The sequence below is a fragment of the Hordeum vulgare genome, chromosome 1H (genome assembly GCF_904849725.1).
Source record: "Hordeum vulgare subsp. vulgare chromosome 1H, MorexV3_pseudomolecules_assembly, whole genome shotgun sequence".
Classification (NCBI taxonomy): domain Eukaryota; kingdom Viridiplantae; phylum Streptophyta; class Magnoliopsida; order Poales; family Poaceae; genus Hordeum; species Hordeum vulgare.
In genome coordinates, this window is record NC_058518.1 from 431,079,040 (window position 1) to 431,151,128 (window position 72,089).

The window sequence follows — 72,089 nt, forward strand, 5'->3', positions numbered from 1 at the left end:
GACTAAGGGGGGCAGCAAAAACGCACATCACCGCCCACAAAAACTTTTGTGTTCTACTCGAGATTACATCTACGCATGAACCTAGCTCATGATGCCACTGTTGGGGAACGTCGCATGGGAAACAAAAAATTTCCTACGCGCACGAAGACCTATCATGGTGATGTCCATCTACGAGAGGGGATTTCCGATCTACGTACCCTTGTAGATCGCACAGCAGAAGCGTTAAGAAACGCGATTGATGTAGTGGAACGTCCTCACGTCCCTCGATCCGCCACGCGAACCGTCCCACGAACCGTCCCGCGATCTGTCCCACGATCCACTCCGATCTAGTGCCGAACGGACGACACCTCCGCGTTCAGCACACGTACAGCTCCACGATGATCTCGGCCTTCTTGATCCAGCAAGAGAGACGGCGAGGTAGATGAGTTCTCCGGCAGCGTGACGGCGCTCCGGAGGTTGGTGGTGATCTAATCTCAGCAGGGCTCCGCCCGAGCTCCGCAGAAACGCGATCTAGAGGTAAAACCGTGGAGGTATGTGGTCGGGCTGCCGTGGCAAAAGTTGTCTCAAATCAGCCCTAAAACCCCACTATATATAGGAGGGAGGGAGGGGAGGAGGCAGCCTCAAAACCTAAAGGTTTGGCCGAAATTGGAGGTGGAGGAGTCCTACTCCAATCCTACTTGGAGTAGGATTCCACCTTCCCACTTGGAAACTCTTTCCACCTTGTGTTTTTCCTTCTCAAACCTTATGGGCCTTAGTGGGAACTTATTCCAGCCCAATAGGGGCTGGTTTATCTCTTCCCATAGCCCATGAGACCCCTTGGGGCGTGACACCCCTCCTAATGGTCCCCGGCACCCCTCCCGGCACTCCCAGTACACTACCGATGAGCCCGAAACTTTTCCGGTAATCCACGAAAACCATTCCGGAAACCCTCGTGACGTCTGTGATCTCATCCGGGACTCCGAACAACATTCGGTAACCAACCATATAACTCAAATACGCATAAAACAACGTCGAACCTTAAGTGTGCAGACCCTGCGGGTTCGAGAACTATGTAGACATGACCCGAGAGACTCCTCGGTCAATATCCAATAGCGGGACCTGGATGCCCATATTGGATCCTACATATTCTACGAAGATCTTATCCTTTGAACCTCAGTGCCAAGGATTCATATAATCCTGTATGTCATTCCCTTTGTCCTTTGGTATGTTACTTGCCTGAGATTCGATCGTCAGTATCCGCATACCTATTTCAATCTCATTTACCAGCAAGTCTCTTTACTCGTTCTGTAATACAAAATCCCGCAACTTACACTAAGTCACATTGCTTGCGAGGCTTGTGTGTGGTGTTGTATTACCGAGTGGGCCCCAAGATACCTCTCCGTCATACGGAGTGACAAATGTCAGTCTTGATCCATACTAACTCAACGAACACCTTCGGAGATACCTGTAGAGCATCTTTATAGTCACCCAGTTACGTTGCGACGTTTGATACACACAAAGCATTCCTCCGGTGTCAGTGAGTTATATGATCTCATGGTCATAGGAACAAATACTTGACACGCAGAAAACAGTAGCAACAAAATGACACGATCAACATGCTACGTCTATTAGTTTGGGTCTAGTCCATCACATGATTCTCCTAATGATGTGATCCCGTTATCAAGTAACAACACTTGCCTATGGCCAGGAAACCTTGACCATCTTTGATCAATGAGCTAGTCAACTAGAGGCTTACTAGGGACAGTGTTTTGTCTATGTATCCACACAAGTATTGTGTTTCCAATCAAGACAATTATAGCATGGATAATAAACGATTATCATGAACAAAGAAATATAATAATAACTAATTATTATTGCCTCTAGGGCATATTTATAATAGTAAGTACTCATGAATTATTATTATTGACATTACCCTTGAGGTAAGTAGTTGGGAGGCGAAACTATAAGCCCCTATCTTTCTCTATGTCCAACTGAAACTTTGATCTCATGAGTACCACGTGAGTTTTAGCAATTGTAGAAGACGAAAGGATGATTGAGTATGTGGATTTGCTTTACAAACTCTCTTTTGACTCTTTCTGATGTCATGATAAATTGCAATTGCTTCAATGATTAAAGGCTATTGGTTGTTAATTCTCATTAAGGTTCTTGATCCATACTTTATTTTGTGAAGGAATTATCACTTTAGCATAAGAGATTATATGACGATATTGTTGTTCTAATTATGATCATGATGCCTGCATGTCCGTATTTTGTTTTATCGACATCTCTATCTCTAAACATGTGGGCATATTTGTTGATCTCGGCTTCCGCTTGAGGACAAGCGAGGTATAAGCTTGGGGGAGTTGATACGTCCATTTTGCATCATGCTTTTATGTTGATATTTATCGCTTTATGAGCTGTTATTACACTTTATGGTACAATACTTATGCCTTTTCTCTCTTATTTTATAAGGTTTACATGAAGAGGGAGAATGCCGGCAGCTGGAATTCTGGTTGAAAAGGAAGCAAGTTTGAGATACCTATTCTGCGCAACTCCAAAAGCTGTGAAAATCAATGAGGAATTATTTTGGATTTTATGAAAAATACTGGGAGGAAGAAGTACCGGAGGGGAGCCACCAGGAGGCCACAAGCCTGCCAGGCCCGGCCTACCCCCCCTAGCCGGGCCTGGGTGGCTTGTGGGCCCCCTGTTGCCCCTTCGGCGCTCATCTTTTGCTATATGGAGGGTTTCGTTCTAGAAAAATCATAAGGAGGAATCGCCATTGCCACGAGGCAGAACTTGAGCAGAACCAATCTAGAGCTCCGGCACGGCCATCCTGCCGGGGAAATTTCCCTCCCGGAAGGGGAAATCGTCGCCATCGTCATCACCAACACTCCTCTCATCGGAGGGGATTCATCTCCATCAACATCTTCATCAGCACCATCTCATCTCCAAACCCTAGTTCATCTCTTGTAACCAATCTCCGTCTCACAACTCCGATTGGTACTTGTAAGATTGCTAGTAGTGTTAATTACTCTTTGTAGTTGATGCTAGTTGGATTACTCGGTGGAAGATTATATGTTCAGATCTTTAATGCTATTCAATACCTCTCCGGTCATGAACGTAATTATGCTTTGTGAGTAGTCACTTTTGTTCCTGAGGACATGGGATAAGTCTTGCTATAATTAGTCATGTGAATTTGGTATCCGTTTGATATTTTGATGCGTTGTATGTTGTTTTTCCTCTAGTGGTGTTATGTGAACGTCGACTACATAACACTTCACCATTATTTGGGCCTAGAGGAAGGCATTGGGAAGTAATAAGTAGATGATGGGTTGCAAGCTTCTGTCTCCGCATGATCCCATCTGGGGAACATAGACTAAAAATCCAAAACCAAAGAAGAGAGCCACGAAAATACTTTTCCGCCGCCGCAAGCTTCTGTCTCTGCAAGATCCCATCTGGGGACCGTTCTGGTGCCCTGCCGGAGGAGGATTCAGACACGGAGGGCTTCTTCATCAACACTATTGCCTCTTCGATGATGCGTGAGTAGTTCACCACAGACCTTCGGGTCCATAGCTAGTAGCTAGATGGCCTCTTCTCTCCCTTGGATCTTCAATACAAAGTTCTCCATGATCTTCATGGAGATCTATCTGATGTAACCTTCTTTTGCGGTGTGTTTGTCGAGATCCGATGAATTGTGGATTTATGATCAGATTATCTATGAATATTATTTGAGTCTCCTCTGATCTCTTATATGCATGATTTCGTATCCTTGTAATTCTCTTCGAGTTATGGGTTTCGTTTGGCCAACTTGGTCTATAATTCTTGGAATGGGAGAAGTGCTTGGTTTTGGGTTCATACCGTGCGGTGTCCTCACCTAGTGACAGAAGGGGTAGCAAGGCACGCATCGTGTTGTTGCCATCAAGGGTTAACTATGGGGTTTATATCATATTGCATGAATTTATCCCTCAACATCATGTCATCTGGCTTAAGGCATTACTCTGTTTGTTATGAACTCAATACACTAGATGCATGCTGGATAGCGGTCGATGTGTGGAGTAATAGTAGTAGATGCAGAAAGTATCGGTCTACTTGTCTCGGACGTGATGCCTATATGTATGATCATTGCCTTAGATATCATCATGACTTTGCGCGATTCTATCAATTTCTCGATAGTAATTCTTTCACCCACCGTAATACTTGCTATCATGAGAGAAGCCTCTAGTGAACACTATGGCCCTCCGGTCTACTTCACATCATATATTCAAATCTACAAAATTACTTTGTAGCACTTTTCACCTTCAGATCTCACCTTGCAAATAATCGTGAAGGGATTGACAACCCCTTTATAGCGTTGGGTGCAAGTTTGTTTGTTTTTGCGCAGGTACATTGGTGCCTCATCTTGATACTTCTACTGGATTGATACCTTGGATCTCAAACTGAGGGAAATACTTATCGCTACTGTGCTGCATCACCCTTTCCTCTTCAAGGGAAAAACCAACGCAAGCTCAAGAGGTAGCAAGAAGAATTTTCGGCGCCGTTGCCGGGGAGTATTCAAAGTGAAGCATATCCAAGTAACTATCGCAAACTCATCTCTTGCATTTACATTATTTGCCTTTTGCCTCTCGTTTTCCTCTCCCCCACTTCTGAAAAAACAAAATTTACAAAAATATTTGCCTTTTTCGTTCGCCCTTTTCTTTCGCTTGCTTTCCGTTTGCTTATGTGGGATAGTCTACCTATCCTTATGGCTAGTCCTATCGCTTTGAACGTTAATCCCGAGAGCGAAATTCTTAATTTCAAACAAAATGAGGGAGAAAACTTAAAGCATGCTTGGTATAGAATTTGCAATGCTTAGAATAGATCTATTCGTAAGCAATCTACTATCGTTCTACTTCGCAACTTTTATATGGGTATCTCCCCTTGGAATAGGTATGTTCTTGACACCATCGTAGGCGGAAATTTCTTGGGTAGCCATACCGTTGAATCTTATGGTGCTTTAATAAATTTGGTTGGCTCACCCCCACTCATGGTTAATGGAATTACTTTAACCTTGGCACATGTGATGCGTAGGCTGGATATTATTGAAAATAAAGTTGTTACAATTGAACTCATTGAAAATTTGGATTAAAATATCCACAATCAAATCACTCGGTATGGATCCAAGGTGGAATGACTTTGAAAAATTTAAAGGAGAAAGAACCCACAGTTAACGAAAAACTAGGTCATGATTCCACCAGAATTGGCAAACTAGAGGATGTTATAACCAACTTGGGTTCCGCTTTTGCCGCTGTTCAGAACACTCCAAATTTTGCCCACAATAAGGCCACCAAGTTTGTTTTTGTTCCTAAAAACAGCGGTGAACCATCTAGTAAGAGAGATGAAGATCTTAAAATATTGAGTGTTCACCATACTTATGGTTTGAGCACTAAAGACGACGATACTTGATTCTATCGCCTTATGCCTAGTTAAGGGCGTTAAACAATAGCGCTTGTTGGGAGGCAACCCAATGAATTTATCTTTGCTTTTTGCTTTCTGTTTTGTTGTGTCCACACAATCATAATTCTGTTATGATTGTGTTTTTTATGCTTCTTTTAGTGTTTATGCCAAGTAGAACCTTTATGATCAGTTTTGGTGATGGTTGTTTGATCATGCTGAAAAAGACAGAAACTTTGCGCTCACTAAATTATTTTTAACTCCTATCCAGAAAGAGGTATTGAGTTGATTCTTTTTGCTGCTGGTTGATATACTAATTTCCTTAATTTTCATAATTGTTCATAATTTTTTGGATAGCAGAGGTATACTAAGTATACATATTGCTACAGACTGGTCTGTTTTTGACAGGTTCTGTTTTTGTTGTGTTGATTGCTTATTCTGATGAAACTATGGATAGTATAGGGGGGTACTATCCATGGAAAAGTGAGAATACAGTAATATAACATCAATCTAAATAGAAATAAAGTTTACTACAGTACCTAAAGAGTGGTGGTTTGTTTTCTTATGCTAATAATATCACGAGTTTCTGTTTAAGTTTTGTGTTGTGAAGATTTCAAGTTTTGGGTGATGTTCTCATGGACAATGGGATAAATAGTGGAAAGAGCTTAAGTTTGGAGATTCCCAAGGCATCCCAAGACGAATTCAAGGACACCAAAAAGCCTAAGCTTGGGGATTCCCCGGGAAGGCATCCCCTCTTTCGTCTTCAATCCATCGGTAACATTACTTGGAGCTATATTTTTATTCACCACATGATATGTGTTTTGCTTGGAGCATCGTGTATTATAGGAGTCTTTTATTTTTGTTTTGTCACAATCATCCTTTCTGCACACCTTTTTGAGAGGGACATGCACTCATCGTGAATTTGCTAGAATGCTCAATGAGCTTCACTTATATCTTTTGAGTTAGGCAATTTAGCTCGCATGTGATTCACTTATATCTTTTGAGTTAGATAACTTTGCTATAGTGCTTCACTTAGATCTTTTTAGAGCACAGCGGTGTCATATTTTTAAGAAATAATAACTCTCGATCTTCACTTATATCTTTTTGAGAGTGCTCTCTCTAAGTAACTTCGTAATTGGCGTGTGCTATGAAAGTAGTCCTAAAGATGATAGGCATCCAAAGAGGATATAATAAAAACTTCCATATTCAAGTGCATTGCTTAGTAAGAGAAGTTTGATTCCTCACAATTAGTTTTGAGATATTGTTATGGTAATATTAGAGTTATATTAGTAGGGTGTTGTGAATCTATAAATACTTGTGTTCAAGTTAGTCATTCCCGTAGCATGTACGTATGGTGAACCGCTATGTTAGAAAGTCGGAGCATAATTGATTTATTGATTTTCATCCTATGTGTGGCGGTCGGGATCACGCGATGGTTAACACCTACCAACCCTTCCCCTAGGAGTATGCGTTTAGCACTTTGTTTTGATTACTAATAAAACTTTCGCAATAAGTATATGAGTTCTTCATGACTAATGTGAGTCCATGGTATAGATGCACTTTCACCTTCCACCATTGCTAGCCTCTTTAGTGCCGCGCAACTTTTGCCGGTGCACAAACCCACCATATACCTTCCTCAAAACAGCCACCATACCTACCTATTATGGCATTTTCATAGCCATTCCGAGATATATTGCCATGCAACTCCCACCGTTCCGTCTCATGACATGTGCCGTCACTTTCATATTGCCATTGCATGATCGTAAGATAGCTAGCGAGATGTTTCAACGTCATACGCTAAGCTAGATCGTTGCACATCCCGGTACACTGCCGGAGGCATTTCATATAGAGTCATCATTGTTCTAAGTATTGAGTTGTAAGTAAATAAAAGTGTGATGATCATCATTATTAGAGCATTGTCCCATGTGAGGAGTTAAAAAAAGAGGCCAAAGTTGCCCACAAAAAAATGAAAAAAAGAGGCCAAAGAGCCCAAACAAAAAAAAAGAGAGAAAAAGAGAGAAGAGACAATGCTACTATCTTTTTTCACACTTGTGCTTCAAAATAGCACCATGTTCTTCATGATAGAGAGTCTCTTGTTTTGACACTTCATATACTAGTGGAAATTTTCATTATATAACTTGGCTTGTATATTCCAATGATGGGCTTCCTCAAAATTGCCCTAGGTCTTCGTGAGCAATCAAGTTGGGTGCACACCCACTAGTTTTCTTTTTGAGCTTTCACGCACTTATAGCTCTAGTGCATCCGTTGCATGGCAATCCCTACTCATTCACATTGATATCTATTGATGGGCATCTCCTTAGCTCATTGATACTCCAAGTCAATGTGACCATCTCCTCCTTTTTGCCTCACAACCTCCACCACACTCTATTCCACCTATAGTGCTATATCCATGGCTCACGCTCATGTATTACATGAGAGTTGAAAAAGTTTGAGAAAGTAAGAGTGCGAAAACAATTACTTGGCCAATACCGGGGTTGTGCATGATTTAAATTCGTTGTGTGGGGATGATGGAGCATAGCCAGACTATATGATTTTGTAGGGATAACTTTCTTTGGCCTTGTTATTTCAAAAGTTCATGATAACTTTGCTAGTATGATTGAAGTACTATTGTTTTCATCTCAATAGTAAACTATTGTTTTGAATCTTACGGATCTGAACATTCATGCCACAAGAAAGAAGTTACAAAGGACAAATATGTTAGGTAGCATTCCACATCAAAAATTTAGTCTTTATCACTTCCCTACTCGAGGACGAGCAGGAGTTAAGCTTGGGGATGCTTGATACGTCTCCAACGTATCTATAATTTTTGATGGATCCATGCTATTATCATGTCAACTTTGGATGTTTTGTATGCACGAATATGCTATTTTATATCTTTTTTGGGACTAACCTATTAACTCGGTGCCAAGTGCCAGTTTCTGTTTTTTCCGTGTTTTTGACCTTTTTCAGAGAAGAATATTAAACGGAGTCCAAACGGAATAAACCTGCGGGATGATTTTTTTCCCTAACAGAAGATACGCAGGGGACTTGAGAACCAAGGCAGGAGACTTCGGGGGAGATCACAAGCCCCCAAGCCGCGGCCTGGGGGGCGCGTCTGGCAGGCTTGTGGGCCCCATCTGGCTCCTTTGCCCTACATCTTTTGCCTATAAATTCTCTTAAAATCCAAAACCAAAGAAGAGAGCCACGAAAATACTTTTCCGCCGCCGCAAGCTTCTGTCTCCGCAAGATCCCATCTGGGGACCGTTCTGGCACCCTGCCGAAGGGGGATTCGGACACGGAGGGCTTCTTCATCAACACCATTGCCTCTCCGATGATGCATGAGTAGTTCACCACAGACCTTCGGGTCCATAGCTAGTAGCTAGATGGCCTCTTCTCGCCCTTGGATCTTCAATACAAAGTTCTCCATGATCTTCATGGAGATCTATCAGATCTAACCTTCTTTTGCGGTGTGTTTGCCGAGATCCGATGAATTGTGGATTTATGATCATATTATTTATGAATATTATTTGAGTCTCCTCTGATCTCTTATATGCATGATTTCATATCCTTGTAATTCTCTTCGAGTTATGGGTTTCGTTTGGCCAACTTGGTCTATAATTCTTGGAATGGGAGAAGTGCTTGGTTTTGGGTTCATACCGTGCGGTGTCCTCACCTAGTGACAGAAGGGGTAGCAAGGCACGCATCATGTTGTTGCCATCAAGGGTAAAAAGATGGGGTTTATATCATATTGCATAAATTTATCCCTCCACATCATGTCATCTTGCTTAAGGCGTTACTCTGTTTGTTATGAACTCAATACACTAGATGCATGCTGGATAGCGGTCGATGTGTGGAGTAATAGTAGTAGATGCAGAAAGTATCGGTCTACTTGTCTCGGACGTGATGCCTATATGTATGATCATTGCCTTAGATATCATCATGACTTTGAGCTATTCTATCAATTGCTCGACAGTAATTCGTTCACCCACCGTAATACTTGCTATCATGAGAGAAGCCTCTAGTGAACACTATGGCCCCCGGGTCTACTTCACATCATATATTCAGATCTACGAAATTACTTTGTTGCACTTTTCACCTTCAGATCTCACCTTGCAAATAATCGTGAAGGGATTGACAACCCCTTTATAGCGTTAGGTGCAAGTTTGTTTGTTTTTGCGCAGGTACATTGGTGCCTCATCTTGATACTCGTACTGGATTGATACCTTGGTTCTCAAACTGAGGGAAATACTTGTCGCTATTGTGTTGCATCACCCTTTCCTCTTCAAGGAAAAAACCAATGCAAGCTCAAGAGGTAGCAGTGGACCACCATAGATATATGAGGGAAGGTGATGGAGATGATGACGTTGATGAAGACGATCACCGCGGCGATGGTTCCCCTGGCGGCACTCCCGCGACATCAGAAGGGAGAGGGAGGGAGTCTCCCCCCTTAGGATTCCTCCTCGATGGCCTCGCCCCGTGTAGGGACAGCTTCTCCCTCTGGTCCTTGGCCACCATGGCTCTTGGAGAGGCAAGAGCACCTTCGAGATTGGATCTCTCTCTCTCTCTCTCTCTCTCTCTCTCTCTTTGTTTCTCTCCTGTTTTCACTTCTGTTTTCTGGCCCTTCACTGTTTCTAAAATGTCCAGAGATCCGTAACTCCAATCGCGCCAAAATTTTGAGGGGGTTTTCTCAGGAAAATATCTTTCTTGCTTTGAAAGAAGGGCTCGATCGACTTAAGGGGTGGCCACAAGCCATCAGGGCGCGACCACCCCCTAGTCCCGCCCCGTTGTCTTGTGAGAGCCTCGGGCATCGTGCGGCATTGATTCTTCTTCCCAAAATTAACATATATTCCAAAACAAATCTTCGTAATTTTTTATCACATTTGGAGTCCATTTGATATGGATTTTCTGCGAAACAAAAAACACACAAAAACAGGAACTGGCACTGGGCACTCGATAAGTAAGTTAGTCCGAAAAAATAATATAAAATGTTTCCAAAACTATATGAAAGCTGTAGAATATTGGCATGAATACTTCATAAATTATCGATACATTGAAGACGTATCAATGGTCAGCATTTGAATAACTTGTTCGGGGCATCTTTGCCTCGAATGGAAGTTTAAAAGGTTGCTCCTCAACCTACTGAACCTACTGAAATTATTTATTTTGATATTCCTTTGGGTATGTTAGAGAAACCGATAGCTAATCCTTATAATGGTACAACTCATACTGATTACCACTTGATATATTTCGATGAGGTTTGTGGATTATTAAAGCTTGCATGTTTGCCTGAAGACATAGTTAAGAAGAAAGTTTTCCCTTTATCTTTGGAGGGAAAAACATTGATATGGTACATGCTACTGGATGATATAGATCATGGGACTGGAATCTCTTGAAGATGGAATTTCATTAGAAGTTTTATCCAATGCATCTAGTTCATCGTGATTAGAATTTTATTTATAATTGTTGGCCTCGTGAAGAAGAAAGCATCACTCTAGCTTGGGGGCTTAAATCTATGATTCACACCTGCCCCAATCATGAGCTCTTGATAGAAATGATTATACAAAAATTTTATGCTTGGCTTTCTCAAAATGATCAAGTACAACTCGATTCTTCTTCTACTAGTTCTTATATGAAGAAGACTATCAAATTCAAACGGGATCTTCTAGAAAGAATTCAACACAACTGTGAAGACTGGGAATTCGACAAAGGTAAAGAGCCAGGTATAAAGCTTAAGTTTGATTTGTTAAATCTTTTATGGAAACCGATACTTTTCCTAATTTTAGCAATAAATACAGGCTTGACTTCGAGATAGTAGCTTCTTTCTATGAATTATTTTTTACTCATGTTGATCTCCCTAAGGATAAGTGGTTTAAATAGCATCCACCTATTGAAACATTATTAGAGGAAGCCATTAAAGTTATAGAGGAAGTTTGTTTATCATGTTGATCTAGTTGTACCTACTACTTATATCGAGAAACCGTTGTTTCCTGTTAGGATTAGGGAACATGCTAAAGCTACAACCATGGTTAATAGAAGTTATGTTAGAACACCCAAACCTTCTAAACAAGTAAATGTGGAGCCTAATATTTCTATAGTTAAAGATCTCTTGGTTGATAATATTAATGGGCTCTCTACTGAAGCTTCTAGAATTGCAAAGCGTGTTAGAAATGAGCAGGACAAGCTCGATAAAAACAAACCAGTTGTTGGCATGCATGTTGTTTCTGTTAATATTGGAGATCATTGCTATCATGGTTTATCTGACATGGGTGCTAGTATTAGTGTTATACATTTTTCCTTATGTAAAGAAATTATGAATTATATAGCACCCTCTGAGATTGAAGATATTAATGTCACTATTAAACTTGCGAACCGAGATACTGTCTCGCCGCTTGAGATTGTTAGAGATGTTGAAGTCTTGTGTGGAAAAGTCAAGTACCCTTTTGACTTATTTGTACTTGGTTCTAAACAAGATAAATTTTGTCCCATTATATTTGGTAGACCTTTCTTGAATACCGTTAATGTTGAGATCAGTTGTGTCACAGAGAAAGTTAAAGTATGCTTTGGTAATGAGTATCATGGATTTAATGTCTCTAAATTTGGTAGACAACCACATGCGGAGGAGTTATCTAGTAAAGATGAAATTATTGGTCTTGCTTCTATTGTTGTGCCTCCTATAGATCCTTTCGAACAATATTTGCTAGACCATGATAATGGTATGCATATGAATGAAACAAATGAGATAGATGATATATTCCTTAGACAAGCACCTATCCTCAAACACAACTTGCATGTTGATATCTTAGGGGATCCTCCTCCACCAAAAGGAGATCACGTGTTTGAGTTAAATACATTTCCTGATACTTTGAAATATGCTCATCTTGGTGGAAAGAAGATGTATCATGATATTATTAGTGCTAACCTTTCAGAGCATGAAGAAAAGAGGTTACTCAAAAATCTGAAGAAGCACAGGGCTGCTATTGGATATACTCTTGATGATCTTAAGGGCATAAGCCCCACTCTATGTCATCACAAGATTAATATGGAACCAGATGCTAAACTTGTTGTTGATCATCAACGCCGCTTAAATCCTAAGATGAAGGAAGTGGTAAGAACTGAAATACTAAAGCTTCTGGAGGCAGGTATAATTTATCCTATTGCTCATAGTAGATAGGTAAGTCATGTTCATTGTGTTCCTAAGAAAGGAGGTATAATTGTTGTTCCTAATGATAAAAATAAACTTATTCCGCAAAGAATAGTAACTGGTTAGGATGGTAATTGATTTCAGGAAATTGAATAAAGCTACTAGGAAAGATCATTGCCCCTTGCCATTTATTGATCAAATGTTAGAAAGATTATCTAAGCACACACACTTTTGTTTTCTTGATGGATATTCTGGTTTCTCTCAAATACATGTACCTGTGGAGCCTTATAACGAGCATCGTGTTGCAAGGCCATGTGTCGACCCATTGCTTTACCGAATTACTCACACTTGGTGATCAAATCGCAAGATAAACTCATTGAAGATGACATAAAGATGAATGAATGATCAAATAATGTGTCTTACAATATATAGTTGCCGGATGCAATACACCGATTATAAGTAAGACTTACTTGGTGATGGATGGTGAGCCCTACTATGGAGATGAGATGGGAAATGTCGGTGGCTGGGATTGGAAGATGGTTCTGATTCTTCTTTCGCGAATGGTGCTCCCTCGCTATTGAGAATTAGGCGTCGAACCCTTATAGAAGTTGGTCAGGTGGACCTGCTGGAACCGATGAGCATGGGTACAAGTATTGAGCGTATGCCTTATGCTCGCTCTACTAACTTGTGTGCACCTTCAATTTCCTTCTCTCTTCCACCAAACTTCATGTTTCCTTGTGTGAGATGATTTCCTTTCATGTTTGGGCCCTTTTCTGGCGAAAACATATTAAACAAAGGATTTCACAATCTCTCGCACTTATTAATCATCACTGACAATACCATGGTGATTTTTTTGAAAAAAATCTAGGATTATCCGATTTAAACAACAATGTGACAAGTGCAAAAATATTACTCATAAGCCGCTCGTTTCCGTCAGCTGGTACAACTGCCATGACCCCCCATCGATGTTGTTGAAGCTCGGAATGTCGCTACTAATTATGACTGATCCCCTGCCCCTCAACCGTCTAAGATGGTCGTTACCACACCACCGTTAGCCGACGAGGTCGATTAATCGACATGCAACCTCCAATAGACTGACAACTATGCCGAGCCACCAGCCCCATTTGAAGCTCTCGACGCTCGAGCGACGCGTCGCTGCCGTAGTTGGCCGCACCCTCGACGCCTGCTCCCTTCTGACTCATGTCCTAGGTGGCCCGACGGATGTCTCGACCCTAACGAACTTCGTTGGTTGAAATCGATCTCGGCTCCTGTGTGACCGTTAGATCTGCCTCCCGGCCTTCCCATCATTGGCTCTCATCCTTTCTTATTTTTTAGGCACCACTTTTACATAATCCGTTGGAGCAACAACAATCATGGCGCCCAAAAATCTTCTCTCTACTACCCTGTAATCGGGGAAATCCAGTTCGGCTCTTGGAAGCATATGCTCCTGTCCATAAAGAATATTTGTTGCAAAAATATAATATATATATATATATATATATATATATATATATATATATTTGAAATAAAATAGATGTGTTTTTTGTCACATCCAATTGCTACCTGCAAATTTTTAGTGAATTTTTTAAGCATTTTGAGTTGTTCAAAAAACAAATCAAACCTAAGATGTTACCTACAAATGCTTCATTTAATTTTATTTTTTCATTGACGAAATATCGCTATCCCATTTCACATAAAAATTGTCAAACGCGTTTGTTAGATTAAGATGAACATCCACAAAAAAATAGATTTTTTGAATTTTATTTACTATTTATTTTGAATTTACTATCCATCAGGAAGCATATGTTCCAAAGAGCCAAAACAGCCCTCCCGTGTAATCGTTTCTACTCCCTTCGACATAGTTTAGAAGGTATGTACGTGTACCTAGATCATCAATTTAACTTATATAAAATATATTATTTAATATGAAAATTATATCATTAGAAAATAAAACATCTAAAGTTTCTAATGATATATTTTTTGTTATATATGCCTCTCATTAAGTTGGTCAAATTGATGACCTAGGTACATGTGTCGGACTTATAAACTAAGACGGAGGAAGTACATTAGTTTTACATCATCCATTAGGCCTTGTTCGGTTAAGCCACTCCCCAGGTGAATTGGAGTGAATTGAAGGAGATATGTGGGGAGTTTAATCTAGATGAGATTTAATCCCTGCCAATATCTGTCAATTCCGTCCATTTTTCATGCAACCGAACAAGGCCATTGGGCTTTGATGTGGGTGAAATATAAATCTTGGCCGTACAACATATTTCACGAACGGCTCAGATAGGGGGTAGTAGCACGCGACGCCGTTTAGGCGGAACCGAATAGCAGAGGAATTAAATGGGAATACAGCCTTCAAAGCTTACGCATGCTCTCCCCCGCCGCCGCCGTTGTAGCCGCCGTCCGCGCCGCGGCGGGATCACCGACGTCCTTACGCCGCGCCCACGCGCGTCTTCTCAAGGAAGGCCTGGCGCTGCACCCTCCCGCGCCGACCCTTCTCGTATCCTCCTACGCCAAGTGCCGCCTCCTCCCCGACGCCCGCCGGGTGTTCGACGAAAGTCAGCGCCGGGACCTCCACCTCTACTCGTCGCTCCTCGCCGCCGTTTCTAACTCCGACTCTCCGGCCCTCGTGCTCCCGATCACCCGTCGCATGCTCTCTGTTGACGCTCTCCAACCCGACCACTTCGTCCTCGCCTCCATTGCCAGCGCCTCCGCCAGGCTGCGCAGCCTAAGTCTTGGTAAGCAGCTCCATGGACACTTCGTTGCTTCCCCGTATAGCGGAGACGATGTCGTCAAGTCTTCGCTGGTCGACATGTACTGTAAGTGTGGTTTTCCGGACGATGCCAGGAAGGTGTTTGATAGTATGAGTGTCAAGAACAGTGTTGTGTGGACTGCGCTTGTTTCTGGGTACGCGTCGATCGGCTATACTGACGAGGCGCTGGAGCTCTTCTGGAGCATGCCTGGACGCGGCCTCTTTGCATGGACTGCACTCGTATCAGGATTTGTAAAAGCTGGCGAGAGTGTTAGAGCGGTGGAGCTGTTTGTTGACATGAGGCGGGATGCCATAACTATTGATGACGCATTTGTGTTGTCAGTTGTAACTGGAGGGTCTGCAGACCTGGCTGCGCTTGTTCTGGGTACACAGTTGCATGGTTTGTCCATGAGGCTTGGGTTCTTGTCCAGCATGATGGTTGGGAATGCATTGGTTGACATGTACTCCAAATGTAGCGACATACACTCCGCTAGAGAAGTATTTGAAGAGATTACAGCGCGTGACATCATCTCATGGACAACAATGATTGTTGGAGAGGCGCAGCATGGTCGAGCAGGGGAGGCTTTTGCTCTTTATGACCGGATGATTCTTGCAGGAGTGAAGCCCAATGAGGTGACATTCGTTGGGTTGATCTACGCATGTAGCCACGCTGGTCTTGTTCAGAAAGGTCGGCAACTGTTTGACTCAGTGAAGCGGGAGTATGGCATCAACCCTGGATTACAACTCTATACATGCTACCTAGATCTTCTTAGTCGCTCGGGCCATTTATCAGAAGCTGAAGAACTCATCACTACGATGCCATATGAGCCTGATGAAGCTGCTTGGGGGGCCCTCTTGAGCGCATGCAAGAAACACAAAAATGCTGAAATGTGTGTCAGGGTTGCTGATAATCTATTAGAGCTGGGACCAAAATATCCTTCAACATGTGTCTTGTTGTCTAATGTCTATGCAGTGAATGGCAAATGGGGGTCTGTGAGCACGGTGAGAAAGCTCATGGCTAATATGAAGATAAATAAAGAGCCTGGGTATAGCTGGGTTGAAGTTGGAAGAGAATCTCGTCTGTTTCATGCTGGGGAAGTGCCGGTTGATATGAGAGAAGAAATTCTAGTTTTTCTCAAGGAATTAGTCTTGAAGATGCGCCGGAGGGGCTATGTCCCTGATACCAGTTCTGTGATGCATGATCTGGAGGAGCATGAAAAGGAGCACCATCTGTTCTTGCACAGTGAGAGGCTGGCTGTTGCTTTTGGAATCCTCAAGTCTCTTCCAGGGTCAGTGATCCGGGTGGTGAAGAACCTCCGGGTCTGTGTGGACTGCCATACAGTGATGAAGCTAATTAGTGAAATTTTCCAGAGGAAGATTATTGTGAGAGACGCTACTCGTTTCCACCATTTTGAAGGTGGGAAGTGCTCTTGTGGTGAATTCTGGTAGCAGAGCTGATCTGCTGATATTCAGTTGTGCCTTTAGTCCTCTAGGTATGGTCTAATATCTTTACTTTCCCATGTCTAATTAAAGAGATCTGTACGAAATGGATGACCTTTTTCTGTATGACTCAATTGATGTTTGAGTCTTAGAAAAAACAAAACCATATTGTTGTGCCTTCTCCTTGTATAGATGGGCCAACCACCAAGCAAGGATAATAGAAACTAGAATTGTTCATTTGTTGTATCCTATTATTCCTAGCTTTATGTAAATCCTGGTAACAGATAGTCCTTTGGAGTATCCTGGGAAACTACAGGGTAGTGTTGCTACAATTTTTTCCTAAAAAAATCTGAACATTTTTGTTGATGAATTCAAAGGTTATGTTGCTGGTGAATCATGTGTTTTTGTATCCTTTGTGCTTGTCTAATCTGCTATTATGCAACCCAGATCTCTGATACTGTGGATATAATACTACTAGTAGGGCTTGGTGAAAGATTGGACTGAAGTAGCTAAGATTGAGAATTCCAAAGTAGATCTGTTGACTCAGGTACTCCAGTTTCATCTTTTTCTTTTAGAAGAGGATAACCCCCGGCCTCTGCATCTTGCGATTCACACATCCAAATTCTATTAAGGTTCCAGTATCAAGCTCTAGTTCTGAAGTGCAAAAAAAAAAAAAAAACACCGGCAAAAATAGGAATATATGCCTACACACATAGCCTACCATTTTACCGTCATCCAAACCGGTTGTACGTATCCCGTGCTACCATCTTCCATTGGTTTCATCTTGTTTTAATCCATTGAACCAAAGTTAGACACAATGGATCTGATTAGCTTATGAATATTGGAGATGTAGGACTTATGGTTCTCTTAAGCAACAATGGTGCCCTTATCTTGTTCAAGCTGAACAATTTTCTTCTTTTTATACTTCCCCTTTGCAATTAAATGGAAAAACTGGGTGTTACTATCACCTTCCCGCACGTCCCTCACTTTGGCACTTTGACTCAGGTACTCCAGTGGGTTGGTTAAACTAGTTTCTTTACCTTATTACATGCCTACATAACAAGTTTGATGCCACCCCAGTAGAAGAGTTTTATGTTTGTGGACAACATAAGATACCATTTGTTTTAACAGCTGTGATTCTGAGATCTTATCTTGTGCCGTGAAATGACTACTGAAAACACTTGCACTATTAGAGAATAGAAGCGTACCAAAACTTTCAACATGTTTGTGTAATTGTGTTGATGGTTCCGGTGCCGAGATTATTAGTGCATCCAGCTGTGCAGTCAGTTTCATGTGATAATCCATCCAGCTGTGCAGTCAGTTTCATGTGATAATCAGTAAACACAAAGCAGCAAGTTACTGTGTTTATTGTAGTACATAATTTTGTGACAAAAAGGAGGATTGGTTCAAATCATGGACAACGGGCAGCTTTAATTGCAGAGGGGAGGGCAAGAGAAAGGGGGGAATTCATTACGGTCTCACCTTCCATGAAAAAAGGTAAAACTCTGCTTTTGATATGATAAGGTAAAAAAGAGTGGAAGAGATGAATTGTCTAGTGGAGGCCCATGTGGTAAACTTTAATTAGCCCCAGGCACATGGTCATCCTCTTGTTTCACACAACCCAACCCTGCCCTACATGTTGTCATCCTATAGAACCATGGATGGACCACGCCTTAAATATTTCTGTCAAGCAGCACTTAACAACTCTCTCACCATGATGCCAAGCCAACAGTTACTTCTTAACTTAACCTACAGCGGCACAAAAGGACATAGGGTGTGCACTGCAGCACTGGTAACAGTTCACCAGAAAGTTTCAGTTTTCTAAGCATTAACTGTTGCAATTACCTTTACGTCCATCAGTTTCAGATTAAATATTTCTGCATATGCGTCCTACACGGTGAGCCCTACTCCTCCTCCCTCTTGTCTGCTTTTCCTCTTTGTGTCAATTCACAAATCCATTTGATAGACAAGCACACAACCTTTGCTTTCCCTGTGCAGGTTTGTTATTGTAAAGGAAGCAGCAGCAATTCCTTGTTCCATGCTGTGCCTCATCATGGCTTCTTTCTTCTTTAGCATCGCTGCATCATTTGGGCCACTAAAGCCCTTCTTGCCCTTGTGATTGTGAGCAAGTTCTTGATGCTTCCCAGATCCACCAAATGGCTATACAACTCACACTTCTACTCATTTCGTGTAGCCTTTACAGTATGTATTCTTCTTCTTTCTCCACGTCCTCCTCTCTTGCATTGCTGGTGCTGGTTATCTCCACCTGCCTCTCCTTGCTCTTCTCAAACCTCAGACAACTGATCAAAACCAGCAGCCACAAAACTTCCATGGAGGCGGTTGCCCATCAGGAGAAGAGCACTGTGCCACAAGATGAGGTGCCCGAGGATGCGCCGATGGATTCGGCTGGAAGCCTGTCGGGATCTTCAGATTGCCAGGTGAGCGAAGAGTGGACTGATGAAGTCTCGGTGTCTGATGACGACGACGACGACGACGACGAGAGTCTTATTGAGATCTCCCTTGTTGATGGGTACTATGTGGGGCAAGAGGAGCAATGTCTCTGGAAGAAGGAGCAAGACCTCCTCGCCGACTTCCTGCCGGAGTTCGTTCTCGGCAGGAGGGACTTCATAGACATCTTGTCGGAGATCAGTGAGGAGGAAAACATGATCGAGATTGACATTGCAAGGGGCTCCATCAAGTGCACAAACTTCAGCATCAAGGCATGAGCTTTGCAGAGGTTTGGTGAAGTTAAAATCATTCTATGAATTGCTCCCGAGCTTTCGTCAGGGCAAGGGAGTAGTAGTAGGTTGTACTGGACTACATGTCTACATGTGGTGTATCGCCTTGCCTTTTTTTTTCCACAAAGAGCTCAATTCTCATTAGTGATTCTTCAGTGGAAGCCTTGATGCATCTCTTTTCTTGTGCTTTCTGAATGTTACCATAAAAGTAATAAAGCGTGTGCACATATTTTGCTCGAAGTGATTTAAGAAAATAATATGCGTGTGCATGGCCCTTCTTTTGGTACCTACTGTAGTGTTTTCGGCTTGAGTAGATGCTAATGATTATGTCAGGGCTAGCATTATCAATCTCAGGGTGGGGTATACTTAAGTTACTTTATACAGGTTAGGGCACTATACGGAACTTCATTGCAAATTAAAAAACTGAATACGATTTGTAAGCTACTTGATGTGGTTTTAGCCATTACGCTCAACTTTTTGTCCTTCTGAACCAAAAGCTCGACATTTATCCAATGAAAGGCAGTGGCATATGGTTCAACAATCCAGAATAATCGGTCTTTTAGTTTCTGCAGCTGGGTGCTTTTAGCGGCTGATGTTTGATTTGGAAAAAGGACTATGCGATATTCATGATTTGCACCTCTATTATTAGCTTGTAGTGACCTAGTGCTGACCTCGGATGATGCCGGCGGCGGTGGCGTCTTTGGACTTTGTTCTCCTCCTTGGAGGCATCACTATGGAACTCCGGCCTCTCCGTCTCCCCAAACCCCTGGGCTCTCCGCTTATTCTAACTCCACTTTTGATTCTTTCTCCTTGTAAGTACAAAAATTGAAGATAATGACGGTGAGCATTTGTAATCTGACATGCTGACACTTCAGTTAAGTGTGCACATGCCTCCATTCACTATTGGAAATAGGCAATTCCATGATTAACTGGCTGCTAATGCGCGCCTTGCCGCCCTGTTTTTCACATAGATTTTTTTCTCTCTCGCTTGTATTGTACTCCCTTCTTTTTTAAATATAAGTCTTTCTAGAGATTTCACTATGAACTACATACGGATGTATATAGAAATACTTTAAAGTATAGATTCACTCATTTTGCTTCTTATGTAGTTCGTAGTGAAATCTTTAGAAAGACATATTTAGGAAGGGAGGGAGTAGATGTTTGGTGCATTGTTTTTTTTTGGGTTGTTTGTTTTCCTAAGCTTATTAAGCTCTGTGTGCTCGGGACGTGATTGACCTTTTAGTTTGGTAGCGAATGAGAGATACAATTATTACTAGTTAAATGTCAGCGTGTTGCTACAGGTAACGAGTAAGGTGATGCGGAGCATCCTACGGTTGTCCCCATGCACATTCCATCATCACCCCGAACATCAAGTGGGCCTATAACAAGAGTGCATGCAAGAGTTTTCGAAATAGGGGTTACCTCTTTCCACTTCGAGCTCCCTTTAAATTCACATGAGACATGGCTTCTACCAAAAACGGAGACGCTATGCATGCTTAGGTATCAAGGAGAAGGTTGTGGTGAAGCAAAGAGGGATCTCAAGTGCACATGGAGCCCCAAGGAGGAGGAACCCCAAGACCTGAAGCACCAAAGGCCTTCTGGAAACCCCCGTGCCAGGACATGCAGTCGACGGGTGAGCGAAGCCCCTGGCCACCACGGGTGCACAAACCTACAACCGTTGGGTTGGCGAGGCCCCTGTCCACCCCGGGTATCCGACCCCTCCACCACCGGGTGCCCCCTCCCCCATCTAGGGGACCACCCCAGGTGCCCGACCTTCTCCGCTCAGGTGATCCCGGGTGCCCGAACCTCCCAGGTGACACCTGTGAGCATTAGGGGCAAATGATCCTTGTACCCCCACCCCCAAACGTTTCCTAGACTATAAATAGACGTCTCTTAGTTCATATTTAGGGTTAGCAAAATATATGATATTATTTGAGAGAGCCTTACTCCTTGTACGTCCATCTTGAGGATCAAGACCTCCTAAGGGAGAGTGATCCCCATCATAGGATCATCAATACCTAAGGGAAAAGGATCTTGAGCTAGATCATCAAGACCTCATCTCATTTGGATTTGAGAAGAACCTTTACCTTTGTGCTATTTGCCTTGATTGTTCATGTTATACTTGTGGATCTCATGTATGCTATTCTAGTGGATGTGTGATTTGGATTTGTTTGAGTGATTTCTCTCTTGATTTCTTGTTTGCCCTCTGTTTTCCCCTCCAAGTGTGCATAAGATCACCACCTAGGGTTTCACCCTAAAACATCTTGGATTAGAGCATAGGTTGATTTACACCTTGGAGTCTGAAAGCACATATGCTCCCTTGGTGGTTTTGATAATTCATGACAACATACATTGTCTCTTGGACTAACACTTTTACCTAGTATATTTCAGGTATAGTCCACATAGAGCATTGGCCAAAGGATTGTGAGGAGAAGCCCCTTGATGCAAGGAAAGGAATAGGATTGGCTTAAGCTTCAAGCAAGATGACTCTACATTTTACATTTGTGAGAAATCACTTTTGAGTCGGTAGGAAAGCCAATACTATTAAAAGGGGGTGAGGTATTATGATGAATTGGTTGCTCAAGTGCTTAGACATAGCCACCAAAATACTCAATCATTCTCCCACAAATATCTCTGTCCCAAGCCAAAATAACAAAATTGGTGCCACCAAGTTTTCCCACTCGGCCCTACCGATTTCCTACTAACAGATCTTTTGCCAAACTCTAATCTCTAGGTACCACCAAGTTTCACATCGGTGTCACACAAAGATAGTGACCAACTTTCTATTGTCTCAATTTCAAGAATTGGAATTTCCGAGATTGAAATTGGTACCACTGAGATTTGGAAACTGTCCTAGATCATAGTATCGGTACCACCAAGATTCATATATCGGTCTCACCGAGAATTCAAAAGTTGCCACATTTAGTGCAACCCGGTACCACCGAGATTCTTTTCGGTGTCACCGAATTGGGCAATAATGTTGTAATGGTTGAATTTTGGGGGATGCCTATATATACCGCTCCACCTCCTCTCACTCGTAGAGGAAACACTCATAACACACACACACACACTTGCCATATCCATTTTTGAGAGAGATCACCTACTTCGTGAAGATCTATCGTGAATGAGGTTAGTCATGTGTGGACGTAAGCCATCGTGGAATAGACAAGACCGCTTCTTCGTGGACCCCTTGTGGGTGGAGCCCTCCGTGGACTCTCGCAGCCGTTACCCTCCATGGGTTGAAGTCTACACTAACATGGACGTACGATAGCGCCACCTATCGGAACCACGCCGAAAATCATCGTGTCAATCTTTGCGTTTGATCTTCCTAAACTCTACTCCTTACTTACATGTGTAATGTCTTTTACTTTGTGCTGCCATAGTAGGGTGCACTAGACTTGTTAGAATTGCTAAAATCCGCCGACCATTAAAATTGGGAAAAGGCTAGGATTTTAATTTATGCAAGTAGTCTATTCACCCCCCCTTTAGACACCCCTTCTGTAGATCCCACAATCGGTATCAAAGCTTTGGTCTCCATATCCTTGGTTTAATCACCATGGAGGAATATGGATGTGCCTGGTTTGGGGAATATTAGTTGTAGAGTTCCTATTCTCAATGGGGAGCATTATAGACAATGGAAAGATAAAATGCTTGATATACTTGATGAATTCCATCTACGCAAGTATGTTGAATATCCCTATGTGCCTCCCATTGATCCCCTACATCCTTCTCATGATGAAGAACTTGATGTGCTTGGCAATCTTAAAATTGTTAATCTTATCATTAGAGGACTACCAAGAAATGTACTTAAGCAAATCAAGAACTTTGAGTGTGCTTATACTCATCGAAAAATCTTGATGTCATTTTCCAAAAATCCATTGCTTTTCACAAAATGAAGCCAAATGATCCTAATTTTGATAAATGCCTATTTGAGCTTTGTGACCTCATGCGTGCTAAAGGAGATGATATTACCATTAAAAATATCATTCTTGAAGCCATTCACATGCATAAACATGAACATTGTCATAGTCAAAATTCTGATGAAACTCTTGATTCTTATGACGGGGATATTCCGTCTGACGATGACAATGTGGAGCATGGCTACTACAATGAAGATGAGGAGTTTAACGTCGAGTATGATAAGACCATGACCTTAGTCTTATGGCGAACCTTAGGGACTACATGGCTAGAGGAAAAGAGTGACACTCCATGCACCGACACACAACCAGAGATAAAGACATGTTTCATGAGATCACACCAAACCACGGACCTCGAAGGTATGTGACCTTTGGTGACAACTCTAAGGGTAAGGTACTTGGTCTTGGTAAGGTGGCCATATCTCATGATAGTTCCATTCAAAATGTCATGCTTATTGAATCTTTTGGCTACAATCTTATTTCCGTATCTAGACTAACAAACTTTGGTTTCAATGTGCTATTTACGGAAGTTGACTGCCAAGTGTTTTGCCGTGATAATAACATGGTCTTCACTGGTTTTCGTAGAGGTGATTTGTACATTGTCGATTTCACTAAAAAAAATCCAAACCCCGTACATGTATTATTGCAAAATCCTCTAAAGGTTGGTTATGACATAGAAGGCTAGGACATGTTGGTATGTGTAACCTTGACAGTCTTATCAAAGGTGATCATATTCTTGGTGTTAAAGATGTTATCTTTTACAAAGATAGACTTTGTAGTGCTTGTCAAGCAGGAAAACAAGTCAGTGGAAGTCATCCCGTGAAGAACATCATGACTACAAGAAGGCCACTTGAGCTACTACCCATGGATCTTTTTGGTCCCAATGCTTACAAATGCCTAGGTGGAAATTCGTATGGTTTAGTTATTGTTGGTGATTTTTCCAGATTTACGTGGGTATTCTTTCTTGATGATAAGTCACGGGTACAAAAGATCTTCAAAAAATTCGCTCGGAAAGCCCAAAATCAATTTGAAGTGAAGATCAAGAAAGTTCGGAGTGACAACGGAACGGAGTTCAAGAACACAAATGTGGATACTTTTCTTGATGAAGAAGGTATCTCACATGAGTTCTCGATGATGTACACTCCTCAACAAAATGGAGTTGTTGAGAGGAAGAACCGAACTCTCATAGAGATGGCCAGAATGATGCTTGACAAATACAAGACGCCAAGACACTTTTGGGCAGAAGGTGTGTAAATAGCTTGTCATGGCATAAATCGACTCTACTTACACAAGCTTCTCGGTAAAACGGCATACGAGCTACTCATCAGTAACAAACCCCAAGCTGGATACTTTCGAGTATTCGGCTCTAAGTGCTACATTCTTGATAAGCATCGTTGCTCTAAATTTGCTCCTAAATCTTATGAAGGTTCCCTACTTGGTTATGGATCATACTCTCACACTTACCGTGTCTACAACAACTTCACTCGAAAAGTTGAAAAGACGGTAGATGTGAAGTTTGATGAATCTAATGGTTCGCAAGTCGAACAATTGCGAAATGATGTAGGAGATAAGGAACCTTCGGAAGCCATTGAAGATCTACCTATTGGCAAGATACATCCCATGGAGGTGAAGGAAAGTAGTTCATCAACTCAAGTGGAAGCTCCTACTTCCCGTCAAGGCGAACCACAAAATTACATGGAGGCATCCACAAGTGGCACACAACATGATGAAGAGAAGGAAGAAGTACATCATGAGGATCCACCTCAAACTTCCTCACCACTACCTCAAGGAGATGACACCGTCAATGACAACGAACAAGAAGATGATGATGAGGAAGCTCCGCCATCCAACAAAAAGAAGTTGTCACGAGTTCGAACAAGAGTGTACAAAGATCATCCGCTGAATCAAATCTTCGGTGACACACAAACCGGGAGAATCACTCACTCTAAATCGTGTTTAGCTAAATTTTGTGAGCATTACTCATTTATCTCTAGCATTGAGCCTATGAAGGTTGAAGAATCCCTTCAAGACCCGAATTGGGTGAATGCCATGCACGAAGATCTACACAACTTCGAGAGGAATGAAGTTTGGACACTTGTGGAAAAGCCCAAGGACGAGAACAACATCATCGATACAAAATGGATGTTTCAAAACAAGCAAGATGAAGATGGTCAAGTTATATGCAACAAGGCACGTCTTGTAGCCCAAGGATCCACGCAAGTCGAAGGTATGGACTGTGGTGAGACTTATGCCAGTTGCTAGACTTGAAGCCATACGTGTACTTCTCACTTATGCCAATCACCAGGATATTACTCTTTACCAAATGGATATCAAAAGTGCTTTTCTAAACAGTGAAATTGAGGAGGAAGTTTATGTCAAACAACCTCCCCGCTTTGTGAACCCTAAGAAACCTAATCATGTTTAGAAACTTCGTAAAGCTTTATATGGTCTTAAACAAACCCCTAGAGCTTGATACAAATGCCTAACGAAGTTTCTCATTGAAAATGATTTTGAGATTGGTAAAAACAACGCAACCTTATTCACTAAAAGAGTTAATGGAGAACTATTTGTGTGCCAAATATATGTGGATGATATTATCTTTGGTTCTACTAACCCACATTTTAGTGAGAAATTTGGAAGTGATGTCCGAGAAGTATGAGATGTCTATGATGTGTGAGCGTAAATTCTTCCTTGGTTTGAAAATCAAACAATCGTGAGAAGGTACGTTTTTCTCTCAAACCAAGTACACAAAGGACTTAATCAAGAAGTTCAACATGCAATAATGCAAAGGTATGAGTACCTCCATGCTTACTAGTGGACATGTTGACCTCACTAAGGAGGACAGACTAGTTGATCAAAAGGTTTATCGATCAATGGTTGATTCATTGCTATATCTATGTGCCTAACATCCCGATATTATGTTGAGTGTTTGCATGTGTGCCCGATATCAAGCGACACCCGAAGAGTGTCATCTAAAGGCTATGAAAAGAGTTGTGAGATACTTGATACATACACCAAACTTTGGCATATGGTATCCCAAGAGATCTTTTAATCTTGCTTGCTATTTCGACTCGGACTATGCCGGAGACTAGGTTGATAGAAAATCCACCTCGGGTACATGTCAATTTCTTGAGAGATCTCTTGTGTCTTGGTCATACAAGAAACAAAACTCGGTATATTTATCTACTGCGAAAGCGGAATACATTGTCGTCTGATCATGATGTGCGCAATTACTATTGATGACACAAACTCTTAAGGATAATGGCATTCATGTGAGACATGTTCCATTGTTGTTTGATAATGAAAGTGATATTAAATTTGCCTATAATATTGTGCAACATTCTCGAACTAAACATATTCAAGTGCGACATCATTTCATTCGTGATCATGTTGGTAAAGGAGATATAAATCTCAAGCATGTTCGTACCGACAAACAATTGGCTGATATGTTTACCAAACCACTTGATGGGAAAGTATTTTGTCATTTGAGGAGTGAATTTAACATCAATGATGCTTCAAACTTGAGCTATACTCGCTTGGATGCATGCAAGGGCATGAGCTTACTTGGCTATTCCATGATGCTATTGATATGACATTATCTTATATCTTGGAAAAATATGCTCCCTTGTATTACATCTAACCTTTTGTAGGTACTTGGAAGAACTACACTCCACAAGATTTCCATCAACTCACATCAAAAGCAATATTGACATAGCCAAGTATCAACAACCCGTTCTTCGGAGATGAAGGAAGAAGACAACAAAATCATATCCTTGACAACTATTTGATTAATACAATCACTCATGTCAATTGGATATATATTATGTTCTTCCTTGCATGACTAACCAATGTAGGTGAAAAGTGAACCAAAACAACAATGATTGCTTCGAATTTGAGATGATCTTCATGAACATTGCGAATCCACAACAAGTTCACCTACATGCCACGTCATCAACATCATTTGAAGGCATGTACTCATATCCTTGATAAAGCTTTACACCAAGTCATGAGGTAAATCAACTCAAGTGATATGAAGACATTAAAAAGCTTTATGTAAAAAATGGTAACCCCATTTTGCGTTAACGATGAGTATGACCTCTGATCAATCATTCTTGCTTGACTCCTCAAGTCAATATACTCTAATATGTGTGACCTAGTCACCGCCCAACATCTAGATGGAGATTCTTGTATGGTTGATATCTTTGTTGCATGCTTTCTTGGAACCATTCAACTCTCATCTATGTGTATGTATATATTAAAAAAACATTTTTTTATTTGTCTCTTGTTCTTTTTCAAATATTTGGATAATTATTATTTTCAAAGTTTGTGGATATTTTCTCTATATTTGAGTTGAGAAGTTGATTTTCATTGCAACTTGGTCTCACCGATCCAGGAAACTCAGCGTAACCGATTTCTTCGAGAGGCCTATTATCATTTTCAGTTCTACTGAACCATAATGCCTCTGTGACTATGAATTTTATCACTTCCTACAATCTTTTGGAATTTCTGGATTTTTGACATAAAGGGGGAGATAGATTTTCAATTATCGCAAGCCTTGGTATCTCTTGAGCTCTTATTGATCACTTCCATTTATGTTAAAGGGGGACATAATCTTGTATCCCACAACTTCTAAGGAGGAGATAACTTCAATGATCCTACAATATAGGAGGGAGAAATTTCTATGATCCCTAACATAGGGGAAGATAGTTAAAGGAACTCTTATCTATACTTAAGGGGGGAGACAAATTCAAGGAACCCTTATCAAAGAGATAAGAATCGAGGATCCCTTACTCTCTATGAACCCTTGCCCTCTGACCTTTTTGGAAATTTATGCCAAAGGGTGAGATATATAAGAGCTTCTAAATATTGACACCTAAGGGGAGATCTGCCAAAGGGGGAGATATATCAAACCTTACATATTCAGAGGGAGAGATACCATTAAGGGGGAGAGACATATAAAACTTATATAAATTGTTTTATTGCCATCTTTGGATTGAACTTGTCTCACCCTACACACTCCCCATATCTACATGATATGATTCAGGGTGAGAGGTAATCTTACATATTCATCCTTAAGGGAGAAAGCTCCAAATATTCTTGGAGACATATCTATCATCAAATCAGATTTCTCATATGTTCTCCATATCTTGGTGCTTTTGAAGCTCTTTGCATCTTTACAATAGAGTACTCTTGTGTTTTCTAACATTTGTTTTCCCAAGTGTGCTCCTACTGCTAAGATGCTCATGAACCTCAAGGTAAGTATATGCATCATATGCTTGTTCAGGATGATCTCTTGTATCTTGCACAAATTGTTTGCAAGAGTGAGTCTTGAACATGGAAGTTCTGCATTCACATATGTGTGATGCATATAGCCAAGATTTACATGACTTGTATTGTCCTTCTACCATGTGTGTGCTCATGCAGCCCAAAGCAACTATCCTTTAGAAGGGGATTGCACACATTTAGGGGGAGCTTGTATGAGTCATGTATCTCTCAAAGTTGTCATACTCTAATGCCTATATTTATTTAAAGCTTTGATTGTATGGTCTCATCAATTTCCAAAAAGGGGGAGATTGAAAGCACATATGCTCCCGTGGTGGTTTTGATAATTCATGACAACATACATTGTATCTTGGACTAATTTTTTTACCTAGTATATTTCAGGTATAGTCTACAAAGAGCATTGGGCAAAGGATTGTGAGGGGAAGCCCCTTGAAGCTTTAAGCAAGAGGACTCTACATTTTACATTTGTGAGAAATCACTTTTGAGTCCATAGGAAAGCCACTACTATTAAAAATGGTGAGGTATTATGATGAATTGGTTGCTCAAGTGCTTAGAGATAGCCACCAAAAATATTCAGTCATTTTCTCACAAATATCTTTTTCCCAGGCGAAAAGAGCAAAATCGGTGCCAGCAAGTTTTCCCACTCAGTCCTACCGATTTTCCGAGTTACAGGTCCTTTTCCAAACCCTAATCTCTCGATACCACCAAGTTTCACATCGGTGCCATCGAAAGACAGTGAGCAACTTCATATTGTCTCGATTTCAAGAATCGGAATTTCCGAGATTGAAATTGGTACCACCGAGATTTGAAAACTGCCCTAGGTCATCGTATCGTTACCACCGAGATTCATATATCGGTCTCATCGAGAATTCAAAAATTGCCACATTTAGGGCAACTCGGTACCACCGAGATTCTTTTCGGTGTCTTCGAGTTGGGCAATACTGTTGTTGGTATAGTATATATATAGCCATGTAATCTTTTTGTATTTACCCTATTGTATAAGGGGTTTCCTGCATATCCTTCACATGTACATGTATATATACCGGTATATGGACTCATGGGAATACAAGTTGCATATTTCCTAACATGGTATTAGAGCTAGGTCAATTTTTTGCATTCTATAACTCATGCTATTGATCTTCCGTGGCGTCGCCGCTGCTTTTCTCCCCATCGTAGCCGCCGGTCCACCCACGATCTCTCCAGCCGTTGTTGCTGGGTCTCCTCTATCGCTCAAAGCCGCCGGGTCCTCTCTTGCTCGAAGCACGTGGAACGAAGCTGCTCCAGATCGACGCCCCTCGACCAAAGTCATCGGATCCCGCCGTCCTTTGCCGGATCCTATCGTCCTGTGTCGGATCCCGTCGTCTTCGTTCCACCCTACTGGATCCCGCCGTCCGCCCGATCCTGCAGCCCCTCGCCTGATTAGCTGTCACCGCGTCTACCTGTCTAGAGGAGAAGGCTACCCCAGGGCGGGTTTCATCCTCTGACGTTCCACTGGATCCCATATCTTGTTGCTTGTCCGCGCTCTCGCCGTCGGCTTCTGCTACCCAGGACGTCGACTTCGTCTCCTTTCCAATACTCTACCAAGGAGCGCTCTGCCCGTCCTGCTTCTTTGCTCACGATCCCGTCCACCCTGCCCGCACGAGCAGGTGCTTTTGCCGGATCGAAGGCTTGGTTCTGGTCTGCTTTTCATTGACTGAGTTTCTTTGGTAAAAAAAAGAGAAAAAAGAGAAAAAAGGAAAAAAATGTCTACACTATCGTGCTACGTTGCAGTCCCTTGCTTCCCGTTGACTCCTGACGGCTGTGCTGGTAGCTCTTCTGTCGCTCCTCCTACGAGCTCCACATATGGTGATTGTTGCTCTACACTGACTCCTTTCGCGACTTTCATCGATGAATGTCGCTCTTCCCCGACACCTCTCGCGACTTTCATCGGTTGTCCTCGTGCATATGACTCCATGGACTACGCTTCATCCACGCGTCTTCCCTTGGCACTTGGTGCTTGTCTGTACACGGCCTCGTCTTATCCACCGTCCTTTGCCGGCAATACTGGTCATGCTACACCGTCATATTTAGCGGCTTCCACATGTGCTGGTGGTCGCTTCTCTCCTCGTGCCACTACGCCGCCTACTTTAACTGTGTACTTCACTGAGGACGAGATTGCACGACTTCGAATTCATCATGTTCAATCCAACACAAAGAACTTCAAAGAGTTCCCCAAAGTTTCTACCGGAAAGTCAAGACGAAAACATGTGCCAACCCCTAGGCATAGATTCCCATGGTCACGGAACCCGCAAGTTGATCACCAAAACATACATCAAGTGGATCAATAGAACATCCCATTGTCACCACGGATTTCCGTTCGCAAGACATACATCAAGTGTTCTCAAATACTTAAAGACTCAATCCGATAAAAAAAATCAAAGGGAAAAATCAATTCATCACAAGAAGATAGAGAGGGGAAAACTCTGTATGGTTCATCTATATTAATAAAGCTCGCGATACATCAAGATCGTGCCATCTCAAGAACACGAGAGAGAGAGATATTGAACACATAGATACTAGTACATACCCTCAGCCCTGAGGAGAATTACTCACACATTATCATGGTGATATAGAGAGATTTTTTGATGGAGAGGTGCAACCCCAAAGAGATGGAGGCGATGGCGGCCACGGCACCGGCGCCGTGCGGCGGCCCCTTGCCCCTCCTTCTTCCTTGGTCATGGTGCTGCAATGGAGGAGCCTCTCTCCTTCTTGGCGGCTACAAACTGAGAGGCAAATTCGTGTCTCTTGGTCGCTTTACCAAAATTAGGGTTTTTCTCTCCTTATATATGCCTCTATGGTCCTCCGATGGATGGACCCTTGAACCAATGGCTCTCAGGCACCTCTAGAACCTTTCTAGTGGCTCCTCACAGCCCTCATGAGTCTTCAAAGTCGTGGCTTGGCCGAATAGATCACATATGTTAAGAGTTGGACTTAATCACGTCAACAATTCTGGTGATCCCGTAATCAGATATTTTCCTTCAATAAAACAGGTCTCCAGATCGCATACGACCTCCGTTATAGATGAATTTGTAGTCCAGAATAATTGCCATAAAATTCCCCACACTTTCCTAGTTTTAGCTTGTTTCATTTGAAGCCGTATGCGGGGGTCAAACTGACAATCTCTAAAAACTGTTTGTGGACAGATTTTAGGAGAGTCAGAGTCTTCTTCCAACAAGGCTCCTTTTGCGTTTTTTTCGACAATTTTGTAATTAATTCCTACAAATCAAAGTGTGAAACAAGAACTTGTGCAATTTTGCAACCATTAATAGGTTAGTCCCAAAAAATAATATAAACTTGTAGTAAAATGATTGTAAAACATCCAAGAATGATAATATAACAACATGGAACAAGCAAAAATTGTAGATACGTTGGAGACGTGTCAGTCTACATCGACATCTTTAGTTGTGCCCCTGACTGAGCAGGAGATTGGGCGATTTCGATGTCTGCTAGCTCCATCTTCTGGTTCTTCATCGACAGGTTCTGTTGGTTGCTACAGACTCTTCTCGCATTGTGAGACCACCTTCTACAGAAGCAGGTACATCTCTATGGATTCTTGATACTGGAGCATCTTTTCATATGACTCATGATTCATTGTTGCGGCAACAAAAGTACTTCCTTGGCGCTAGGAATTCTTCTTGTTACTTCTATGGTTTGCGTCGGTTTTTCCCCTGAAGAGGAAAGGGTGATGCAGCACAGGAGCAGTAAGTATTTCCCTCAGTTTGAGAACCAATGTATCGATCCAGAAGGAGGGCCTCGTCAAGTCCAGAGTACCTGCGCAAACACAAACAAGCTTGCACCCAACACTTCAAAGGGGTTGTCAATCCCTTCAAGATTGCTTGCAAAGTGAGATCTGAAGGCGGAAAGTGCAACGAAGTGAAAAGTGTAAGGCTCAAAATATGGTGTGGAGTAGACCCTCGGGGCATAGTGTTCACTAGAGGCTTCTCTCAAAATAGAAAATATCACGGTGGGTGAACAAATTACTTTCGAGGAATTGATAGAACCGCGCAAAGTCATGACGATATCTAAGGCAATGATCATACATATATGCATCACGTCCGAGACAAGTAGACCGATACTTTCTGCATCTACTACTATTACTCCACACATCGACCGCTATCCAGCATGCATCTAGTGTATTGAGTTCATGACGAACAGAGTAACGCCTTAAGCAAGATGACATGATGTAGAAGGATAATCTCAAACAAATGATGAAAACCCCATCTTTTTACCCTTTATGGCAACAACACGATGCGTGCCTCGCTACCCCTTCTGTCACTGGGTGAGGTCACTGATACGTCTCCATCGTATCTACTTTTCCAAACTCTTTTGCCCTTGTTTTCGACTCTAATTTGCATGATTTGAATGGAACTAACCTGGAATGACGCTGTTTTCAGCAGAATTGCCTTGGTGTTATTTTTGTGCAGAAATCAAAGTTCTCCAAACGTCCTGAAAATTTACGAGGAGCAGTTTTGGAAAATATAAAAAAATCTGCGCCAAGTTCCACCTCAGGGGGTGGGCCAGTGGGCCACAAGCCCTGGCTCCGCCACCCCCCTGGTGGCGGTAGGCAGGCTTGTGGGGCCCACACGGCTCTGCCGCCCCCAACTCCAGCTCTATAAGATCCCTTTCGTCCCAAAAAAAATAAAAATAAAAGTTTTGGTCGCGTTTTTGATACGGAGGCGCTGCCACCACCTGTTCTTCACCTGGAGGGCAGATCTGGAGTCCGTCTTGGCCTCCGGAGAGGGGAAATCGTCGCCATCGTCATCGTCAACCTTCTTCCCTCTCCAATTCCATGAAGCTCTTCGTCGTTCGTGAGTAATCTATTCGTAGGCTTGCTGGGCGGTGATGAGTAGGATGAGATCTATCATGTAATCGAGTTAGTTTTGACGGGGATTGATCCCTAGTATCCACTATGTTCTGAGATTGATGTTGCTACTACTTTGCCATGCTTAATGCTTGTCACTAGGGCCCAAGTGCCATGATTTCAGATCTGAAATTATTATGTTGTCACCAATATATGTGTGTTTTAGATACGATCTTGCAAGTTGTAGTTACCTACTATGTGTTATGATCGGGCAACCCCGGAGTGACAATAACCGGAACCACTCCCGATGATGACCATAGTTTGAGGAGTTCATGTGTTCACCAAGTGCTAATGCGTTGGTCCGGTTCTTTATTAAAAGGAGAACCTTAATATCCCGTAGTTTCCTTTTGGACCCCGCTGCCACGGGAGGGACGGACAATAGATGTCATGCAAGTTCTTTTCCCTAAGCACGTATGACGACACACGGAATGCATGCCTACATCACATTGATGAATGGGAGCTAGCCACATATCTCTCCGTGTTATAGCTGTTGCATGATGAATATCATCCAAACAAATCACCGATCCATTGCCTACAAGTTTGTCCTACTTTTGTTACTTGTCTTGCTCTGCTGCTGCTACTACTGTTGCTACTGCTGTTACTTATCTTGCTCTGCTGCTGCTACTACTGTTGCTACTGCTGTTACTTGTCTTGCTCTGCTGCTACTGTTGCTATTATTGTCGCTTGCTACTATTGCTACTTGCTACTGCTGTCACTACTGTTGTTCCTTGCCACTGCTGTTACTCGTTACACTACTGCTACCTGCTACAATTTTGGTTCACTGGCCGTTGACGGGAACTGACAATTTCCGTCAACGCGGCAACGGAGGCGCCATTGATACAATCGTTAGGAATAGTCTGCCGTCAACAGATCGTTTCTGACACCGTTGTTATCATATTACTTTGTTGTTACTACTGTGCTTGCAGATACTAATCTTTCAGGTGTGGTTGAATCTGAAAAATTCAGCTGCTAATACTTGAGAGTATACTCTCACCTCCTGATTGGCAAACCAACAAATTGGGTCGAATACTCTACCCTCGAAAACTGCTGCGAACCCACGCGCTAGTGGGCCATCAACAACATTCTTCTAGTTTCATTGCCGAGGAGTGCTAGCAGCATTCTTCTGGTGCCATTGCAGGAGAAGGTTTGTTGTCATCAGCATTCATCTAGCATTCGCCAGAGATTGCAATCAGCATTTTTCTGGCGCTGTTGCCGGGGAGGTATTGCTATATTCTCTGAGTTACTTGGGATTTATATCTGCTGATCACTATGAAGAATCTAAAGGATCTGAAGACCAAGTCTTGCCCTCAACTACGAGGGGAGGTAAGGAATTGCCATCTAGCTCTGCACTTGATTCACCTTCAGTTATGAGTAAGTTTGCGACATCACCTCCTACTAGAAATCCTGATATGTCGCCTGTGCTTGATGATGCTTGTGATACTACTGCTAGAGATGCTATGCTTAATACTATGCCTGATGATACTATGCTTGATACTATGCCTGATACTGCTAGAGATGCTATGGTTGATACTGCAAGAGATGTTATGCTTGATACTGCTAGAGATGCTATGCTAGATACTGCTTTGCCTGATGATGCTAGAGATGCTATTTTTCCTGATGATGCTATGCTTGATACTGCTAGAGATACCACTTTGCCTGATGTTCCACTAGGAGTGTTCCTTGATACTCATATTGCTAGAGTTACTGCCAATGCTCGTGATGCTTCTGAAACTACCGATACTATTGACATAGAACCTGCTTTTGCTCCTGCTAGATCTAGCTCTCCTAGATATGAATTGCCTGATATACCTAAGGGTTACGTTATGGAGGGGGAGATAGATGAGGATTTTCTTGTGTGTAAGAATGCCTATTATGCTGAGAAATTACTTCTCAAGTGGAAGGAAAAATCTCGGGAAGCTAGGATGAAAAATGACCCGAAGTTTGCCACTTCGCCTATCTTTGTCACCGATAAGGATTATGAATTCTCTGTCGACTCTGAGATAATCTCTCTAGTCGAATCTGATCCTTTTCACGGTTATGAGTCTGAGACGGTCATAGCCCATCTTGCCAAACTATCTGAAATAGACAACCTTTTCACTAATGAGGAGAAGATCCGCCACTACTATATCCTTAAGCTGTTTCCTTTCTCTCTAAAGGATGATGCTAAAGCCTGGTTCACCTCTCTTGCTCCTGGATGTGTGCGTAGTCCCCAGGAGATGGTCTCTTACTTCTGTGAGAAATATTTCCCTGCCCATAAGAAGCAAGCTGCCTTGCATGAAATATACAACTTTGCTCAACTCCAAGAAGAGAGTCTTCCACAAGCTTGGGGGAGGCTCGTCCAGCTACAGAATGCTTTGCCTGATCACCCTCTTAAGAAGAACGAGATACTTGATATCCTCTATAACAGACTTACCGATGCCTCTAGAGACCACCTAGATAGTTGTGCCGGTTGTGTTTTTAGGGAACGAACTGTAGAACAAGCTGAGACTCTACTGAATAACCTCTTGATCAACGATAATGCTTGGACTATTCCGAACCACCTCCGAAGCCAACTCCTAAGAAAAGAGGTATTCTATTCCTCAGTCCCGAAGATATGCAAGAAGCCAACAAATCTATGCAAGAGAAAGGCATTAGATCTGAAGATGTCAAAAATCTACCACCTATCGAAGAGATCCATGGTCTCGATAACCCGATACAGGTAGTGGAAGTGAATTCTCTGCGTAGGTTTGATGAGAGTGATACTCCTTTTGATAAACCTGCTAGCCTATGCTTTGATGAATTTGTCAACTTTGTTGCCAAACAACAGAGTTTCAATGATTATGTCAGCAGACATTTGGAACAAAGTGCTCGTATGCTTAGCCACTTAAGTGCTTGTGTAGACAGAAATGTCAATGCTCTGAAGCTTCTGGGTAAACATGCCTCTATGATTACTACTCAGGTAGAACAAGTACTTAAAGTTCAGAATGACCTGCTCAATGAATTAGATGACAACTCTGTCAGAGTCATTACTAGAGGAGGCAAAATGACTCAGGAACCTTTGTATCCTGAAGGTCATCCTAAGAGAATTGATCAAGATTCTCAAGGAATCAATGCTGATACACCTAGTCATCCTAAGGAGAAGAAGAAGGATGATAGAAACCTGCACACCAGTTCACCAAATACTGTCACACCTGAAGAACCTAATGATATTTCTGCCTCTGATGTAGAAACACAATCAGGTGATGAACATGAACCTGGTGACAATATGGATAGTGATGTTCATAATAATGCTCAACCTAGCCATGACGAGGATGTGGAGATTGAACCTACGGTTAATCCTGATAACCCACAACCTAAGAAATACGACAAGAATGACTTCACTGCTAGGAAGCATGGTAAAGAAAGAGAGCCATGGGTTCAGAGACCTATGCCCTTTCCTCCTAAGCCATACAAGAAAAAGGATGATGAGGATTTTGAGCGCTTCGTTGAGATGATAAGACCCGTCTTTCTGCAGATGCGGTTAACTGATATGCTCAAGATGTCTCTGTGTGCCAAGTACATGAAAGATATCGTGACTAATAAACGGAAGATACCAGATCTTGAGATCTCCACTATGCTTGCCAATTATACTATCAAAGGTGGAACTCCTAAGAAACTTGGTGATCCCGGAGTGCCCACTATACCTTGCTCCATTAAAGGAAACTACGTAAGAACTGCCTTATGTGAACTTGGAGCCAGTGTTAGTGTTATGCCGCTCTCTCTTTATCGTAGACTTGAGTTGGATAAGTTGACACCCACTGAAATTTCTCTGCAAACGGCGACAAATCAACTGCTTTCCCTATCGGCGTTTGCGAGGATGTGCCTATTGTGGTTGCTAATACCACTATCTTAACAGACTTTGTTATCTTGGATATTCCCGAGGACGATGCCATGGCTATCATCCTCGGAAGACCCTTTTTAAACACTGCAGGGGCTGTTATAGATTGCAACAAAGGCAATGTCACTTTCCATTTCAACGGTAATGAGCACACAGTGCACTTTCCAAAGAAATGATATCCAATACATTGCATCAATGCTTTCGAAAAGACTTCATCGATTCTCATTGGGAGCTTTGAATGCCCTATTCCTCGTGTCAAGATGAAGTATGATTTGCTTGTTGGGGAGATACATATCCCCATTGAGGTGACTTAGTGGCTATTCGAAAATTCTCCGTTCTCTCTTGCGATTCGAGAAAGTTTTGTCATAAGGACTTGATCAATCCCATTGACGGATTTCTTTCGATGACCATGAAACGGATGAATCAAAGAGTCACACACCTGTGTTTTGAGTCTTCATTTTCTGTTGCTTAGAAGAAAAATGATAGAATTAGTTTAGCTTTTCCTATTTTCTGTTTTAGCGTCCCGGAGAAAAATACCTCGAAAATAAAAGTTCTCCGATGGTCCTGAAAATTTAGTATGATTTTTTCTGGAATTTTTGAAAATTTCTGGGCCTGAGAGCTGGCCTGGGGGCCTGACGAGTGGGCCACAAGCCCTGCCACCGCCACCTACCCCCCTGGTGGCGGGGTGCAAGCTTGTGGGGCCCACAGGCACCCCCTCCACTCATTCCAGCTTCCAGCCTCTTCTTCCACCTCCAGAAAAAAATGTTTCGTAGCTCAAACCCGTGTTCTTGCTCATTTGGCTGTGATTTTCGATCTCCTTGCTCAAAGCACCATTCTCCGAACCGTTTTGGGGAAATTGCTCCTTGGTAAGTGACTCCTCCATTGGTCCAATTAGTTTTTGCTCTAGTGCTTTATCCTTCGCGTATTCTTGCTACCTTGGCGACCCTGTTCTTGAGCTAGAAATGTTGATTTTAATTGGTCCCAAGTAGTTTAGCGCGTGATACGGTCTCTAGGCACTAGTAGGAGTAGTTGCTACAAGTTGGGTTAATCCTTATTCACTTTTCTTTCGAAGTCTCTAAAAATTTCAGAATTTTTCAGAGCTAGAAAAAGGAAAAGATGAGGAGGTTCTTTAGAGGCTCTTCAAGCCGTAACCCCAAGGAGGATGAGAAGAACCACCCCAAGTACATAGTCCCTCGAGTCACAGAAGTTCGAGCGTGCGAGTGGTGAAGTGATGAATTTTTGCGCACCGCCGGAATTTATGAAGATTTTTATTACTTGGTGGAGAACGCAGGTCTTACTGCGTTTGTTGAAGATAAGTGCCCACAATATCTCCTCCTCACCAATATTTTCGTTCAAAGCTTCAACTTTTATCTGAGAAAGAATCCTCCCATGGTTGAGTTCATGATATACGATGTCCCCCAGTGCATGACGCTGCAGGACTTTTGTAATGTATGTAAATTAACTTATGTTGGGGATATCCGTGACCCTCGTCCACGGGACTTGGAGGATTTCATTGGTTCTATTGCTGTTGGAGAGGAGAGAGGAGTGTCTCGCGGTAGAATTGCTAGCATACATTTTCCTGTGCTTCGGTACTTCTCACTATTTGTGGGAAAATGTTTGATTGGCCGTGGGGAGGATGGATCACTTAGTTCTCCAGACCTTTCTGTTTTGCGCGAAGGCCTTTATAACGATAAGACTTATAGCTTGGGTGCTATAGTAGCTCAATGGTTGAACCTGAAACGTTCCAAAGGTGTTGTCTATGGAGGAATCTACGCTACCCGTCTTGCCAGACACTTTGAGATACCCATTAGACTGGGAGAGGAAGGAGAGATGCTTCTCCCTGAGAGATATCTGGATTATGATAGCATGGTTCGCCATGATTTTCTGGATAGAGATGCTAGTAGACGGATTATTTATAACCTGGTGTTTAGTCAGGGTACTCGAGAGACTATCACTACTGGAATCAGAGAATTTGCCATCTGCTGCTTCTTTGCCGTCTGCTGGCTGATGGCAAAGACACTCTTTGCCATCAGCTACCCAAAATCTGAAGGCAAAGAGCACGCTGATGGCAAACATCATGTTTGCCATCTGCTGCTTCTTTGCCGTCTGCCAGCTGACGGCAAAGCACATGCAGGAAGACAACAAAGAACCCACCCCACACCGCCCTCTAACCCATAACGGTCCACCTCTTTGTCGTCAGCCCGTTACCACTTTGCCGTCGGGGGCAGACGACAAAGAGGCAACTAGACCTAACGTCGTCAACCCCCACCTCACCCCCTCTCTCTCCCCCGTAACGGCTCACCACAGCCCCCGACTCTCTCCCTGCACCGCCGACGGAGCTCGTCCTCCCTCCTCCCTCCTCCCCGTGACCCACCGCCGGAGCTCGCCCCTCCTCCTCCCTGCGACCCCCTCCTCCACCATCGTGCCCCTGCTCCACCACCGCCCCTCCTCTCCGTGCCCCTGGTCCACCTTGCCGCCGACATTTCCCTCGAGCTCCACCTCGTCGCTGACGTCTCCCCTAGCCCCTTGTAAGTCCTGCGACCCTCCTTTCCTCTCTTTGCCTCTTTGCTAAGGGTAATTTAGTTAAGTTAAGTTACTTAGGTTAATTTAGTTAGGTTATTGTTATTAGGTTCTTGTTGCTATTAGGTTCTTACTTTAAGTTGTTTAGGTTAATTTAGTTAAGTTACTTAGGTTAATTTACTTACGTTAATTTTTATTAGGTTCTTAGGTTAAGTTACTTAGGTTAATTTTTATTAGGTTGCAAATTTTTCTTCAAGTTTCATATAGGCTATTTAAAGAAAAAAACAGAATTGATTAACACTAGTTCCAAATATTGCGAAGAAAAAAGACTCTTGCATTTTGCTTCAAGTTCTATATTGTTCTTCCTATTATATGAAAATTTGAAGTGGACATGTCATATGTGGACATGTGATTTGGACACATGATATTTGGAATTGGGACATGTCATGCCGAAATTTCCCGTGAAAGGAGAAGAAGAAGAGAGGAGGAGAAGAAAAGGAGAGGAGGAGGAGGAGGAGAAGAGGAGAGGAGGAGGAGGAGAAGAAGAAGAAGAAGAAGAAGAAAAATACCTTCTCCTTCTTTTCCTCCTCCACATTCTCCTTCTTCTTGATTTCTTCTTCTTCTTCTCCTCCTCCTCCTCTTTCTTCTCCTATTTCTTCTCCTCTTTATTATTCTCCTTACCTTATTTTCCCCGACAATGAGATAATTATCCAATTTAGCTATAAAATGACATAATTAGAATATTTGTGTTGGTCGGGTGGATTTACATGTGATAATTGTCTCGTCGCTGTGAGGTCTGCTGTGCGAAGACCTGTCCGTGCGTTGTACGTGCTCCGCCCCTGCATTCGTGGGTCAGTACAAATTTCATCTCCTCCCCGCCCCTTCATTTACTGTGGCTCGGTTTCCGGATGAAACTTTCTAGATTTAGGTAATTAAATTAATTTATCAGTATGCGTGACGAGTATGTGTCTCCCGTTCGAAAGGGTGACATCTATAAATATGCATGTCTTTGCATATTTATAACCGCCATCCTTTCGAATTGTCCAACATTATCCATGGACAGCCCGAGTATGTGTAGATTGGGTTCGTTTTCCCGTATGCTGTGCTCTGGATCCGATGCGGAATTTCGTCAGTGCCTCCCTGTTGTTCTCCGGATGCACATCCTCTCTGTTTATTGCGGAGACGTGTATCAGAAGAACATCGGGGAGGTGCTGCCAAAATTTTGCGTTGGATCCGAAGCAGAGCATGGGAAAACGAACCCAATCTACACATACTCGGGTGGGATTAGGACCTATCTTTACCTATTAGCGTGTAGGTTGCCTGGACGTAATAAAAATGGCGAACCTGATTAACCGATGAATATAAATGCTAAATTATATATAAATATATTTCTTCTGTCTTTAGTAGCTACGCAAGATGAGTGATCGTGCATGGATGTATACCGGTCACCCTAGTTAGAAAGAGATGACGAAAGAATGGTTTGTAAAAACAAAGGAATTTGTGAAAGTGGCATTCGCAAATGGCGAGGAAAGAAACTATTGCCCTTGTCCTGGATGCGACAACTATAAAAAGACGACAGAGCCTGTAATGATTAAACACCTGCAGAGGAGGGGTTTTAGGCCTAATTATACGGTGTGGACATTTCATGGTGAGTCTATACAACGCACAAGAGCTGAGGTGGTCCATCGTCGCACGGACGAGCATGATACCGGGATCGAAGACATGGTGCAAGACTTTGATGATGCTCGGGATTTGGAAGATGAGATGGAGGAATCTGCAAAGGCCTTTTATGAAATGTTGGAGTCTACAAAACGTCCTCTCCATGAGCACACTGAGCTCTGTTAGTTGGATGCAATTGCACAAGTAATGGCTCTGAAGGCTCAGTTCAACTTGGGAAGAGAATGCTACGACGCGATGATGACACTATTTGGACGCTTCCTACCCAAAGGCCATGTCATGCCTACAAACATGTACCAGTCAGACAAAATACTTCGTGTACTTAAGATGCCCTATGAGAAGATAGATGCATGTGAGAAAGGATGTGTCTTATTTAGGAAGGAGTATGCACACTTGGACTATTGTCCCAATTGCGAGTCTTGCAGGTATCTTGTGGTAGACAACGGTATGGGTGAGAAGAGGCAGACCAAAATCGCAGTTAGTGTTCTTCGGTATATGCCAATCGTACCAAGACTTCAACGTCTTTTCATGGTCGAAGAGACAGCCAGACAGATGACATGGCACAAATTGGGCAAAAGAACCGAACTAGATGCGGATGGGAATAAGATGATGGTACACACATCGGATGGGGAAGCGTGGAAACATTTCGATGGATTGCATCAGGATAAAGCGGCAGAGCCAAGGAATCCTCGAGTTTGCGCCTCCACGGATGGTTTTAATCCCTTCGGCATGACGGCAACCCAATACAGTTGTTGGCCTATATTTGTCATTCCACTCAATCTCCCCCCCCCCCCGGGCAGATTATGCAAAGAAAGAACATATTTCTGACGTTGATAATTCCAGGGCCTAATTATCCGGGGAAGAATATGAATGTGTACCTACAACCGCTTAAGGATGAATTGGAAGAAGCTTGGGATAATGGGGTCAAGACATATGATGCCGCTAGAAAAGAAAACTTAAAAATGCATGTGTGGTACATGTACTCTATGCATGACTTGCCAGCATATGCGCTATTCTCTGGATGGTGTGTGCATGGAAGGTTCCCGTGCCCCCAATGCAAGGCAGCTCTTCAGTTTCATTGGTTGTAGGAGGGTCGGAAGTATTCTTGCTTTGACTTGCATAGACAGTTCCTGGATCTTCACCATCAGTTCAGAAAAGACAAGAAGAACTTTACCAAAGGTAAAGTTGTCAAAAACTTGGCACCACCTGCGTTCACAGGCCAACAGATCCTGGATTAGTTAAACGCCCTCGAGCCTGATCCAGAGCGTCCAGGGTATTTCAAGGGGTATAATTCAAAACACGCCTGGACTCACAAGCCGTGCTTCTGGGGTGTGCCTTACTTCAAAGACCTCCTTCTTCCACACAATATCAACATGATGCACACTGAAAAGAATATCGGAGAGGCTATTTTTGGTACATTGTTCGACATAGATGGGAAGACAAAGGATAATATTAAGGCTAGAGTCGATCAAGAGACACTATGTCGTAGACCGTTACAAAACATGAGAGAAGGCAAAGGAAAGCAAAAGTGGTCGAAGCCAAAGGCCTCGTTCAATCTTGGAAGGCCAGCTATGAGGGAAATTATCTTGTGGGTCAAAATGCACTTGATGTTCCCGGATGGGTATGCAGCGAACCTAAAGAGGGGAGCGAGTCTTGAAAAATTAAAAATCTTTGGTCTCAAGAGTCATGATTGGCACATATGGCTAGAGCGGGTAATGTCGGTGATGTTACGTGGATTTATTCCTGAGGATGAATGGCTAGTACTGGCGGAGCTGAGCTATTTCTTCCGTGTTCTTTGTGCGAAAGAATTGTCGCCTGGCGTGGTAGAAGACATGGAGGAGTTTGCACCGGAGTTGTTGTGCAAGTTAGAGAAGATCTTTCCACCGGGCTTCTTTAATCCAATGCAGCATTTGATTTTACATCTACCGACCGAGGCAAGATTGGGTGGGCCCGTGCAAGATCGTTGGTGCTATGAAACTGAGAGGATGCAGAAGACCCTTCGAGCTAAATGTAAAAATAAGCGTAGAATTGAAGCATCGATGGCTGAGGCATTCATTACTGAGGAGGTCGCAAACTTTGTGACAGCACACTACGAAGCCAAAAATCATCATTTGCATAATCCGAAGCCTCGGCACAATGATGCAGACCCTAAAAAAGGTGGGTCCAACCTCAGCCTATTCAAAGGGAAGCTCGCACCAGCGAGTGCTTCGAAACCAATAACGTTGGATGTCGAAGAATGGCGGAACATTTCGTTGTATATCTTCAACAACCTAACAGAAGTGCGGCCGTACATGGAGTGAGTTCTCGGCACATTTTCCCGTAACTTCTAATTCATTTGAACTTCTCTTATTCCCGGATATTTCAAACAGCCGTTACGTTGCCAAATTCTCGGATGGAGCGGTGATCGAAAATGATTCCGTCGAAGAGTATGAGCTTTTGTCAAAGACAGGAGGCGACTATCCCGGTTTCATCTCTTGGTTCAAACAAATGGTAATTATCAAAAATGGACCATTTCATTTCTTGGTCTAACTTGCGGCTAATGCAACAATTGTTTCGTATTAAACTTGTAGGCTAATTCAGAGTCTATGGATGCCGAATTGAGACAAGTCGCTAATGGTTTTGACTATAAGGTCCGTTCATTTGAGAAATACAACATCAACGGGTATCTCTTTCGTACCTTTGGCAAAGAGCTATCTATGCCCGACCAGAAATCTACAAATTGTGGTGTCTCTGCTATCGGCGAAGGTGTTATCGAGTATTATGGAAGAGTTGAAGCAATTTATGAACTTCAATTCTATTGTGAAAACCCACCGAACGTCGTAGTCTTCAAATGTTATTGGTTCCAGCCGAAGAAGACTAGAAGGACTCATGAACATATAGGACTAGTCAAAATCAATCCAAACACCCATTTAGATGTTCCCGATGTCTATATTACGGCTCAACAGGCGACCCAAGTTTTCTATCTACCGTGGGCATGCCAAACGGATAAGAATCTGGAAGGTTGGTATGTTGTTTATGAAGTGCTGCCACATGTCAGACCACCTCTCCCAAATGAACAGGATTATGAACCTCACATTAACCCAGACACATATGATGGATAATTCTTCCAAGAAACACGTCTTTCCAAGAAACGTTTCAAGAACCACCGTGCTTCACCCAAGAACATGGAAGTAGACAGCGACAATGAACCCAACTCCAGCCCTAAGCCGGAACCAGAAGACCTGGAACTCGTAGAGGTTACTGATGCCGATGACCTGTCAATGCTTCAATGATTAAAGGAAGGCCTTTCACAACTTCACACCGTTGAACCCGACGAGCACGTCATTCATGAAGACATGCGTGATAGTGATGATGATGATGCATTTATTGATGATGATTATTAGTTTGTAAGATTCACAACTTAAATTATATATATTTTAATCTTTATTATTCATGTACATATTATTATTCATGTCAGTTATTCAATTTTTTTGTGTTGTACTAATTTCTTTTAATCTTTATCATGGCAGGTCACCAGGTGTGGAAATATGGTGGGCGCTAGTCCAGATTGCTCGACGTTCTTCCCACGCACCCCGCACGAGGGGTGGTACTTCCCTTCCACCCCTATATCTCCGTAGAGCCTTGGCAGACAGTCTATCGACACCACCTGTGGGTTCTTCTTCGTCGGCGGCATTGCCCATTGGGAGAGGTGCTGGTCGGGTAGGGAAGAAGGGGAAGGGTACAGGGAGAGGTGGTGGCCACGGAAGATCCAGGAGGACTGTTGAGCCGTCCTCGCCACCACCACCAGCTCATTCACCTGAGCATAGGACTACTATGGTCGACCCGTTTGCGGAGGAGGCTACGGGGACTCCGTTCCAGGAGCCTGGTGTTGACGGGCATTCGTCCCATGAGACTCCGATCCAGGAGCAGCCTCGGGTCGAGGTGCATTCGGCCCACGAGACTACGGTTCCGGAGGCTTCACCCGACATGGAGAGGCTCGGATGGGAGACCTGGCCGGATTGTACCGAGTTGCCGGATTGGACCAAGGGTCTGGGTGGCTCAGGGGGCGGGGATGGCGAGGATGAGCTTACGGATAGTGAGGGTGATGTGCAGGTGGACGGGGCCACCGTGTACAAGCGTGGTAGTACACGTCTCCCGGTCGCGCCGGCTACCCGCGAGCAGAGGCCGATGATTAAACCTGAAGGAGATAGGTAAGTACATTTACTCTTTTTTTAGCTTTTGACTTCAAGTTTGTTCAAATATCTAATGCGTTGACCTTATCATACTGCAGGGGATGGGTACACCCTCTTGGAGTCCGCAGGCCGAACTCCGTCCTTGGTGTGCTTTGCCGGACAAATTTCCCGGGGTTTGTCACATTGCCTGCTGAGGGTCAGGTTCCTACACTAGGATTTTCCTGGGAGCACTACCAGGCTGCGCAGGCCCCGCCGGAGGAGATTATAGATGGTGTCTTGTGCCACACGAGGGCCGAGATGGTGATCAAGAGCTTTTGGGTAAATTATCCTTTTACAGAATCTAAAATTAACAATATAGCTAATTATTTTACTAATCGGTGTTTTCACGTTTGATTGCAGACCTTCTATAGGTGTGAGGATGGATATGAGGAGGAGGCGGCCAGGGTTCTCGAGGCCGAGTGTAGGCAGTTACTACAGAACTTGCGCCACGAGGCTCGGCCGCAGACTATTCGAGATTACTATGCCACGCATGGTATTAAGAAGCAAAACAAGGATTGCCGCGGAAAGTTTCTGAAGAAGGAGCAATACATGAAGGTAATTACCTATTCTTAAGTCCTTCTACGTAGTTTTCTTGATTTCATTCATAGGCGTAGCGCTGAAAATTCTTTCTAATAACTTACAGGTGCCCCCGAGATGGTGTGCGGATAAGATGGATTGTTGGGAGGCATTGGTTGATGAGTGGTGCACACGCAGCTGGCGAGCCGTCCACGAGAATGCGAAGGATCGGCGTAGCCAAATGGTTGGTGTGCCACACCATCAAGGCAGCGCCAACTTACTTCAGTTCGGACGAAACTGGGTATGTGATTTGCTTCATGATTCATGCAATTCATTCTTGATGCTAATATTTTGTTCCTCTCTTTTAGGCGCATCACAATAAGACGGAGATGCCACACTTGTACGACCTTTATGGCATGGCCCATACTGACTCGTACAAGAAGGCGAAGGCATTCTCTGAGTCTGACCTGGATGATCCCAATAACTTCACCAACATATCATCCCACCAGAAGCTCGTGGCATACAGGGACGCGGGGAAGGCTACGAAAGGGGATGACTATAACCCTAGCCAGGAACCTTTGGATCCAGAGCTGGTGATGATATCTGGTGGCGGGAGGCCCCATGGCTTGATAGCCATTGGAGATGGGATAATACGTTGTCCACTCACTCTCCCGGAGATCAAGGCGCGCCAGTCAAGCAGCTGTCCTGAGATAATGCATCGTCCACGGCCAGTCGATCTTGCCATCGAGGTTAGTTGTACGGACTAAGAACACTTTCATCCATTTCATTATGTGTGTCACCATAGATCATTACTATGGTAACGAGGAATGGTGTTTCAGGCTGCTCTTTAGAAAGAGAGATTGGCAAACCAGACTGCTCTTGAGAAAGAGAGATTGGCAAGCCAGGCTGCTCTTGAGGCTGCTCTTGAGAAAGAGAGATTGGCAAGTCAGGCTGCTCTTGATGAGAGGGACCAGACCACGGCACGATTGATTAAGGAGGAGAGGTCCCGGAATGAGGCGGGTCAACGGGCCCTGTACGAGCTTTTTGTGGTAAGTTTTTTTTTCACATTAGCCAAATCATGTGTGTAATGTCTGTTTCATTACTAACTAATACGACCCACTCTTGAGGGTGTGTGCGAGAAGAGCGGTCAAGTCCCTCCGCCGATGCCCGTCTTCTCTTCGATTGGCACGGTGAGTTTCATTATAAACTAGTATTAATAATTGAGTGTCATCATGCTAACTGAGAAATTGCAAAATATCTATTCTGCAGAATAACTCCCGAGCGGCATCACACGACCCTTCTACAGGTGTTTCTCCTCCTTGATGACCACTACGGTAAGTTTCTCTTCTCCTCTTTCTTATTCTCCTTGCCTTAATTTCCCCAACAATGACATAGTTAGCCCATTTAGCTCCAAAAGACATAATTATCCCATTTAGCTCCAAAATGCCATAATAAGCTCAAAATGGCATAAGAACCTTGGTTAGCTCATTAATATTATATACTTAGCTTGTTTTCCTCTAAAATGAGATAATTAGCCCATTTAGCTCCAAAAAGACATAGTTAGCTAATTTAGCTCCAAGAAGAGGAGAAGAAATAGGAAAAATAAAAAGAAAGAAGAAGAAGAAGAAGAGAAGAAGGAGAAGGAGGAGGAGGAGAAGGAGGAGAAGGCCAAGGACCTTCTAGTCCTTCTCCTCCTTCTCCTCCTTCTCCTCCTTCTTCTTGATTTCTTCTTCTTCTCCTCCTCCTCCTCTTTATTCTCCTCTTTCATATTATCCTTGCTTTAATTTCCCCAACAATGACATAATTAGCCCATTTAGCTCCAAAATGCCATAATAACCTCAAAATGGCATCAGAACCTTGGTTAGCTCATGAATATTATATACTTAGCTTGTTTTCCTCTAAAATGGTATAATTAGACCATATAGCTCCAAAAAGACATAATTAGGTAATTTAGCTCCAACAAGAGGAGAAGAGGAGAAGAAATAGGAAAAATGAAAAGAATAAAGAAGAAGAAGAAGATAAGAAGGAGAAGGAGGAGGAGGAGGAGAAGGCCAAGGACCTTCTAGTCCTTCTCCTCCTCCTCCTTCTCCTCCTTCTCCCCCTTCTTCTTGATTTCTTCTTCTTCTCCTCTTTTATATTATCCTTGCTTTAATCTCCCCAACAATGACATAATTAACCCATTTAGCTCCAAAATGCCATAATAAGCTAAAAATGGCATAAGAACCTTGGTTAGCTCATGAATATTATATTCTTAGCTTGTGTTCCGCTAAAATGACATAATTAGCTCAAAAACATCATATTTTGTTCTTATGACTTTCTTATTCACATTTTTGCAGATTGGATATACTACATGCATGGAAGCTGGCATTCATGGAGTTGAACAATGTTGATGGATGAACTTTATATGGATGAACAATGTCGAACTATATGTATATGTATATATGGATAAACAGTGCAATACTTTGTATGTTTGTTCTTTCGATATATGGGGATGTACATTGATTTATATGTATATCATATATGTGTGGTGAATTATATATATGTGTTGGCAAGTATATGTGTGGTGAACTATATATCATATATGTGTGGTGAATTATATAAATGTGTTGTGAAATATATATATATATATATATATGTGTGTGTGTGTGTTGTGAAATAATATAAAACAAAAAAAACAGGTACTATATGGGCTCTTTGCTGTCTGCCGGCTGATGGCACAGGTCTTTGCCATCAGCTGGCAGATGGCAAAGGTGCCACATGGCACCCAGCTGTGCATCCTTGGGTGTCTATATAGGCTCTTTGTCGTCCGCTTCCAGGGCGGGCAGACGACAAAGAAGAGGGCACAGAGGAGGGGGGAGGAGGAGGAGGCAGACGGCAAAGAGTGGAGGGGGGGGAGGAGGAGGCAGACGACAAAGAAGAGGGGGGAGGCAGACGGCAAAGAAGACGGGGAGGCAGACGGCAAAGCCTCTGTTAACCCCTAACGGAGGCAACGCCTGTCGGCTGCCGTCTCGAGCACTTTGCCTACTGCTCCTATGAAAAGCTGACGGCAAAGCTCTTTGCCGTCCGCTTTGGGGAGACAGACGGCAAAGAAGGTACGATGCCGTCGTAGGCTGACGCATAAATTTTGCCGGCCGTGAGATTCTTTGCCGTCTGTTGTATTCTCTTTGACGTCCAGGATTTACGCTTTGCCGTTTGTGATGGCAGACGACAAAGAAGCTGATTCCTGTAGTGTTACTTTGCCTGCTCCGTCTTTGTTTGATCTTCATGCAGGCAGGTACACTATTATGCCCGCGGACATCTACGCATATTGGGGCTTGGCCCAACCACAGGCGCCCATGCCCGAGCCGCCAGTCGAGTACCAGACGCCAGTTTATCAGTGGGAGCCAGAGGAGCTCACACAGCAGTGGCATCCACAGTCTGCTCCGGAGTATCCCGGAGCTGGTTATTTTCCCACCTTGGGAGTAGACCAAGATAGGCCAAAAGCCTAAGCTTGGGGGAGTACGTGTTCTCACCGACTTTACATTCATGCTTGTGCTTTCACTTTGTTAGCCGGTGTTTACACTTTGCCACTGTATTATCCATGCTAGTTTCTTTTCGTTTTCTTGTTTTCTTGTTTTGTGTCCTTTTGAGAAAATCCAACAAGATTTTTCTTTCTTCTTTGCTTGTTGGGAGCTTTGCCGTGTAAATAGTTTTCTTTTTCTTTGTGTCAAGGTAGAAGATATTGGTTACAATGTTTGTTGGTTCTTGCATGCTTACCTGTTTAGCTTTCAAAGAGCCATATTATTTTGTCTCTTGCTTTGTGTTTGCCTTTAGATCCAGCTTAGTCCAATGCGCTTATTATTGTTCACATCGTTCGATCGTGCAAATGAAAGGCAACAATGATGATATATGATGAAGTGACTGAGACTGAAAAGGTGGTATGAACTCTATCTATTTTGTTTTTGTAAATATGACTAGCTTGTCGACCCAGATTTAGCTTTGTTGTGAGAGAACCATGTTTGCAATGACAACTTAGAGATCATAGTTTCTGATGCCATGCTTATTTAGCTGAGAGCTTATAATGGTTTGTCTTGAATGCTAACATAGATTTTGAGATGACTATGATGTAGTATGATAGGATGGTATTCTCCTTTGAATGTTTCAAGTGGATTGACATGGCGCATGTTCATGCATGTAGTTGAAACAAAATCAACATAGCCTCTATGATGTTCGTGTTCATGGTGATTTATATCCTGCTCATGCTTGCATTTAATGTTAGTCAAACTCATTGCATCTTGATGACTGTTGTCCCTCTCTAGTTGGTCGCTTCCCAGTCTTTTGCTAGCCTTCACTTGTACTAAGCGGAATACTGCTTGTGCATCCACTTCCATAAACCCAAAAGTTTTTTACATGAGAGTCCACCATACCTACCAATTTGCGGTATCTACCTGCCGTTCCAAGTAAATTTGCATGTTCCATTCTCTAAACCTTCAAGAAATAATCTATTTTGCATGCCCGAACCGCTCATGTGGTGACAGAGGGCTATTGGTATCTTCCATGCTAGGAGTGTTATCCTCAACATGTGTTTATCCACAGTCATTCACGAGAAAGGGTCCGGTAATTGGAATGCCCAGTTCCACGCTTAAATCGAAAACATAACTGCAAAACAAGACTCCTCCCGGATTGATGTTAGTATGGACGGTACCCGAGGATTCCGCTAGCCGTGGAGTGTGATTGATTGGTGGTGGGGGAGTTAAAACTCTACTTTTCTGTTTGGGAACTGCCTATAGCATGAGTAGCATGGAAGATATTGAGAACTCTTGGTCATTGCGTTGACAATGAAAGCATGACACCCAAAATTATTATCTCTGTTTTGAAAGCTTGAGCTCTGGCACCTCTGCAAATCAATGCTTCCCTCTGCGAAGGGCCTGTCTATTTATTTTCCTGTCGAGTCATCCTCTTCTTATATAAGCACCAATTAGAGAGCACCTCTGTCATTTTATGCTTTGCTTTTGATTGATATTGAGTATGACTATGACTGGATCTTCGTTGCTATGAATTACAATGTTTAGTCAACCCTTGATCTTTGAAAGTGCTCTGCATTTATGTTTTGCGGTCTCAGAAAGAACTAGTGAGATACCACCTATTCATATTGCTTCATGCTTGTTTTGATTGAAGTGTTGGTATTTGAAACTCATTATTATTTTCTCGTTAGCTGATTATGCCATTGATATTAGTTTACTGTGAGACCTTTGTGTCATTTGCTTATGTGGTTAAGTTGTGATCTTGCTGAAATTCTGGTTATGAGTTAGACATAGTTGCAACAACAAGATCAAACAGAGTTTGTCAAAGTTTTTCTTTCTCTCTCAGTTTGTCAACTGAGTTGCTTGAGGACAAGCAAGGTTTTAAGCTTGGGGGAGTTGATACGTCTTCGTCGTATCTACTTTTCCAAACTATTTTGCCCTTGTTTTGGACTCTAATTTGCACGATTTGAATGGAACTAACCTGGATTGACACTGTTTTCAGCAGAATTGCCTTGGTGTTATTTTTGTGCAGAAATCAAAGTTCTCCAAACGTCCCGAAAATTTACGGGGAGCAGTTTTGGAAAATATAAAAAATATCTGCGCCAAGTTCCACCTCAGGGGGTGGACCAGTGGTCCACAAGCCCTGGCTCCGCCACCACCCCCTGGTGGCGGTGGACAAGCTTGTGGGGCCCACACGGCTCTGCCGCCCCCAACTCCAGCTCTATAAGATCCCTTTCGTCCCAGAAAAAAATAAAAAGAAAAGTTTTGGTCGCGTTTTCGATATGGAGGCGCCGCCACCACCTGTTCTTCACCTGGAGGGCAGATCTGGAGTCCGTCTTGGGCTCCAGAGATGGGAAATCGTCGCCATCGTCATCGTCAACCTTCTTCCCTATCCAATTCCATGAAGCTCTTCGTCGTTCGTGAGTAATCTATTCGTAGAATCGTTGGGCGGTGATGAATAGGATGAGATCTATCATGTAATCGAGTTAGTTTTGACGGGGATTGATCCCTAGTATCCACTATGTTCTGAGATTGATGTTGCTACTACTTTGTCATGCTTAATGCTTGTCACTAGGGCCCGAGTGCCATGATTTCAGATCTGAAATTATTATGTTGTCACCAATATATGTGTGTTTTAGATCCGATCTTGCAAGTTGTAGTTACCTACTATGTGTTATGATCCAGCAACCCCGGAGTGACAATAACCGGAACCACTCCCTGTGATGACCATAGTTTGAGGAGTTCATGTGTTCACCAAGTGCTAATGATCTAGTCCGGTTCTTTATTAAAAGGAGAACCTTAATATCCCGTAGTTTCCTTTTGGACCCCGCTGCCACGGGAGGGATGGACAATAGATGTCATGCAAGTTCTTTTCCCTAAGCACGTATGACGACAGACGGAATGCATGCCTACATCACATTGACGAACGGGAGCTAGCCACATATCTCTCTGTGTTATAGCTGTTGCATGATGACTATCATCCAAACAAATCACCGACCCATTGCCTACGAGTTTGTCCTACTGTTGTTACTTGTCTTGCTCTGCTGCTGCTACTACTGTTGCTACTGCTGTTACTTATCTTGCTCTGCTGCTGCTACTACTGTTGCTACTGCTGTTACTTGTCTTGCTCTGCTGCTACTATTGCTATTATTGTTGCTTGCTACTGTTGCTACTTGCTACTGCTGTCACTACTGTTGTTCCTTGCCACTGCTGTTACTCGTTACACTGATGCTACCTGCTACAATTTTGGTTCACTGACCGTTGACGGGAACTAACAATTTCCGTCAAAGCGGCAACGGAGGCGCCATTGATACAATCGTTAGGAATAGTCTGCCATCAACAGATCGTTTCTGACATCGTTGTTATCATATTACTTTGTTGTTACTACTGTGCTTGTAGATACTAATTTTTCAGGTGTGGTTGAATCTGACAAATTCAGATGCTAATACTTGAGAGTATACTCTCACCTCCTGATTGGCAAACCAACAAATTGGGTTGAATACTCTACCCTCGAAAACTGCTGCGAACCCACGCTCTGGTGGGCCATCAACTACATTCTTCTAATTTCATTGCCGGGGAGTGCTAGCAGCATTCTTTTGGTGCCGTTGCAGGAGAAGGTTTGTTGTCATCAGCATTCATCTAGCATTCGCCAGAGATTCCAAACAGTCACCGCACGGTGTGAACCCAAAACCAAGCACTTCTCCCATTGCAAGAATCATAGATCTAGTTGGCCAGACAAAACCCACTACTCGAAGAGAGTTACAAGGATATGAAATCATGCATAAGAGAGATCAGAAGAAACTCAAATAAGATTCATAGATAATCTGATCATAAATCGACAATACATAGGATCTCGACAAACACACCGCAAAAGAAGATTACATCGGATAGATCTCCATGAAGATCATGGAGAACTTTGTATTTAAGATCCAAGAGAGAGAAGAAGCCATCTAGCTACTAGCTATGGACCCGTAGGTCTATGGTGAACTACTCACGCATCATCGGAGAGGTCATGGTGTTGATGAAGAAGCCCTCAGTATCTGAATCCCCTCCGGCAGGGCACCAGAACATGCCCCAGATGGGATCTTGCGGAGACAGAAGCTTGCGGCGGCGGAAAAGTACTTTCGATGATCTTCTGATTTTTTTTGGATTTTTAGGGAATTTATAGGCGCAACCCCTAGGCCAGGGGGCGCTCAGGGGGCCCACAAGCCTGTGGGCTGCGGCCTACGCCCCTGGCTGCAGGGTGGGGGCTTGTGGGGCCCCTGAGGCTCCCCTGCCTTGCCTCTCAAGCTTCCCGATCTTCTTCCGTTCGAGAAAAAAATCTTTTCGGGGATTTTCTTCCGTTTGGACTCCATTTCAAAATCTCCTGTGAAAGGGGTCAAAAACATCGAAAAAAACTAGAACTGGCACTTGGCACTGAGTTAATAAGTTAGTCCCAAAAAATATATAAAAGGCATGCAAAACATCCAAAGTTTGACAAGATAATAGCATGAAACCATAAAAAATTATAGGGAAGGGATAAAGAATGAATTTTTGATGTGGAATGCTACCTAGGATAGTTGTCCTTTGCAAGTTCTTTCACGTGGCATGAATGTTCAGATCCGTAAGATTCAAAACAATAGTTTGCTATTGACATGAAAACAATAATACTTCAAGCAAACTAGCAAAGTAATCATGAACTTTCAAAATAACAAGGCCAAAGAAAGTTATCCCTACAAAATCATATAGTCTGGCTATGCTCCATCATCCTCACACAACTAATGTAAATCATGCACAACCCCGGTATTGGACAAGTAATTGTTTTTGCACTCTTACTTTCTCAAACTTTTTATAACTAACATGCAATACATGAGCGCGAGCCATGTATATAGCACTATAGGTGGAATAGAGTGTGGTGGTGGTTGTGAGACAAAAAGGAGGAGATTGTCACATTGACTCGGCGTATCAAAAGGCTATGGAGATGCCCATTAATAGATATCAATGTGAATGAGTAGGGATTGCCATATAAGAGATGCACTAGAGCTATAAGTGTGTGAAACCTCAACAGGAAAACTAGTGGGTGTGCATCCAACTTGCTTGCTCACGAAGACCTAGGGCAATTTTGAGTAAGCCCATCATTGGAATATACAAGCCAAGTTATATAATGAAGATTCCCACTAGCATATGGTAGTGACAAAGCAAGAAGCTCTCAATCATGAAGAACATGGTGCTATCATGAAGCACAAGTGTGGAAAAAGATAGTAGCATTGTCCCTTCTCTCTTTTTCTCTCTTTTCTCTTTTTTCATTTGGGCTCTTAGGCCTCTCTTTTTTTCTTTTCTATTCTTTTATCTCTTTTTTTGGTTTTTGGGCTCTTTGGCCTCTTTTTTTTTCAATTTCCTCACATGGGACAATGCTCTAATAATGATGATCATCACACTTTTGTTTACTCACAGCTCAAAGATCACAGTGATGATGACTCCATAGGAAATGCCTTCGACAGTGTACCGGGATGTGCAACGATCTAGCATGGCGTATGACGTTGAAACATCTCGCTAGCTATCTTACAATCATGCAATGGAAATATGAGAGTGACGACACAAGTCATGAGACGGAATAGTGGGAGTTGTATGGCAATATATCTCGGAATGGCTATGAAAATGCCATAGTAGGTAGATATGGTGGCTGTTTTGAGGAAGGAATTTGGTGGGTTTGTGCACCGGCGAGAATTGCGCGACACTAGAGAGGCTAGCAATGGTGGAAGGTGAAGGTGCATCTATACCATGGGCTCACATTAGTCATGAAGAACTCACATACTTGTTGCGAAAGTTTTTTGTTAGTAATCGAAACAAAGTGCTAAACGCATACTCCGAGGGGAAGGGTTGGTAGGTGTAAACCATCGGCGATCCCGACCTCAACACAAAGGATGACAATCAATAGATCAATTATGCTCCGACTTCCTAACATAGAGGTTCACCATACATGCATGCTACGGGAATCACTAACTTCAACACAAGTATTTCCAGATGCACAACACCCTACTAACATAACTCTTAATATTACCAAATCCATGTCTCAAAACTATTTGAGAGGAATCAAAACTTCTCTTTCTACTCAATGCACATGAAGATGGAGGTTTTTGCATCCTCTTTGGGTATCTATCACTTTTGGGACTACTTTCATAGCAGAAGCCAACTACCAAATCACGCATCGCCGTGCTCTAAAAGATATAAGTGAAGCACATAGAGCAAAAGTATCTAGCTCAAAAGATATAAGTGAAGCACTATGAGCATTCTAGCAAAAATCACGATGAGTGCATGTCTCTCTCTTAAAAAGGTGTGCAGCAAGGATGATTGTGACACAACAAAAGGAAAAGACTGCTACGATACAAGACGCTCCAAGCAAAAATACATATCATGTGGTGAATAAAAATATAGCTCCAAGTAATGTTAACGATAGATTGAAGACGAAAGAGGGAATGCCTTCCTAGGGCATCCACAAGCTTAGGCTTTTTGGTGTCCTTGAATTTGGCTTGGGATGCCTTGGGCATCCCCAAGCTTGAGCTCTTTCCACTCCTTATCTCATCGTCCATGAGAACATCACCCAAAACTTGAAAACTTCACAACACAAAACTTAAACAGAAACTTGTGATAACATTAGCACAAGAAAACAAACTACCACTTCTTTTTGTACTGTAGCAAACTTGAATTCCATCTATATTGGTGTTGGGCTACTCTATTCTCACTTTTCCATGGCTAGTACCCCCAGATACTAACCATAGTTTCATCAAAACAAGCAACCAACTCAACATAAACAGAATCTATCAAAAACAGACCAGTCTGTAGCAATCTGTATACTTCGTATACTTTGGGTACCTCAAAAAATCTGAAACATTATGACGGCCTGGGAAAAAAGCATATCAATCAGAAGCAATAAGAATCAACTCAAAAGCTCTTTCTGAATAAAAATGAAAAATCATCTCGTGAGCGAAAACTTTCTGTCTTTTTCCAGCAAGATCAAACAACCATTACCAAGACTAGTCATAAAGGCTTTTCTTGGCTCAAACACAAAAAGAAACACAAAAAACACAATCACAACAGAATTATGATAGTGTGGACGCAACAAAACAGAAAGAAAAATAAATAAATTCATTGGGTTGCCTCCCAACAAGCGCTATTGTTTAATGCCCCTAGCTAGGCATTGATAAATCAATGATGCTCACACAAAAGACAAGAATTGAAGCACAACGAGAGCATCATAAAGCATGTGAGAATCACATCTAAGTCTAACATACTTCCTATGCATAGGCATTTTATAGGAAAACAGATTGTCAAGACAACCAATAGTTGCCATATGCAAGGAAGAAGAAAGAGACAATAGCAATCTCCACATAACGAGTGGTAATTTGGTAACATGAAAGTTTCTACCACAGTATTTTCCTCTCTCATGGCAATTACATGTGGGATCATAATCAAATTCAACAAAATAGCAATCAAGAGAGCATCATAAAGCATGCAAAGTTGTCTCTCTTCAAAAATAGTGGGATTATCGTCAACTAAAGTCATGACTTCTCCAAACCCACTTTCAATATTATTGCAAATATCATTGCAACAAGTAGTGGACATAGCAAAACTAGCATCCCCAAGCTCAGGGTTTTGCATATTTTTAGCATGATTGTCATTAATAGAATTTATAATGAAATGATTGCAATCATGCTTTTCATTCAAGGAGCCCTCGTGAATCATTTCATAAATTTCTTCATCACGATTTTCAGATTCACGCATCTCAAGCAAAACTCCATAGAGAAAGTCAAGTGCACTCAACTCAATAGCAATTGGTTCCACATAAGTGGATCTGTTAAAGAGATTAACAAGAGGGTGAGGATCCATATCACTAGATTTTCAGCAAGCGAAGATGCAAGCATATTGAAGGCATATGGCACACAAGCGAACAGAAAGCAAGCGAGAGAAAAGGGCGAACGAAAAAGGCAAATTGTGAAGTGGGGGAGAGGAAAACGAGAGGAAACTGGCAAAAAAAGTAAATGCAAGAGATGAGTTTGCGACACCTACTTGGATGAGTTCTTGACTTGATCTTTCTCCCCGGCAACGGCGCCAGAAATTCTTCTGTTGCGGCAACAAAAGTCCTTCCTTGGCGCTAGCAATTCTTCTTGTTACTTCTCTGGTTTGCATCGGTTTTTCCCTTGAAGAGGAAAGGGTGATGCAGCACAGGAGCAGTAAGTATTTCCCTCAGTTTGAGTACCAAGGTATCGATCCAGAAGGAGGGCCTCGTCAAGTCCAGAGTACCTGCGCAAACACAAACAAGCTTGCACCCAACGCTTCAAAGGGGTTGTCAGTCCCTTCAAGATTGTTTGCAAAGTGAGATCTGAAGGCGGAGAGTGCAACGAAGTGAAAAGTGTAAGGCTGAAAATATGGTGTGGAGTAGACTCTGGGGGCCATAGTGTTCACTAGAGGCTTCTCTCAAAATAGCAAATATCACGGTGGGTGAACAAATTACCATCGAGCAATTGATAGAACCGCGCAAAGTCATGACGATATCTAAGGCAATGATCATACATATAGGCATCACGTCCGAGACAAGTAGACCGATACTTTCTGCATCTACTACTATTACTCCACACATCGACCGCTATCCAGCATGCATCTAGTGTATTGATTTCATGACGAACAGAGTAACGCCTTAAGCAAGATGACATGATGTAGAGGGATAATCTCACACCAATGATGAAAATCCCATATTTTTACCCTTGATGGCAACAACACGATGCGTGCCTCGCTACCCCTTCTGTCACTGGGTGAGGTCACCGCATGGTATGAACCCAAAACCAAGCACTTCTCCCATTACAAGAATCATAGATCTAGTTGGCCAGACAAAACCCACAACTCGAAGAGAATTACAAGGATATGAAATCATGCATAAGAGAGATCAGAAGAAACTCAAATAAGATTCATAGATAATCTGATCATAAATCCACAATTCATAGGATCTCGACAAACACACCGCAAAAGAAGATTACATCGGATAGATCTCCATGAAGATCATGAAGAACTTTGTATTGAAGATCCAAGAGAGAGAAGAAGCCATCTAGCTACTAGCTATGGACCCGTAGGTCTATGGTGAACTACTCACGCATCATCGGAGAGGTCATGGTGTTGATGAAGAAGCCCTCCGTATCCGAATCCCCCTCCGGCAGGGCACCAGAACGTGCGCCAGATGGGATCTTGCGGAGACAGAAGCTTGCGGCGGCGGAAAAGTACTTTCGATGATCTCCTGGTTTTTTAGGGATTTTTAGGGAATTTATAGGCGCAACCCCTAGGTCAGGGGGCGCTCAAGGGGCCCACAAACTTGTGGGCCGCGACCTACCCCCTGGCCGCGTGGTGGGGGCTTGTGGGGCCCCTGAAGCTCCCCTTCCTTGGCTCTCAAGCTTCCCGATCTTCTTCCGTTCCAGAAAAAATCTTTTCGGGGATTTTCTTCCGTTTGGACTCCGTTGCAAAATCTCCTCTGAAAGGGGTCAAAAACATGGAAAAATAGGAACTGGCACTTGGCACTGAGTTAATAAGTTAGTCCCAAAAAATATATAAAAGGCATGCAAAACATCCAAAGTTTGACAAGATTTAGCATGAAACCATCAAAAAATATAGATACGTTGGAGACGTATCATTCATCAACTCTGTCATCTACTCGACCTCTTGATTCTCCTGTTCATGTTCTTACTGTAGATGGCACTTCTATCCCGGTTACTGGCGGAGGCACTCTTAGCACTTCATCTTTTCATGTTCCCGATGTTGCTCATGTTCCTCGACTTACCATGCATCTCATTACTGGTGGTAAGATTGTTGACTCTGCTTGTCGGGTCATTCTTGACTCTGAGTCATGTTCAGTTCTGGACCGTCACACTGGTGCTCTTCTTGGTGCTGGCGCCGTGACTCTCAGGGTCTGTGGGAACTTGACTAGCTTCACCTTCCATCCGCTACCACCACTGCCAGTTTCTCCACCTCTATTGCCTTGTCTACTAGCTCTTTTCAGCAGTGGCATCATCGTGTGGGTTATTTATGTGACTTGGTCTTCTTGGATCTGTCTCCGGTGGTGTGTCTTTAGACTGTCAGGGTTGCCGGCTTGGTAAATAGGTCCAGTTACCTTATCCTCATAGCGAGACTGTGTCTCAGCATCCTTTTGACCTTGTTCACTCTGATGTTTGGGGTCCAGCTCCCTTTGCCTCGAAGGGAGGCCATCGCTACTATATTATCATTATAGATGATTTCTATCGACACACGTGGATCTATTTCATGTCTTCTTCTAGTGAGGTCTTATCTATCTGTAAGCATTTTTCTGCCATGCTTCACACTCAGTTCTCTACGCGTATTCTTGTGTTAAGTGTTGACTTTGCTGGAGAGTATATCTCCAAGATGTTGCGTGGATTTCTCACTGAGTCGGGTACACTTGCTCAGCTCTCTTGCGTCTACTGATGTGTCGTCCTCCTCGTCTTGGCCTACCTATCGCTTGCGTCCTCGTCCACTTCCGCCTATTGATCGCCTTGGTTTTTCAACCGTTGGTGCTATTGTTCTTGAGTCGGCTTCTTATCGTGAGGCTGTTGTTCATCCTGAATAGTAGTTTGCGATGGCAGAAGAGATTGCTGCTCTTGAACGCACAAGTACATGGGATCTTGTTTCTCTTCCTCCAGGTGTCCGTCTCATCACTTGTAAGTGGGTCTACAAGGTTAAGACCCGCTCTGATGGTTCTCTTGGGCGTTACAAAGCTCGTCTTGTGGCTCGTGGTTTTCAGCAGGAGCATGGTCGTGATTACAACAACACTTTTTCTCCTGTGGCCCATATGACCACTAATTGTACACTTCTTGTTGTGGCCTCTTCACGCCACTGGTATGTCTCTTAGCTTGATGTTAAGAATGCATTTCTTAATGGTGAGCTGCATGAGGAGGTATATATGCAGCCACCACCTGGGTATTCTGTTCCTAATGGCGTGGTATGTTGCCTTCGTCGCTCTCTCTATGGCCTTAAGCAAGCCCCCCGTGCCTCGTTTGAGCGTTTTGCCTCTGTGGTGACTGCCGCTGGTTTTTCAGCGAGTGCTCATGATCTAGCATTGTTTGTCCATCTTTCACCTCATGGTCGGACTCTTCTTCTTCTATATGTTGATGACATGATCATCACTAGTGATGACCCCCGAGTATTTTGCCTTTGTAAAGGCCCATCTTAGTGAGCAGTTTCTTATGTCCGATCATGGACCTCTTCGCTACTTTCTTGAGATTGAAGTCTATTATGCCTCTGATAGCTTTTTTATGTCTCAGGAAAAGTATATCCAAGATCTTCTTGCTTGTGCTGCTCTTACTGATGAGTGATAACCCACAAGTATAGGGGATCGCAACAGTTTTCGAGGGTAGAGTATTCAACCCAAATTTATAGATTCGACACAACGGGAGCCAAAGAATATCTGAAGGTATTAGCAGTTGAGTTGTCAATTCAACCACACCTGGATCTTAATTATCTGCAGCAAAGTGATTAGTAGCACAGTAATATGATAGTTTTGATGATAGTAGCAACAACAATAATAATGGTAACAGTGATTTTGTAGCAGTAATGATAACAGTAGCAACAATAGTAACCTAGCAAGAACAATATAAGGTAAATTCGTAGGCATTGGATCGGTGGGTTATTGGATCATATTCATCATGAGACAGTTATAACCTAGAGCGATACGGCACTAGCTTCAGTTCATAAATATAATGTAGGCATGTATTCCGTAAATAGTCATACGTGATGATGGAAAGAACTTGCATGACTTTTTTTGTCCTACCCTCCCGTGGCAGCGGGGTCCTGCTAGTGCAACAAAAGACCTTCCAACGGCGCCAGAAACACGTGCTGACGGGAGACTATTCTTGTCTTGATACTCCTCAGCAACGGCACCAGGAATCCTTCTGCTACGGCTATGCCTTTAGGGACTTCCTTGGCAAATATGCAAAGGATTCCCCCGTGGCCTTGGAGCCTTGCGTTGGTGTTCCCTCGAAGCGGAAAGGGTGATGTAGCACAGCGGCGGTAAGTATTTCCCTCAGTTTTGAGAACCAAGGTATCAATCCAGTGAAGGATTATCACAAGTACCTGCACAAACACAAAGAGCTTGCACCCAACTCTATGAAGGGGTTGTTAATCCCTTATAGATTGTTTGCCAAGTGAGAACTGAAAGCAACAAAGTAACAAGGCAAAGTAAAAGCAAAAGTGGAAACGATAGGTGTGAATAGACCCGAGGGCCGTAGTGTTCACTAGTGGCTTCTCTCATGAAAGTAAGTAGACGGTGGGTGAACGAATTACTGTCGAGCAATATATAGAACCGCGCAACATCGTGACGTTATCTATGGCAATGATTATATCTATAGGCATCACGTCCAAAATAGGTAGACCAATACTTTCTGCATCTACTACTATTAATCCACACGTCGACCGCTATCCAGCATGCATCTACTGTATTAAGTCCAAAAGAACAGAGTAACGCCTTAAGCAAGATGACATGATGTAGATGGACAATCTCATATCTACGATAAAAGCCCATCTTGTTACCCTTGATGGCAACAAAACGATGCGTGCCTTGCTGCCCCTTCTGTCACTGGGAAAGGTTACCACACGGTATGAACCCAAAAGCAAGCACTTCTCCCATTGCAAGAATCATAGATCTAGTTGGCCAAACAAAACCTAAGACTCGGAGAGACTTACAAGGATATCAAATCATGCATATAAGAAATCAGCAAAGACTCAAATATATATCATAGATAATCTGATCACAAATCCACAATTCATCGGATCTCGACAAACACACCGCCAAAGAGGATTACATCGGATAGATCTCCATGAAGATCATGGAGAACTTTGTATTGAAGACCCAAAAGATAGAAGAAGCCATCTAGCTACTAACTATGGACCCATAGGTCTGAAGTGAACTACTCACGAGTCATTGGAGGGGTGATGATGTTGATGTAGAAGCCCTCCAACTCCAAAGTCCCCTCCGGCAGGGCACTGGGAAGGGTCTCCAGATGAGATCTCGCGGAAACGGAAGCTTGCGGCGGCGGAAAAGTGTTTTCGTGGATTCCCCTATTTTTTCTGTATTTTAGGGAATATATAGGCGAAGGAGCTAGGTCAGGGGGGCGCCAGGGAGGCCACAAGCCTGGTAGCCGCCGCCCCCTGGTGGCGGCTATAGGGCTTGTGGGCCCCCTGTAGCTCTCCTGCCTTGGCCATCAAGCCCCCTGATCTTCTTCCGTTCTGGAAAAATTTATTTTGGGGATTTTATTCTGTTTGGACTCCGTTCCAAAATCAGATCTGAAAAGAGCCAAAAACACAGAAAAAACAGGAACTGGCACTTGGCACTGAATTAATAAGTTAGTCCCAAAAAGATATAAAAGGTAAACAAAACATCCAAAGATGACAAGATAACAACATGAAACCATCAAAAATTATAGATACGTTTGAGACGTATCAAGCATCCCCAAGCTTAACTCCTGCTCGTCCTCGAGTAGGGAAGTGATAAAGAATGAATTTTGGATGCTTTCATGCTACCTAGCATAGATGTCCTTTGTAACTCCTCTTATGTGACGTGAATGTTCAGATCCATTAGATTCAAAACAATAGTTTGCTATTGACGTGGAAACAATAATACTTCAAGCAAACTAGCAAGGTAATCATGAGCTTTCAAAATAATAAGTCCAAAAGAAAGTTATCCCTACAAAAGAATATAGTCTGACTATGCTCTATCATCATTGCACAACGAATTTAAATCATTCACAACCCTGGTATTGGCCAAGTAATTGTTTTCACACATTTACTTTCTCAAACCTTTTCAACTCTCACGCAATACATGAGCGTGAGCCATGGTTTTAGCACTATAAGTGGTGTGGAGTGTGGTGGAGGTTGCAAGACAAACAAGGAGAAGATGATCACATTAACTACGCATATCAATGAGCTGTGGAGATGCTCATCAATAGATATCAATGTGAATGAGTAGGGATTGCCATACAAATGATGCACTAGAGCTAAGAGTATGTGAAAGCTCTTAAAGAAAACTAGTGGATGTGCATCCAACTTGCTTGCTCACGAAGACCTAAGGCAAATTTGAGGAAGCCTATCATTGGAATATACAAGCCAAGTTATATAATGAAAATTTCCCACTAGCTATATGGTGGTGACAAAACGAGAGACTCTCAATCATGAGATCATGGTACTTAATAAGCACAAGTGTGGAAGGATAGTAGCATTGTCCCTTCTCTCTTTTTCTCTCATCATTTTTTTGGTGGGCTCTTTGGCCTCTTTTTTTTGGTGGGCATCTCTGGACTTTTTTATTTCCTCACATGGGACAATGCTCCATCAATGATGATCATCACACTTTCAACTCAAAACTTAGAGCAACGATGACTCTATATGGAATGCCTTCGGTAGTGTACCGTGACAATGATCTAGCATGGCATAGACATTAACGGAAACATCATGCTAGCTATCTTACGATCATGCAATGGCAATGTAGAAGTGGTGGCACATGTCATGGTGGTAGTTGCATGACAATATATCTTGGAATGACTTTGAAAAATCCATAGTAGGTAGGTATGGTGGCTGTTTTGAGGGAGGCTAATGGTGGGTTTTGTGCACCGGCGAAAGTTGCACAGCACTAACAAGATAGTGATGGTGGAAGGTGAAAGTGCATATAAACCGTGGACTCAACATTAGTCATGAAGAACTCATATACTTGTTGCAAAAGTTTTAGTAGTAATCGAAACAAAGCATTCAACACATACTCCTAGGGGAAGGGTTGGTAGGTATAAACCATCGCGCGATCCCGACCGCCACAGAAAGGATGACAATCAATAGACTAATCATGCTTAGACTTCATCACATAGCGGTTCACCATACGTGCATACTACGTGAATCACTAACTTCAACACAAGTATTTCTAGATCCACAACACCTTACTATCATAACTTAAATATTACCACAACCACAACTCAAAACTAATTGAGATGAATCAAACTTTTCTACTATTCAATGCACATGAAGGTGGAAGTTTTCATATCCCTTTGGATAACTACCCCTTTTGAGACTACTTTCAAAGCATAGATCAACTACCAAGACACGCACCTCCGTGCTCTAAAAGATATAAGTGAAGCACATAGAGAAAAATCAACTAGCTCAAAAGATATATGTGAAGCACATGTGAGCTGAATTGCCTACCAAAGGATATAAGTGAAGCTCGACAAAATCACGGTGAGTGCATGTATCTCTCTCTCTCTCTAGGTGTGCAGAAAGGATGATTGTGACACAACAAAAATAAAAGACTCCTACGATACAAGATGCTCCAAGCTAAAACACATAACATGTGGTGAATAAAAATATAGCCCCAAGTAACGTTACCGATGGATTGAAGACGAAAGATGGGATGCCTTCCCGGGGCATCCCCAAGCTTAGGCTTTTACGGCATCCTAGAATCTCTTGAGGTGCCTTGGGAATCCCCAAGATTGAGCTCTTGCCAATCTTTATCTCTTTGTCCATAAGAACTTCACCCAAAACTTGAAAACTTCACAACACGAAACTTAAACAGAAACTCGTGATAACACTAGTATAAGAAAGCAAGCCACCACTTCCTTAGGTACTGTAGAAAAATTAAATTCTACTTATGTTGATGTTGGGTTACTGTATTTTCAATCTTACATGGCTAATACCCCCCGGTATATCCATAGTTTCATCAAAATAAGCAACCAACACAACAAAAACAGAATCTGTTAACAGCAGACCAGTCTGTAGCAATCTGTATACTTCGTATACTTCTGTACTTCAAAAATTATGAACAATTACGACAGTCTGAAGAATTTGCGTAGCAATCAGAAGCAAAAAGAATCAACTCAAAAGATATTACAGAAAAAAAATGAAAATTCGTTTCGTGAGCAGAAAGTTTCTGTCTTTTCCAGCATGACCAACCGATCATCCCCAAGACTAATCATAACGGTTTTGCTTGGCACAAACGCAAAAGAAACATAAAAAACACAATCATAACAGAATTATGAAAGTGTGAAAAACACAAAACAGAAAGGAAAATGATATATTCGTTGGGTTGCCTCCCAACAAGCGCTATTGTTTAACGCCCTTAGCTAGGCAAAAGGTGATGGAATCTAAGTCTAACATACTTCCTATGCATAGGCATTTTATAGGGAAACAAATTGGCAAAACAACCAATAGTTACCAAATGCAAGGAAGAAGAAAGAGACAATAGCAATCTCAACATAACGAGAGGTAATTTGGTAACATGAAAGTTTCTACCAAAATATTTTCCTCTCTCATAGCAATTACATGTGGGATCATATTCAAATTCAACAATATAGCTATCCCATAGGATATTATTTTCATGATCCACATGCATGCAAAGTTGGCGCTCTTCAGAAATAGTGGGATTATCATCAACTAAAGTCATGACTTCTCCAAACCCACTTTCAATATTATTGCAAATATCATATTCATCATGAGGTTTGAACAAATTTTCAAGATCATAAGAAAGATCATCACCCCAATCATGATTATTGCAACAAGTAGTGGACATAGCAAAACTAGCATCCCCAAGCTTAGGGTTTTGCATATTTTTAGCATGATTGTCACTAATAGAATTTATAGTGAAACCATTGCAATCATGCTTTTCATCCAAGGAGCCCTCGTGAATCACTTCATAAATTTCTTCCTCACAATTTTCAGATTCACGCATCTCAAGCAAAACTCCATAAAGATAGTCAAGTGCACTCAACTCACTAGTAGTTGGATCAACATAATTGGATCTCTTCAAGAGATTAGCAAGTGAATGAGGATCCATATCACTAGATTTTCAGCAAGCGAAGATGCAAGCATATTGAAGGCACATAGCACACAAGCAAACAGAAAGCAAGCGAAAGAAAAGGGCAAACAAAAAAGGCAAACAAAAACGGCAAACGTCAAGTGGGGGAGAGGAAAACGAGAGGCAACTAGTAAAAAGGTAAATGTAAGAGATGAGTTTGTGACACCTACTTGGATAGATCTCTCCTACCCCGGCAACAACGCCCGAAAAATGCTGATGGCAGTCTCCGGCAACGGTGCCAGAAAAATGTTGTTTAGCAGATCTCTAGGAATGGCTGGACGAATGCTATTCTCGATTGCTCAACAATTAGAAATTGTCTTGCAATAACCCACCGGCGCGTAGGATCGATGCAGTTTTCGAGGGTAGAGTATTCAACCCAAATTTGTTGATTCGCCAATAGGAAGTGAGAGGATACTCTCAAGTATTAGCAGCTGAATGTGTCAGATTCAACCACACCTGAAAGATTAATATCTGCAAGCAAAGTATCAACAACAAAGTAGTATGATAACAACAGTGTCAGAAACGATCTATTGACGACAGACTATTCCTAACGATTGTATCAATGGCGCCAGAAGTTGCCCGTTGACGGAAATTGTCTTTTCCCGTCAACGCCGAGCGAACCAGAATTGTAGCAGGTAGGAGCAGTGTAACGAGTAGCAGCAGTGGCAAGGAACAACAGTGGTGACAGCAGTAGCAAGTAGCAATAGTAGCAAGTAACAGAAGTAACAAGTAACAGCAGCAGCAACAGTAGTAACAGCAGCAGATTAAAACGAGTAACAGCAGCAGAGCAAAACAAGTAACAACAGCAGTGGGACAAACTCGTAGGCGATGGGTCGGTGATTTGATTGTATGATATTCATCATGCAACAGTTATAACATGGAGAGATATGCAACAATAATAGCAACAGTAGCAGCAGAGCAAGACAAGTAACAGCAGTAGCAACAGTAGTAGCAGCAGCAGAGCAAGATAAGTAACAGCAGTAGCAACAGTAGTAGCAGCAGCAGAGCAAGACAAGTAACAACAGTAGGACAAACTCGTAGGCAATGGGTCGGTGATTTGTTTGGATGATAGTCATCATGCAACAGCTATAACACAGAGAGATATGTGGCTAGCTCCCGTTCGTCAATGTGATGTAGGCATGCATTCCGTGTGTCGTCATACGTGCTTAGGGAAAAGAACTTGCATGAAATCTATTGTCCATCCCTCCCGTGGCAGCGGGGTCCAAAAGGAAACTACGGGATATTAAGGTTCTCCTTTGAATAAAGAACCGGACGAACGCATTAGCACTTGGTGAACACACGAACTCCTCAAACTATGGTCATCACCGGGAGTGGTTCCGGTTATTGTCACTCCGGGGTTGCCGGGTCATAACACATAGTAGGTAACTACAACTTGCAAGATCGGATCTAAAACACACATATATTGGTGACAACATAATAATTTCAGATCTGAAATCATGGCACCCGGGCCCTAGTGACAAGCACTAAGCATGGCAAAGTAGTAGGAACATCAATCTCAGAACATAGTGGATACTAGGGATCAATCCCCGTCAAAACTAACTCGATTACATGATAGATCTCATCCTACTCATCACCGCCCAGCAAGCCTACAGATAGATTACTCATGAACGATGAAGAGCTTCATGGAATTGGAGAGGGAAGAAGGTTGATGATGACGATGGCGACGATTTCCCCTCTCCGGAGCCCAAAACGGACTCCAGATCTGCCCTCCAGATGAAGAACAGGATGTGGCGGCTCCTCCGTATCGCAAACGCGACGAAATCTTCTCTCTTGATTTTTTCTGGGACGAAAGTGAATTTATAGAGCTGAGTTTGGGGGCGGCAGAGCCACGTGGGCCCCACAAGCTTGCTAGCCGTCACCAGGGGGTGGCGGCTACACGGCTTGTGGCCCACTGGCCCATCCCCTCCGGTTGATCTTTGCGCAGGTATCTTTCATATTTTCCAGAAATATTCTCCGTAAATTTTCAGGACGTTCTGAGAACTTTCATTTCTGCACAAAAACAACACCAAGGCAATTCTGCTGAAAACAACGTCAGTCCAGGTTAGTTCCATTCAAATCATGCAAATTAGAGTCCAAAACAAGGGCAAAAGAGTTTGGAAAAGTAGATACGATGGAGATGTATGAGGTCCTGTTGGAAACTAAGGGATATTAAGGCCTCCTTTTAATAGAGAACCGGAACAAAGCATTAACACACGGTTAATACATGAACTCCTCAAACTACGGTCATCACCGGTTGCCGGATCATAACACGTAGTAGGTGACTATAACTTGCAATATAGGATCTAGAACATGGATATAATGGTGATAACATAAACGGTTCAAATCTGAAATCATGGCACCCGGGCCCAAAGTGACAAGCGTTAAGCATGGCAAAGTCATAGCAACATCAATCTCAGAACACAGTGGATACTAGGGATCGGGCCCTAACAAAATTAACTCGATTACATGATGAATCTCATCCAATTCCTCACTGACCAACCAGCCTACAAAGGAATTACTCACTCCCGGTGGGGAGCATCATGGAATTGGCGATGGAGATGTGTTGGTGATGACGAAGATCGAAGATCCCCCTCTCCGGAGCCCCAAACGTACTCCAGATCCGGCCTCCCGATGAAGAATAGGAGACGACGGCGGCTCCGTCTCGTAAAACGTGATAATTATTTCTCCCTGATTTTTTCTGGAATGATGTCATTTTATAGTGTCGGTTTCAGGGTCATAGGGGCCACCAGGTGGGGACAACCCGCCGAGGCACGCCTCGGGGGGGGGGGGGGCAGACGCACCCTGGTGGGTTGTGCCCCCCTTAGGTGGCTCTTGGCTCCAGAAATTCTCTTTATTGATACAAAAAATCCTCGCAAAGTTTCGTTCCATTCTGAGAACTTTTATTTCTGCACAAAAACAACACCATGGTAGTTCTACTAAAAACAACGTCAGTCCGGGGTTAGTTTCATCCAAACCATGCAAATTAGAGTCCAAAACAAGAGGAAAAGCGTTAGGAAAAGTAGATACATTGGAGACGTATCAACTACCCAAGCTTAAACCTTTGTTTGTCCTCAAGAAATTCAGTTGATAAACTGAAAGTGAAAAAGAAAAACTTTTATGAACTCTTTTTCTCTTGTTTCATAAATAAGCTTAAAAAACAGCCAGGTTTTCAGCAAAGATTATAACTAACCATGTCGACAATAACTCTTAAAAATTATATTAACTCATATCAATGACATAATCAACTAGAGAGCAATAATAAGATATCTCAAACAGCAACACGTTGTCAAAACAACCATGATACAATATGACAATAGTGGTATCTCGCTAGCCCTTTCCGAGACCGCAAAACATAAATGCAGAGCGCCCCCAAAGTTCAAGAAGCGACTAAACATTGTAATTCATGGTAGAAAAGATCCAGTCATGATGCACCCAACATTAGCTACACATAATGCATCAGCATGACAACAATGCTCTTAGGTTCTGGCGCATATTTTAGAAGGTGATGACACAACATAAAAGTAAATAGATAGTCCCTTCGCAGAGGGAAGTAGTGATTTGTAAAGGTGCCAGAGCTCAAGTTTTTAAAACAGAGGTAAATGAAATTTTGAGACATGCACCCTTCTCATTTATTTCACGACCATCACTTATCAATATCTCCCATGCTAAGCACGCTAGTGGCAGTTCCCAAGCGGAAAGGTAAAGGTTATGACTCCATTGGGAATTTTTGTTTGATTATTTGAGAGATCAAATCTTTTTATAGTTTGTGACTGGGCATCCCTATTACCACCCTTTTCTCATGCGATGGCGAGTGAATAATCACTCGACCTAAGAATAACCCGCTTAGCATGGAAGATACCGACTACCTCCTGTCGTTCCATGAACGATCCACGCACACAAAAAGGATATTTGTTTGAAGTTTTTAGAGATGGCACATGCAAATTTACTTAGGATGGCTGGGTAATGTAACATCCCAAATTTTGGAATGTTAATGTAATTATTAGATTGATTGTTTGCTTGTTTGAGTGATTGAAACTTGAGTGAAATTCGAAACTTTTAAAAACTTTTGAATGAGATGGAATAAAATGACTTTCCCATTTTCTTTTGAATTTCAATTTCATCCAATACAAATCACTGAGAGAAGATAACATGACTTCTTCAAAATAAAGGACTTGGAAAAAGGGTGGTTTGTGAAAATAATTCCTTTTGCAATCTATTTCATATTTTGGTCCTATTTGAAAGTTTAAATGAATTCAAATCCCCTTGCCCAAATTCAAAATCTTGAGAGGAGCAATATGACACTCCAAACCAGGGGCTATTTCAAATTATATTTGAACATATGAAACTCACAAGACGGTTTTGAAAAATGTTTTATATTATGTTTCAAAAACAATTTTTGAAGTGGTTTTCAAATTTATTTTTCTCCAAAAATAAAATACATGGAAAATAGGGTAAAATTATTCCCTTCAATATAAAAATGGAGAGAAATTAATTTGAATCCATTTTAGTATTTTCAAAATGTTTTCTTTGCATTTTTCTTAAACAAGCAACACTGTTTGAATTTTTTGATTTTGTGAGGATTTTATTTGGCCTCTAAAATATGTTCATCTCATAGGAAATCTTTTTCTACAAATTTTGATATATAATATGTCTATGTAAAAGTATTATAGATTTTCTTTTATTTAGTTTCCTTTCCGGTTTTTGAATAAATAGGAAACTAGCTTTTATTAGGAAAGGTATCTAGGCCATATTAAGAAACCAATCTGGCCCATAACACCTCCTTCTTCTTCCTCACATTCATTCCTTTCCGTGGCCATGACAGACACCTTCCAGGAACCTTCCTCTCCGGGATTCGCGAGATCCCTTGCCTCCGTGCACCTCCCACCACCCCTATAAGAATCCACTCGGCCTCCTGTTTCCATTCCCCTAGCTAACGCCCACTTTCCTCGCCCGACGCCACCACTCCACACCTCGCCGGAGAACCGGCCGGACCGAAGCTTTCAGGAGCTCCTGTCACGCCCTCCAACGCCGCACACGCCACCCCGACGCCACCAAGAGATCGTCGTGGTTCCCCTCCGTCGGCCGCACCCCTCCGCAACCTCGGACCACCACCGAAGCCACCTTCCCATTGTCTTCTCCAACTCCGACGACTAACTCCGGTGAGCTTCAAAAAAATCTTGTAACAGTTTTTTTCAGAAAAAGAGCAAACTTATAAAATTCATATCCATTAGTCTATAACTCTGAATTAGGTGATTCTTTTTGCATTGGATCACAAAGTTTATGTAGTTTATGAAGATATAAAATTTGACTATGTTTGAATCAATAAAATTGGATTTAGAACAGATTTGGTTTAAATATTATT

At 42.6% G+C, this 72,089-nt stretch overlaps 2 protein-coding genes across 2 annotated transcripts; both read left to right on the top strand.

Moving 5' to 3' along the window:
- The first annotated feature begins 14,885 nt into the window (after nt 1–14,885).
- Nucleotides 14,886–17,142, top strand: LOC123442819 (pentatricopeptide repeat-containing protein At4g14050, mitochondrial). The gene has a single exon (XM_045118971.1). The coding sequence runs from the start codon at nt 14,925–14,927 to the stop codon at nt 16,755–16,757; it is 1,833 nt and encodes a 610-aa protein (XP_044974906.1). The 5' UTR covers nt 14,886–14,924; the 3' UTR covers nt 16,758–17,142.
- A 741-nt stretch (nt 17,143–17,883) lies between these two features.
- On the top strand, nt 17,884–19,726 carry LOC123442829. The gene has a single exon (XM_045118984.1). It carries the CDS (start codon nt 18,905–18,907, stop codon nt 19,472–19,474), a length of 570 nt encoding a protein of 189 aa, XP_044974919.1. The 5' UTR covers nt 17,884–18,904; the 3' UTR covers nt 19,475–19,726.
- The last annotated feature ends 52,363 nt before the right edge of the window (nt 19,727–72,089 follow it).

What these genes read in the sequence shown, in the direction of transcription:
- LOC123442819 (XM_045118971.1), top strand. Translation starts at nt 14,925, where the DNA reads ATGCTCTCCCCCGCCGCCGCCGTTGTAGCCGCCGTCCGCGCCGCGGCG.
- LOC123442829 (XM_045118984.1), top strand. Translation starts at nt 18,905, where the DNA reads ATGGCTATACAACTCACACTTCTACTCATTTCGTGTAGCCTTTACAGT.